The sequence below is a fragment of the Chenopodium quinoa genome, unplaced genomic scaffold (assembly GCF_001683475.1).
Source record: "Chenopodium quinoa cultivar QQ74 unplaced genomic scaffold, ASM168347v1, whole genome shotgun sequence".
Taxonomy (NCBI): Eukaryota; Viridiplantae; Streptophyta; class Magnoliopsida; order Caryophyllales; family Amaranthaceae; genus Chenopodium; species Chenopodium quinoa.
The window spans coordinates 504141-576229 of record NW_018745014.1 but is presented as its reverse complement, the minus strand read 5'-3'; the positions used below and the strand labels follow the sequence as shown (position 1 = coordinate 576229).

At 38.4% G+C, this 72089-nt stretch overlaps 2 protein-coding genes across 2 annotated transcripts; one reads left to right on the top strand and one right to left on the bottom strand.

The window, feature by feature from the left end:
* Nucleotides 1-49383: 49383 nt before the first annotated feature.
* LOC110708209 lies at nt 49384-53041 on the bottom strand. The gene is made up of 4 exons (XM_021886294.1): nt 52827-53041; nt 52422-52689; nt 49594-49668; nt 49384-49500 (listed from the first exon to the last, which is right to left on the bottom strand). Exons 1-4 carry the CDS (start codon nt 53039-53041, stop codon nt 49384-49386), a joined length of 675 nt encoding a protein of 224 aa, XP_021741986.1.
* Nucleotides 53042-55452: 2411 nt separating this feature from the next.
* LOC110708211 (MFP1 attachment factor 1-like) lies at nt 55453-56512 on the top strand. The gene has a single exon (XM_021886296.1). It carries the CDS (start codon nt 55617-55619, stop codon nt 56136-56138), a length of 522 nt encoding a protein of 173 aa, XP_021741988.1. The 5' UTR covers nt 55453-55616; the 3' UTR covers nt 56139-56512.
* The last annotated feature ends 15577 nt before the right edge of the window (nt 56513-72089 follow it).

Genomic DNA, 72089 nt, shown 5'->3' with positions numbered 1-72089 from the left:
TTTGTTTGAATGTGTTTGACTTTCATTTGATTTAATAAGCATTGTTGAATGCATTTGACTTTCATTTGATTCAAAAAGCTTTGTTTGAATGTGTTTGACTTTCATTTGATTCAATTAGCTTTGTCGAATGCATTTCACTTTCATTTGGTTTTTATTTTTGGTAAGTAAATTTTATTAACACAAAGAGGGAAAGCCCTCAAAAAAAAAAAAAACCGGACTACAACAACCCAAGAAGGGCCAAACAGACCACCAACAACAATAAAGGACAACAAGCACACAGCCTAGACAACAACCTAGATAAAAAAAACAGGAAACAAACACAAACTCTAGCAACTAGGAATGTTAGCCTTCATATTATCAAGCCATTTACATTGCAACCTACTCCAAGAATGATTAATCAACTGTTGGCATCTAATTACAACCTCATTACAAACAACTTTACGTAATTTTCTACGGAGGATAATAGCCTTCTGCCAAAACTTCCTCTGAACAGTGCCACTGAAACCCTGTTTCCACTGTCTCCACGCTGAAGTAATATTATAGTTTGTTGCTTCAATGCCAATCTAGGGACAGATGATCTTGAGGCATTCTCTACTGTAATTATAGTAAAAAAATAAGTGATCATGAGATTCAATGTTAGCATCACAGAGTAAGCATATGTCATCATCACAGCCTTCAAACTTCATCAATTTATTCCTGGTTTTTAATCTACCATGAACAGCAAGCCAGGCAATAAAAGAATGCCTAGGAATGTTAAAACTATTCCAAATCCAAGGTGTCCAATTCACCCTAGGATTTAAACCTTGCAGCCAATTATAACCATCTGAGATAGTGTAATCTGTGCCCACCCAATTGCAGTCAGCAAACCCATCCTTCATTTCATCCCTGACTCTGCAGATTCTCTTCCATGCCCAGCCAGAACCTTTGCTTGGTTTATACTGCCACCAATCCCTATTCTTAATGTATACAATATGAACCCATTTAACCCATAATGAGTCTTCCTTGGTAGCAATTTTCCAGACATATCTTCCTAGAGCAGCTTTGTTCCATAAATCATAATTCTTAATACCCAAACCTCCAACATTCTTTGGTTTAGCAACCCAGTCCCAAGCAATAGGAGGTGACTTAGAGAGTACAACATTTCCATCCCATAAGAAAGCTCGACATAGTTGGTTTATTTTATCAATCACACCCTTAGGAAGAAGGATGCATTGAGCCCAAAAAGTATGGAAACTCATGAGTACCGCATTAATAAGGGTAGCTCTGGCAGTATATGATAGATTTCTACTAGCCCAGCAGTTAATTCTAACTAACATTTTATCAATCAGAGTGTCAAAATCAGAAAGCTTGAGATATTTGGCATTTAAGGGAATACCTAAATATCTGAAGGGGAGGCTGCCCTCACTAAACCCAGTCATGCTCAAGATCTGTTGTTTCACAGTATCACTAACACTACCAAAGTAAATGGAGGTTTTATCTATATTAGCATGAAGACCAGAGACTTTGGAGAACATCAGCATAGCCTTGGATAAGAGAGTAACAGAAACCTTGTCCCCATGAGAGAACAACATTAGATCATCCGCAAAAATTAGATGATTAAGTTTCATAGTTCTACATCTTTGGTGAAACTTGAAACCCCTCTTCTGTCCTACTTTCTTCATTAACCTGCTCAAATATTCCATACACATAACAGAAATGAGGGGAGACATGGGGTCTCCCTGTCTTATCCCTTTAGCCCCTTTAAAAAAAACCAGCTAAACCACCATTCAGCATAATAGAGTAGGTTGGAGAAGTAATACACTCCATTAACCAGGAGATAAACTGGTTAGGAAAACCAAGACCACTCAGCATGCCTCTAATGAACTGCTAATGAATAGAGTCATAGGCTTTCCTAAGATCAACTTTAACAATACATCTTGGGGCTTTCCTGACTTTATTGTAATCTTTCAACATGTCCTGGCATAATAAGATATTATCCTAGATAGATCTCCCAGCAATGAAAGCACTCTGATTCACACTTACAATGCCAGGAAAAACTTCTTTTAATCTAGCAGAGAGCAACTTAGAAATGAGCTTATAGAGAATGTTACAGCATGCAATGGGTCTAAATTGAGTAACCAGGGAAGCATTAGTCACCTTAGGGACTAGAGTCAAAGTAGTAGCATTTACCTGTTTTAACAGTCTACCATGCTCAAAGAAGCCAAACACAACAGTACATATATCATCCTTTACAATGTTCCAGGCAGCCTTGTAAAATTTACTTGAGAAACCATCAGGCCTAGGAGCCTTTTCATCATCTATACTCCATAGAGCAGCTTTAACATCCATGGCAGTGAAAGGCCTACACACAAACTCTCTGTAGTCATCAATTAACACTGGTCCAGCAGCAATCACCTCAGGATGTACAGGTTTACAGCTTTCCCCAGAAGTTCCAAGCAGCCCTTTATAGTAATTCACAAATTCCTCACTTATCTTTTCTAGATCAGAGATTATGTCCCCACTCACAGTCTGGATACTGCAAACACTATAATGAATCCTTCTCTGCCTGATACAATCATAGAAATAAGAGGAATTCACATCACCCTCTTTAAGCTAGTGAGCCTTAGCTTTCTGTTTTCAGAAGTTAAACCTTATGGCATGAACAGTATCATACTCCTCCCTTGCTTTATGCTCAAGATCAATCAGTATCATATTTTTTGGATCCTTGTCAAGCTTCTCCTGCAAATCATTGAGCTTCTGTTCTGCCTTAACATCAGCCTTATCAATATCTGAAAAATATCTAGTATTTAGGGCTCTCATTCTCTTCTTGAGTTCTTTAAGTTTCTGGACAACCCTAAACATATCAGTTCCTTATACTAGAGTCCCCCAAGCTTCTTGAACAGAACTTCTAAAATCAGGAGCCTCAGTCCAAATATTAAAAAACCTAAAAGGCTTTCGAACATTCCCACTTACAGTCTTCATTTGAATGCAACAGGAAGAATTATCCATCAAGCCCTCAGGGAGAAACAAAGCAGAAACATCCTAAAAACATACTGACCAGGTCTTATTAACAATCACTCTATCAATCTTAGTACAGACCCTATTACTTCCATATTGCTTATTATTCCAAGTGAAAAACATACCACTAGTCTTAAAATCAAAAAGCTCATTCATCCACAGGCATTGTTTGAACTGCTCAACCTCTTTTAGAGTACATGCAGACCCAATTCTATCCTCCAGGTTAAGGATATTATTGAAATCACCACACAAGACCCAGGGACCAGAAACAGTAGAGGCAATCTTAGTAATTTGTTTCCACAATAGTTCCCTACTAGTAGCCTCATTTAAACCATATACCATGGTGCACCAAAATGAGCAACCTGAAGCTTTGTGGGTAATAAAAACATGAATTAATTGCACCTCAGTTCTAAAGACAGACACATCAAACACACCAGGAAAATCCAAACAATCCAGATCTTACCAGCTCTATGTTTAGCATAGTTTGCAACCACTGCCCAATCCTGACCAAAGTTAGTGAAGGCTTTCCCAAAATTCTTAGCCCTCAATTTTGTCTCTAAGAGGCCAAACAGGCTTAATTTATGATTCCTAATAAACCATAGGACATCACAAATCTTGCTTGGTTTTTTTAGCCCCCTTACATTCCAAAAACCCTCACTATCCATGGAGAGTGTAGGAACACTCCCCCTCCTTAAGCCCTCCAAACAACACTTTTCCTTCCCTAACCATTTTCTGACACCCAGACTCCATAAGCAACCCATTCTGATTTTGATTATCTATTGCATTCATCTCATCACACATTAAACTACTAAACATGTTCATTACAGGCACCTGTGCATCAACCTTAGAACCAGCTTCTCCCTGAGCCTTCTGAACAGGCTGGTGAGTAGGCTTCCACTTTGGCTGGTCTTTTTTACCCACAAGTGGTGCCTTCTGAGCATGCATTCTAGCCTTAACCTTATGGTTAGGGCATTGAGAACCTGAGTGTCCCATCCCCTTGCAAACTGGGCACACAATGGGCCTCCATTCATACTCCACTGCTTGAGTTACTACCTCACCCATTTCATCATAAAATTCAATTTCTTCTTTCAACTCCTCTTTCAGCCTAATCATAACCAGAATTCTAGCATATCCCACACGATCTTTGGAAGCTATAGCTCTATCCGTTTTCACAGGCTTCCTCAAAACACTAGCTATCTTCATCAGGGCTGACTTCCCCCAGAATTTCAGGTTCAGATTATGAAGTTTGATCCAAACCGGGACCTCGTAAACTTCAGCTGCTTTAAGATCCAAACCTGGCTCCCATCTCCTCATTATCACTAGTTTCCTGTCAAAGAAAATAGCCCCTGCCTGCATCGCTTTCTCTCTGCCTTTAATGCTTCTGAATCTAAATAGGAAAACTACATTTTCCATGGAAGAGACCTTATCCACCCCAAATTTACCCCACATTCTTCTAGTAAAACTATTCATGACATTGTGAAGGATTGTAGTGCTTAACACATAACAAACAATCGCAGAATTCCAAAAATTAATTTTTGATTGAACATCATCCATAGTAATTTGCACTCTATTACCATTACAATTTCCATCCTCTCTCCACTGTTTACCACCAATCCCATCTCCAACCAAGTTCAGACCATCATCAACATTACAATTAAACATGTCACTCCATTTTTTTCCACCATTAGAGCATGCATTATCGATAACAGGGGAAGCAAAATTTGGGGATACATTTGTAGAATTAAGTACACCATTAAAGCTCATATTCCCATTAAAACTGGAAAAATGGCAAGAATTCACATCTTTGATCATCAGATGAGGGGTTGGATTCACTAACCTGGAAGAATCAAATGAAGAGTTTATGACCCCTGCACCGAGTCGATCAGGAATTAATGGGGAACCACCCAAAATTACATTTAGCCATTGATTCAATTGCACCTTCTGAGTTTCATTGACTTCCAGACTCCCTTGATCAGTAGTATTCTCATTAATGCCCTTAACATCCAACCAACTATGAACAGAAATTGATTCCGCCATTAATTCTTGATTCTTGATTTCCGTACACCCACGAGTTTTGGGGCCTAATTTCCTCTTCTTTTTCGATTTCGAGTTACTAGATTTCTTCCCTTTCCCTTTTTTACCCTTTGCCATAGCCAAGAATCGCAAAACAAAGAAGGGAAAATGGCGGAAAAGGGAATTCTCTCTCTACTTTGATGACTTTCATTAACTTTCATTTGTTTTTAATAGCTTTGTTTGAATGTGTTCGCCTTCATTTTATTCAATTAGCTTTGTAAATTGCATTTAACTTTCATTTGATTTTAATAGCTTTGTTTGAATGCATTTGCCTTTCATTTGAATCAAAAGCTTTATTTGAATATGTTTGACTTTCATTTGATTCAATTATCTTTGTAGAATGCATTTCACTTTCATTTGATTCGAATAGCTTTGTTTTAATGTGTTTGACTTTTACTTAATTCAAAAAGCTTTGTTTGAATGTATTTGACTTTCATTTGATTCAATTAGCTTTGTAGAATGCATTTCACTTTCATTTGATTTAAATAGCTTTGGTTGAATGTGTTTGACTTTCATTTGATTCAAAAAGATTTGTTAGAATGTGTTTGACTTTCATTCGATTTAATAAGCTTTGTTAAATGCATTTGACTTTCAATTGATTCAAAAGCTTTATTTGAATGTGTTTAACTTTCATTTGTTTCAATTAGCTTTGAAAAATGCATTTGACTTTCACTTGATTAAAAAAGCTCTGTTTGAATATGTTTGGCTTTCATTTGATTCAATTAGCTATGAAGAATGCATTTGACTTTCATTTGATTCAAATAGCTTTTTTTTGAATGTGTTTAACTTTCATTTGATTCAAAAATCTTTGTTTGAATATGTTTGACTTTCATTTGATTTAATTAGCTTTAAAGAATTCATTTGACTTTTATTTGATTCAAAAGCTTTATTTGAATGTGTTTGACTTTCATTTGATTGAATTAGCTTTGAAAAATGCATTTGAATTTAATTTGATTCAATAAACATTATTTAATGCTTTGACTTTCATTTAATCTAAATAGCTTTGTTTGAATGTGTTTTACTTGCATTTGATTCAATAGGTTCTGACAATAGTGTTGCTGATCATTTGAGCAGGTTAGTTATTGAAGCTGATGAAGATAAAGCCCCAATCAATGAAGAGTTCCCCGATGAGTAACTTCATGCCTTGAGCTCAAGTACTTCTTGGTATGCTAATTTGGTAAATTTTTTAGTATTTGGGAAGTTTCCAGCAAACTACACAAAGGAACAAAAGGATCGGATGCGGAGCATAGTGAAGTATTATATATGGGATGACCCGTATCTCTGGAAATACTATGCTGATCAACTGATCAGAAGGTGCGTACCTGATTCTGAATTTCTTTCTATACTAACCTTCTGTCATTCTTATGCTTGTGGAGGACATTTTGGACTGAAGGGAACCGCACGCAAGGTTTTAGAGAGCGGATTCTACTGGCCCACTATATTCAAAGATGCATATGATATATGTAGACCTGTGATAAATGTCAAAGGACAGGTACATTAGGTCCTAGGAATGAAATTTGCCCCAAACTCCTATTTTATTTTTTGTGAAATTTTCGACGTTTGGGGTATTGATTTCATGGGACCCTTCCCCTCTTCTTTCGATTTTCAATATATTTTGCTTGCTATCGATCATGTCTCGAAATGGGTGGAAGTTGTAGCCACCCGTACTGATGATTCAAAAGTTGTTGCAGAATTTTTGAAATCAAATATTTTTGCTAGATACGGATTCCCAAGAGCCATCATCAATGACAAAGGGACACACTTTTGCAATAAGACAATAGGAGCTCTCTTGAAGAATTATAATATCTTTCATCGAGTGTCCACTGCGTATCACCCACAAACAAATGGACAGGCAGAAGTTTCCAATCGAGAAATCAAGTCCATTCTAGAGAAGACTGTGAATCCAAACAGATTAGATTGGAGTCTTCGCCTCAACGATGCTTTGTGGGCGTACAGAACAGCGTATAAAACACTGATTGGGATGTCTCCTTACAGGCTAGTGTTTGGCAACCTTGTCACCTTCTATTAGAATTGGAACACAAAGCCTTTTGGGCCGTGAAGCAATGCAATATGGAGATGGATGCAGCAGGTGAGCAAAGGAAACTTCAGTTACAAGAGCTTGAGGAAATCCAAAATGATGCTTTTGAGAATGCGACAAGTTACAAGGAGAAGACTAAGGCATTCCATGATGAGCGCATAACACGAAAGACATTTACGGTGGGGCAGAAAGTTCTCTTGTACCATTCTCGGCTTAAACTTTTTCCCGGTAAACTCTGTTCTCGATAGGTGGGGCCCTTTATTATTACCAAGGTGTATGACCATGGTGCGGTTGAGATTCGTAGTGAGGAGACGAGGAAGGAATTCAAGGTGAACGGTCATCGACTAAAGCCTTACTATGAGGGTTATCAGGTCTAGAACATTGAAATGATGGAGCTAGAGGCTCCAAATTATGAAGACTAGTATGTTGAAAAGACGTCGAGCTAACGACGATAAATGAAGCACTTTTGGGAGGCAGCCCAAGTTTAGTATTATAATATGATTTTTTTCTCATTTTAATCATTTTATTTTAATTGTTATGTAGTGTGTAAAAAAAGAAAAAAAAAGTGAGAGCTTCCAGATTTCTGATATGCTTATTTTCAAATCCTTCATAGTCCTCTAGGAACAGACACATTTAAATTGCTTGCTTAAATTTGGTATTGTTTGTTACAGGCCATGCTTAATAGCACCTAAGCATTTTCCAGCAGATTCAAAGCCGTGAAACAATCCTCTGGAAACATATGACATCGATGTGAATATATGTTTCAGCACCTTGGGAACATGCAACAAGAATATGGAGGCTGGAATTCGAACGCTTTGCTTTTGTTTTCTGGTCTGGCAAAGTTGAAGCATCGAAACAGCAATGAGAAAGCAAAGAGCAGCGAGCAGCATCATAACAGAAGTAGTGAGGCAGGAGATCTGAAGCTAAGCAGTGGAAGTAGCGGCAGAGGCGAATCAACGACATGGTGTGGCTGCTGGGATCATATATTGATCATATATAGACAGGCTTCTAGCTGAAGAATATATACATGTAGCTGATCATTTTGCTGCCTGCACACATGCTATAGTGTGAGCATACAATGAAAATATGAAGACTATACATAAGGCAGACCTTGCAAAGAAAATTTACACTTGCATAACATGCAGAACCAGAACTACTGGCCACCTAAAATAAAGCAAGATTTATCAAGGGAACATGATTGAAGAGAACATTTTTTGCCAGTAGATTGATCACATTTGCTAAGGTTTAAGCTTGGGGGGAAGAGTTGGCAGACTAGCTACACAATAAGCAATATACAACTTCATCCGGTGAGCTCGATTCCTTGTCACTTTCTATTTTTTTCCCCTTCATCCTTCTGTTACTGTTTTTTTTTCTTCTCTTTGAGTAGCACATTGAGGGCAATGTTTGAATTAAGCTTGGGAGGAAATGCATTCTATTATGTCTGTGGGTATGGTATGGTATTGAGTCTGACAATGAAGTTTGGACAGCGCTTTGCAATGAACAGTACTTTCACTCTACAATGCTTAACTTTGGCTGATAGACTTGTATATATGCAAAAAAAAAAAAAAAAAATAAAAAAAATAAAAAAAATCCGTAAACAATAGCTAGCCTGGTGGAAGTCAGTTTGTGGTGGGGTGAAAAGAAAGAAATGAGTTAGGCATCAAAGTTTTACACCATATAAGCCAAAAAGCTTACCCATGACATGATTCACTGTTAAACCCAATTTGAGCTTTATAGACGTACTTTTCTTGCGAAATGTCTGAAACATGAAATACTTACCTATAAGATTAGTAGAGCATATCGAAGGGTAAATTGGATTATGGTTGTGGTAATGATGTAAGGTGGTGAAGTTTATATTTTTAAAAGTATCATATTAAAGGCTCTACGTACCAATGTATGGGTTAAAAAGGAAAAAATAAAAAAATAATAAAATAAAGAACAGAACCCATATAAGTACGTGTGATGTTTTATGTATCGTGATTGAGTAACTCGAGTTAGTAAATCCGTAGGGGTATCTTAAAGCCTAGTGCCTTGGGCCAACTGAACCGGGAGTCACTGTTTGAAAGCTCGCTACATGGGTTACTTGACTTGTACTTGATTTTAAGAGTCATGAAACACCTTTAAAAAAAAAAACAAAAACAACAAAAAAAAAAAAAATCATGAAGTCAAGGACTATGAGATGAACTATTATGTTGTGTTGATTTGCTCTGCTAATCTTAATCTTTATTACCACACTCCAAAACACTCTCTAAACCTCGCTGTACCTTGACACCACTGCATCCTTTTTCAAGTCCTAAGGATCTTTGAGTTACTCCACTACATTGTTGACGGAAGGTAGGCTGTAATTGTTTTAAGAGTTGGTAATTGATTTTGTAATCATAAAAATGATTTTCCTCCTGCATATATACTTGACTTGACGCTGTTATTGAGCAAAGTGGAGTGATTATTAAAGAATGCTTAGCTGTTTTTTATGTGTCAATATACTTGGCTTGAAGTTGTAATTGAGCAAGGAAGTAATTGTAACATGTCAGGTTGTATATTGTTATATCAAGAGTCTAACTCTTCTGTAATTTCATGTCTTTGCTTGAGGACAAGCAAAATTATAAGCTTTGGGGAGTTTGATAGAGTCATAAAATATAATATTTATATCTATTAAACTCTTGATTTTATATTGATATTTAATGGTTTAATGATATATTAAGTAATTTTCTTCCCGAGACACTTACTACTACTATTTTATTTATTTGTGTGTAGGAAAGAAAGTATTGGTACAAATTGCATTTTACGACACTTTTGGTTAAGAGAAGCAAATTGCAAGTGGTTGACTCTCAAGTATTTCAAGCCCAAAATTATTTTACTGGGTAAACATTTATAGTTGGGCTTAAAATATAACAATATGTCACAGAGCTCAAAACTCTTCTTTGCTCTCACCGTTATTGCCTTGAACACACAAAACAAACCACCTTGAGCGAAATTTCTGGGATTGAAATGTCAAGCAAGAGATAAAGATAAAATTGGATAATAATTGGAGCGAGAAACTCGGATTAGCTGGAGATCAGCTACACTAAAACAGAAGAGAGGCTGTATTTCAGCAGAAAACGAAGGGGGTTTTGAGGGGACCGAATGATAGAGGAAGGAAGTTGAATTGCATGCGAGAAGAGGTGACATTCTGGGCAGCAAAATTTAGCAACACAACCAGAACGAACTCAGAGCAACAGTGCAGCGGCGGTGAAGCGAAGCAGCTGGAGTCGAGGTGACTTAGCTGTGTTCTGTAATTTTTCATTTGCTACGGGAATTGCTGGGCAGCGAAATTCAGAACAGATTCAGAAGAAAAGCTGCAGCGTTTTTGATCTCCAATCCTATGAAATCAGCAAATTTGGTGGGATTGAAAACAGTACTTTGGAGCGACATTTTCGAGGATAGCTGGGTGGTGTTCTGGCAGCAGCAACGAAACTTGGTTGTGAGTACCGTTCATGGTTCTTTCATCCATCAATTTGGTACTCTTAGTTTAATTGACTGTTTATAAATTTTACATCAAGAATTTCAATTCATGGATAATTGTTAAGTTATTTTTGTCTTTAATATTTCAATCAGTTATTAGATTTTATCAAATAATTTACAGTTTATCCCATTATAGTTATTTATCTTCTACTTCAGAAATATAATTTATATAAGTGTCATTGTTAGTATTTCAATTTTGAATATGTTAGGCTAGATTTAATACGGGACAGAGATATAGTATACATTGGATTATTGTGTTGTGAGAATAAGAATGTTATGATTTGAGCTTATTATGTTTATATCTTGATTGGAGTGGTAATCTGTTTTATTGGTATGAATTGGTTGAATTATATTTTAGACCGGCCATCTTGAGTATAGTTTGCTAGTTTAATTGCTAGAATATTGATTTGTGATACGTAATTGTCCGGATTAATATTCCTTAGTAGCACTTAGGTGTTTGATGGGTAACTGATGCTTGTCCGATGCCTATGATTATCAACCCTTTAAGTTGCATGAATCCGAGCTTGTGAGATTTGTGGCTTAAGTTAGCTACTTCCTAATTATTAATGCTGCTAATTAACCGAGTCTAGAGAACTTGTTCTAGATTTTTAGTTAGTTAGACAATATTCCAAGAGCTTGTTTGGTTTATTTGCAATTAAGGGAAGTTTTGGATACTAGTTGGTGTTCATTAGTTAACATCAAGATATATGCATGATTTATGTAATTCGGTGAACAATAGGTATTCCAATGCTATAATATATCTCCCGATCTCTATTTTGTGATTCTTGATTTTTAATATTTATTATTACTTTTAGTTTTATATCTCCGTACTTAGCTCATTTTCAAGTCTGTAGTTTTAGATTGGAATAGTCATTCTTCAAATCAGGGGATTTTAACATACGCAAGTAATAATTTGATAATCTAATTCTATGTGGGATCGACCCTAACTTACCCACATTTCAGGAGGTTCTAGTTAGGTTTATTTTTGGTAGACACGCGACAGTCGTACCAGCACCTGTGACAGGTGTCATGCTCTGAGAAGGTGACATTTCGTCTCCTTCTCTCTCTCCTTTTTTTTTTTAATTCAAATTGGGAAGGTGACGGTTCGCCTTCTGGGGTTATCTATAAGTAGAGACCCCCCTCCTCTCATTTTCACACTTTGCAAATTTTTGTTGAGAGAATTTTCTGAGAAAGAGAGCTTTGATACTGGCTGCTAGTTCTTGCGCAACTGTCTTCCTTTTCCTCACTCAATCGGTCACCGTTTGAGTGCTCATCACCTAAAACTCATTAAAACGACCTGAGGGTCCTTTGATTGATTCCAATTGCTTTTAATACACCCACAACTGGTTAACCGTTTGGGGTATCTTCAACTAAAGTTTTTGAGGAACGGCTGAGTTGTTAAACAATCATCAATTGCTCTTCAAGAGGGTACATCCGGACAACCGTCTGGGTTTCTTCTCCAATTTTCAGTTGTGCTTCAAGAGGATACATTCGGGCTACCGTTTGGGTATCTAGCAAGCAACAAAAAGATTTCCAACTGCTGATCCGGATAGCCTACTTGCCCCTCACTAAAAGCATCTTCAAGGTACCGTCTCTACCCCTTGCAACTTTTTTGTGTTTTTCCGGTTATATAGCTTGTAACGAATAATGGACTCACCCAACACACACACAGCATGGTCTAGGACAGTTGTCAACCGGTCACCGGATACGGCTGAGTCTAGGACTTGGGATGTCGTCTAGGGGTGTTTGGACCACCCTTACTCTTCTGCGAATCCGGCCGTCTATGTCCATGTGCAGGACAAAATGGAACGAACGAGACGGACGGCTGTAGACCCCGAATACTAGCCAGATGGCTCAGCCGAAGCTCCGGTAGACATTGTACATTATGACCATCCGGGTGTACCTAGCACGCCCGGAGATGATATCTTGGACGATTCCGAGGATACAGACGATGAAGAGACCGTCCAGCAATCAGACTCTTTAGAGTCTACTATGGAACCAGATGCCCCCCAACAGGATGAGGAGGCGTATAAATGGCCCTCCATCAATAATCCAACAGAGGCCCACATGACCGCCAGGGATGTAGTCACCCTAAATGCCATCTTACCCGGATTTTTACATAAGCGCCCGGTTGGGGTAGGATGGGAGATTGTGGTGCTGCATGTAGAGGCAACCTTCGTCTGGAATGACAACCTTGATCATGCCGACGACTATTTTGGCTGTTATAAGGCGGCATTTTAAGCCGGCCTCCAGTTCCCCCTCTATGATACAATAAAAGCCATACTAAGAGGCTACGACCTTGGCGTTTGGTAGTTAACACCCAATTCTTGGGTGAATATATTAGGATACATTGCCGCCTACGAGATGCAGAACATAACGCCTAGCTGGGAGGCATTTGCACATATGCACTACCTCAACCGTGCCCTAGGCGGCTGGACTGCGTGGTATACATTGACCACGCATCCGGAATACATGATGACGCTTGACAAGCCGTTAAAATGGAGTAACTGGAAGAGCAAGTTTTACTTGGTTTCTTCCCTATCGTTGCGCCTAAACAATCGGCTGCGCCACTACAATAAGCACCCAGTTCTCCTCGGAAAGAAATACGCCCTTCCTAGAGTACTGGAAGAGGCTTGGATGCAAATAATGGAGACGGGGCTCTTCAAGAAGACCTCCTTGCCTTTGGATGATGGGACTGAAGTCATTGTCCCCAAGAACTGGGTCCCTCATCCGGAGTTCCTTTCCGCCTGTGGCCTTAGCACAAGCAGACGACATTGACTAATAACTGGCACTTTTTGCGGCCTGTATCATTCTTGAATGACATTTGACTTTTTGATTTTCTTCTTTGTAGAGAAAGGATTAGAGATGGTGCCTCCAGAGAATACACCCGCTAAATCGGCTGCTCAGATCCGGAAGGATTAGTTAGAAAAGAAAAGGGCCCAGCTGGCGGCCAAGGATGATGGGGTAAGTGCCGGCTGAGCTCTTTTATCGTTTGTATCGTTTGATGTCAACTCTCTTATTAATCGGCTGTTTTGTTTTCTTTTGCAGACAGGGAGCAAGAATGTTCCTCGCTCTCTAACAAAAATGTTAAAGAGACCGGGCGAGGAGCCCTCCCAGCCTGCTTCCAAATCCAGAAGGGTACCGGCTGCCCCTGCCTTTTCAAGAAGGCCGCCTGTGCCCGAGAGGCCCACCTCAGCATGCAAGAGCCTGAAAGACCTTGTCCTAAGCACAGGGCCAGCTGAGGTTGAAACAAGGGAGCCTGAAATTCCCTCAAGCCGGCTGCTTGCTGTAGCGTCGGTTTCAATGAGGCTGGGGGTGGGATGACCCCTTAGCCTGAAAATGAAGGTATAACTCTCACCTTTGATCCCCCATGGCCGCTTGGGCCTATGCGAATCAAGTCCCAAGCTACCGAATCAGGGGAGTCTTCAGGCAACCGGCAAAATGTAGGTGTCGCATATGCTCTATACTTAACAAATAAATCTGTTGATGCAGATGCCTCTTCTCGTTGGCCTAACCTCCAACAGTACGCCAAGAGGATGCTGAGGACCCTCACCCGGTTCGAAAAGGAGGCGGTGCCGGGTGTACACCAGGTCAATGTAGGGTTTCGTAGAGACCCACTCTACGCGGAAAGAAACCCACCAAGACCCGCCCCGATAACTAAAGTAATTAAAGCATGCAAAACATAATTAATACATAATTATGAGAAAGAGGGATAAAGAATTATACCCCAGACGCGTGCTTCGCTCGCTAAAAGAGCTCTTACTTGAACCCCGCAAACGCAAGGTCTCCGACGACTCGTACCCTCGAACCCAACCCGATCGACCCAATCCCCAAAGGTTAGTCGGGGCTCGACCTAAAAAGATTGGAGTTTTACGAACTTTAGGTATTCTCAACAATGGAGATGGCTATATAGTTCCACTCAAGTGTGTTTTCTCAAAATCCCAACCAAGTGGGTATATGTAGAGAATGGGGACTTGAATCCCATTTCATGATCAATGTGGGATCATGTGCAATTGCACTAATTTATTTAATTCCAAAATAAATTATAAAGCAAATGCAATCACAAGGCAACAAGTGGAAAAAGGAGAGAATGGGTTAGGTGAAGACTATGACCATGGGGGGGACCATTGCCTTGCTCCCCAAGGCATGGCTCTAAGCCTTGGTCCCCACTCTCCTCAAACTGGCTTCAAGCAAGGAGTGAGCTGGCAGCCCACCTTGCTGCCCAGCTAGCAGTGCCAGCTTGTGCACAACCAGCATGGTCAGCACGCACCACCCAGCATAGCTAGCACATGCGTGCTGCTAGCGAGCCACGCATGTTGCTGGCTACATGGCGCTGGGCGATGTCTAGCATGGTGCTGCAGTGCGAGGCTGCTAGCATGCTACTCGCTGCTCGCTGCTTGGTGCTGCCATGCGAAGGCATGCACGCAAGCAAGCAAGCATAGCGCGCTGCTGCTACGATGGCCTACACGCACACGCACATGCCTAGCCATGCGATAGTGTTGTGCTATGTGTAGGCTGTGCGAGGGCTTGCGATAGCACCTAGGCACGCAAGCACGCATGCTGCGGTGGTGCTGTGCCATGCGAAGGCACGCACACACGCAAGCACGTTGCTGCGATGGTGCTGCCGTGCGAGGCACGCACACACGCATGCACCTAGTGCTAGCGATGGTGCTGCCTTGTGTGCCTGGCACGCATGGTGCGCCTAATACACGCATTGTGCATTCTAGCTCGAGCTAGTCTAGCGTCCAAATGGTTAGGCCATAGTGATGCTACGGCTACGCTTGAACTTGTTGCTTGTGATTTTGTGACGCTCGGTTTCGACGCCCTAGGCTCGATATCCGACGTCTGTGTTCGTAAAACACCGAAGACTCATCGAATCCTTCGGATTGATTCGTCGTCTCGAATCGGTTGTTCGATTGGGATCGACCCGAAGGGTTCAGTTAAGATTAAGCTGTAATATTAATTATATCTTAATATTACTGATCGGAAGCGGCCTCCACCTAGGCATTCCGATCACTTGACCTTACTGAAGAATTAGCTCTGTAATAATTTTGAACCCTCTATCAGAATAATACACTTGTTGGAAGGACACCATTCCTTTAAATCTCCCACTTGTCCTTCCGGACAAGTGTGCATACAGTGTATAGCCCATTTCCTATGTCGCTTAATGTCTCTTCGTGAACTATAAGGTAAGATTCATCGTCATCCTTATTACGTTCAGAAGTGTTTCTCAATCTTCGAGTTCGATTGTCAATAAGCAGATGATTTCTAAAATCCATCTGAGCACGGCCATGCATTTTCGCAGTCTTGCTCTTCGAGCGGCCTTGTGAACAACAAAGACATGTTCCCTATTGTTAATAGGGGGACATTCCCAGTCTTGTACTGTAAGTTTCTCTTACGAAGAGGACCTAATCTCCCGAGTGTTCCCGTTATGATCCCCAATTACGGCAGACGTTAGGCAACATCAAAGAAACTAGTACTCAAACAAGAAAACTTCACAATACTCATGGTTGAGGAAACAGGTTCCAATAACTATAATGAGAAATGTAATTATGACAATTTTGAATCTCTTAAACCACTCTCATAGGTCTATCTAGTGCAGTTCTAAACTAGCACCTGTGCAAATGATTTGTGACCATTACGTCCTTGCAGCACAAGAAACGGTGTTGTAAATCATACTACACACTAATCTCTGGTGGTCATCAATCGTTCATCAGTTATATGACCTCGATTAGGGATAATTTTTTGTTTTTAAATATTCAATGTTCACTTAACGGGTGTTTCTTTATCCAAGACATGGTCTTGATACCCTGTTTTGAACAAATGGACTCATTATTTAATTCTAAACCACAATAAAATAGCAATGGAGTGAATATAAAATATAAAATCCATTACTCCATAAATAAATGGTTTTAACACCGTGTCTTACATTAAAACGTCTAGTTTAATTAAAACACATGTATAGGGAATTTCAAAGCCAATCTCCAACGTGTTTGATTCCCATTACCTCAATGTGCTTGTTGTGCTTCACTTGAGGCAGAGGTTTAGTCAAAGGATCGGCCACATTATCATCCGTTCCGATCTTGTAACTTCTTATTTCACCTTCGGATTTCCATTCCCTTATCATGTGAAATCGCCTCTGGACATGTTTGACCTTCTGGTACTCTCTTGGCTCTCTAGCCTGAGCGATAGCTCCATTGTTGTGATAGTAGAGATCTATCGGACCCTTAATGGAGGGTATAACACCAAGTTCACTGACGAACTTGCGAATCCAAACAGCCTCCTTAGCGGCTTCTGAAGCTGCCACGTATTCGGCTTCAGTTGTAGAAAATCTGCAGTGGTGCTTTGCTTGGCACTATTCCAGCTAAACGCTCCTCCAATTAGGCAAAATATGTACCCTGACTGTGACTTGAAGTCGTCTCTGTCAGTCTGGAAGCTAGCGTCGGTGTAACCTTCAACAACCAAATCTTTTTGGCCACCATAGACCAGGAATTTATCCTTGTTCCTTTTCAGGTACTTTAGGATATTCTTGGCCGCAGTCCAATGCGGCTCTCCTGGGTTTGATTGGTATCGGCTCGTAGCTCTTAAAGCATACGATACATTTGGCCTGGTACATATCATGGCAAACATGATCGACCCAATTAGCGAAGCATATGGAATCTGATCCATACTCTCTCGCTCAACAGGTGTCTGTGGACACTGTTTCTTGCTGAGAGTTATGCCATGGGACATGGCTAGGTGCCCTCTTTCAGCATTCTCCATGTTGAATCGTGCTAGTAATTTATCAATGTAGGTACTCTGGCTCAATCCAATCATCCTCTTAGATCTATCCCTATAGATCTTGATACCTGATGTGTACTGTGCCTCTCCTAAGTCCTTCATTGAAAAGCACTTTCCTAACCAGCACTTTACGGACACTAGTACTTTTGTGTTGTTTTCAATAAGCAGTATGTCATCGACATATAGGACTAGGAATGCGATGTCACTACCACTGACCTTCTTGTAGACACAAGATTCATCTGGATTCTTGATAAAACCAAACTTGCTGATGGCTTCTTCAAATCGCAGATTCCAACTTCTGCTTGCCTGCTTCAGTCCATAAATGGACTTCTTAAGCTTGCATACCTTTCCAATGATGCTTAGATCAACAAAACCTTCTGCCTGTGTCATATACATAGTTTCTTCCAAAATCCCATTTAGGAAGGCGGTTTTGACATTCATCTGCCATATTTCATAATTGTAATATGTAGCAATCGCTAGGATAATCCGGACAGACTTTAGCATTGCAACCGGTGAAAAAGTTTCATCATAGTCAATCCCGTGGATTTGTCTATAAACTTTTGCCACCAGTCTAGTTTTGTATATTAATACATTTCCATCTTTGTCTGTCTTCAGTTTGAAGATCCATTTGCAACCGATGGGTGTGTAACCCTCGGGCAAATTCACCAAATCCCAGACTTGATTTTCAGACATGGAGTCCATCTCGTATTTCATGGCCTCTTACCATTTAGCAGAGTCGGGGCTCGTCATAGCTTGTTTGTATGTTGCTGGCTCATCACCATCCACAACTAGGATGTCCTGATCATCGGTTAAGACAATACCAAGTTATCTGTCTGGGTGAGATCTTGGCCGTTGCGACCTACGAAGGGTAATGGGTTGAGCATTTACATTGTCTGTTTGATTCTGACCAATCTTCTTAGCTGCTTCCAAAGCACTTAAATTGTTAGTTTTATCAGGTTAACATTGTTGCTCGTCCTCTCGAACTTTGTCGAGTTCAATTTTCCTCCCACTTGTCATTTTGGAAAGGTGTTCCTTCTCCAAAAAGACACCATCACGAGCAACAAAAAATTTGTTCTCTGATTTATTGTAGAAGTAATACCCTTTGGTTTCTTTTGGGTATCCCACAAAGAAACACTTGTCAGATTTGGGGTGAAGTTTATCCGAAATTAATCGTTTGACATATGCTTCGCATCCCCAAATCTTGAGAAAAGATAACCTAGGAGGTTTCTTAGTCCATAATTCATATGGAGTCTTTTTAACAGATTTTGACGGAGCTCGGTTCAGTGTTAGTGTCGCGGTTTGTAGCGCATGTCCCCAGAAAGAGATAGGAAGTTCACTAAGACCAATCATTGATCGAACCATGTCTAACATGGTTCGATTCCTCCATTCGGATACTCAGTTCCATTGAGGAGTTCTAGGAGGAGTCGGCTCTGAAAGAATACCATTTTCTTTCAAGTGATCTTCGAATTCATGGCTCAAATATTCGCCAGCTCGATCCGATCGAAGTGCTTTAATTTTCTTGCCAAGTTGATTCTCAACTTCTTTCTGAAATTCTTTGAATTTCTCAAAAGATTCAGATTTATTCGACATTAGGTAGACATTGCCATATCTACTAATATTTTTTAACGAATGTGAATCCTTAGGGGTCTTAGTTTAAGTAGTGGTATCAACTTTTGTCTAATCATATGTCAAAATCATGCAATTTTCATTAAACATATATTTGCAAGACAATTTCGAAACAACCATTGTCAAAGTCTTACATTCAAAATAACTAGGTGTCCAACACCATAGATCATAGTATGTTTAAAAGCATGATGAAACTAAGATTAGTTTAATTACATTTCATAGACAAAATAGTGCATGCAAGCACGACCTAAAAACCATCTTCGTCGTCTACTTGTCCTTGCGCGTACACTTGATAAGCTTCTCACTTGGTCCCTGAAAAGGCAACATAAAGTGAGTCATACTTGGTATCTAATACCTATGATAAGCTTAATTCACAAGTGTTTAAGGAAGATATCTGAGGCAGATGCTCCATTTCTCTCCTCCTCTTCCCGGAAGAGCTTGCATTCTCTCTTGTAGTGGCCTTGCCCACCACAATAGAAGCAACGCATCTTTGCCTTAACCTTCTTGAACTCTCTTCTCCTTGCTCTTAAGGGCCTCTCGGTCACCCCATGGGCGGTGGCTCGGCTAAGTAGTTGCACCACCTCCATTAAAGAGCGTGTCTCCTTTCCCGCAGTTATATGCACTCTAAGTGCATCATAGCCCAAGTGGTGCGAAGTAAGCAAGATATGCCTCGCCATCTCATCCTCCAATGAGATTCCGAGAAGCTGCATGTGTTTGAAGAGCCTAGTCATTCCAAGCACATGAGGTCGAAGGGGCATGCTGGGTCTCAATTTGGCATTGTAGACCTTTGTCCAAAGCTGAAGCCTTTCCTTAGCAAGACAACCCATATTCGGCGGCTTTATCTTCATGTTTGAGAGTGACTTAGTCAAATCAAACACGAGTCCATCATAGTTGCCATTGTCACTCTTGGTGACTCTTACATTGACAACGTCCTTAAGTGCTTTGAGGAACATGTCCGGAAGGTAGGAGGAAAGGCTTTCCTTCCAATCTTCCGGGATGGAATTAGCCATAAGTCATGAGACTTTCTTGCAATCGGAAGACCATTATTCATGAGCCTCATCGGTCATGATACCCTTAGAGAAGAAGCTTGGAATGGGAGTGTCAAGAGTGTACTCCAAGGAACAATTCCGAAGAGTTTTCCTGAGTTCCTCCTCCCACTCCTTGAAGTTGACCAAGTTGAGGCAAAATGCCAACTTGTTAGGGAGTTTCGAGCACATAGAATTGTTGTTTGAGTGACCTGCAGACATTGTTCTACAATTGAAAGAATTTGAAATGAAAAACCATTCATATAATCAATAAGTTTGCAAATTAAAAAGCGTTCATGCAAATTTTCAATATTATTGAGCATTTTATCCACACATTAATAATTTTGTCCTTTTAAGCGAGAATAAAATGATTCCGAGATCCTAAAGATCAAGAAATGGTTAAGCATGCTTTGGCTTGTCTTAACATTAAATATCTTAAGGTAAGCAATCCAATTGCTAATAGCTCTAAGCTACTCTCGGTTTGATAAAACGTCGCATCTAATGCGTTCTTGACATTTTATCTCTTTTTGCCACGACATCTAAGGACTCCTTACTGATATCGTTGAGCTTAACCAAGATCAACTCGTATACCTAGTATACCTTACGTTCCTAGGGAAGTTTTGATGCCTCGCTTTGGCGTAGCCCATCACATACGCGCATTAGTTCGGTAAGTGTTGTTTTTAGAACGGCAAATTTTAACTCAATATTTTAAGGGACCTAGGGTTTCTATGTTTGTTGATTCAAGTGAACTTAACTGATCATCACAACATATCGAAATCCTAAACATGAATCTATCATTCAATATATATATATGAACATAAAAACAATATATATATATAAGGCATAAAATTGATGCATTTGGCAACTAGCATGACCCCTTGAAATCTTCAAATCTTCAAGGGTTTTCATCTTGGCTCATCTTCATCGAAACGCGATCTTGAGACATCTTTGCAAAAATAAAATTACTAGCTACTACGACTAAGATTAATCTAAAGTACAAAAATACTTAACGGTACGCAGACCGTATTTAGATTTACAAAAATACGTAACGGAACGCAGTCCGTATTTTCTATCCTAGTCGGGTCCCACTAGTTGCCATTTTTCTCTAAACCTATTTTGAAACAATCTTTCATTCACCCATTCGCTATTTGTGAATGGCCCATGCATTTTACGAGATAATACAAGTAAACACGCAAAACTAGTAACTAACTTAGGTGGTTAATCTGATTAACGCGCCTAATTAGAACTAGTCAAAGTTGTTTAATAAATTATGTATTACTAAGGTGCAATTTGTTCACGTAATTAGCTAAGCTCCCACTAAATTCCGCATCCAACTTAATCAATCCAATTAATTAAGCCGGTTAACCCAAATTTGTCAAAATCAAAAATTTTGCAAGAGTCGGAAAAATCGAGGTCCAACCTCGTTAAAATAATTACATAAAAATTTTACAACGGTAAAATTTTTGCAAAACACATAGCCCAAACTTAAGCCAAAAACACACCCACTCCTATCCTCATGGGTTGCGCACCATGGCTGGCAAGAAGCCCATGAGGTGTGCTTGGTGCGTGGTGCTAGCATGCAGCGCCTAGCGTAGCATGCCACGCTGCTAGCACCAGCAACCTGCCTTGCATGCTGCGCATGCTGGCGCCTGCCAGCAAGTGGCAGGATGGCTGGGGCTTGCGCGCTGCCATGCTGCCCAGCAGTGTGCCCAAGCACTCTAGCAGCCTAGGCCACTGCCCACGCATCAACCCCCTTGAATCCCTCGCCACACAGCATCGCATGCTCGATGCTCAGCCCCTGTGCGCATCATAGGCAGCCACATGCGGGCTGCTGGGCAGCCCGGCTAGCCTTGGTGACGCTTGGGGGTTTTGCCTCGATTTACGTGCATTTTTCTCGGGATTTTAATCCCGATTTACGTGCGATGTAAAATTAATCTAAATTTATTTTTAGAATTAATTAAGGCAAAATGAAAATAAAATAAGTCCAACTTAATTAAATTCAATTTTAATGGTGCACAAGCCTAAATTTCCAAAATCACCTTGGAATATTTTAGGTCTTTCTTGATGCTTAAAATTAAAAAAGCTATGTCCATAATTAATTAAGCCAATATGTAAATTAATAATGGATTTTGACAAATTGGGAGTTGGAAAAATAAACTAATCATCCAATGATAAGATTTTCCAACTTTTATACTTGCGTAAAATAACAAGATTACATATTCCAATATGAAGATTTATCAACATTTACTCACAAGCATTTGAATTTCAAGGATTTTAATCAACCAAATATGAAAAATCCAAAATTAGTTCAACATGGAATTTAGGGTTAAAGTTCCAATCATTTAACCATTTAAAGATTCACACATTAATGCAATTTATTTGCATAATTGTGAAAAACAAGTTTATGTGAAAAAGAACATATCAACTTAAGCACATATTACAACTCCATAATCATGCTTAAAAGATATTTAAATTGCAGTAGATTAGGGATGCAATAATGCATTTAATCTACCCTTGACATGCTTGCATTAATCAAGGCATAAAAGATTTAAAATTTTCGTTAAAAACGAAAAACCCCTCAAAAAATGGGTTTCTGGTCCGAAAAATACGAGATTAAACTATTTAAAAACGTACTTCTAATCTAATTAGAAAAGTAAAAACCAGAAATTAAATCTTCTTTAAAACACCTTAATTAATAAATAATTGCACTCTACGAAACCCCTCCTATTTATTAATTAAGGTGTTTTAAAGTGCATTTAAATTCTGGTTTTTGCCTTTCGAATTAGATTAGAAGTACATTTTTAAAATAGTTTTAATCTCGTATTTTTCGGTTTTTGGTCTGGGAACTTGGATTTTGGCTCAAAAATAGTGTTTTTTGGGTGGAATTGACGTTCTAAATCAGTTTCACCCCTCTTTGAGTGTTGTCCAGAAGCCAAATTCGAACCAGAAATCTAATTTTTGAGGAATTCTTTGTTTTCAACGAAAATTTTAAATCTTTTATGCGTTGATTAATGCAAGCATGTCCAGGGTAGATTAAATGCATTATTACACCCCTAATCTACTGCAATTTAAATATCTTTTAAGCATGATTCTGGAGTTATAATGTGTGCTTAAGTTGATATGTTCTTTTTCACATAAACTTGTTTTTCACAATTATGCAAATAAATTGCATTAATGAGTGAATGTTTATTGTGAATGTGTAATGTTAAAGTTCTTAGCATGTCAAAGATCCAATCTTTAAATGTTTAAGGTTGGAATCTTGACTCTAAATTCCATGTTGAACTAATTTTGGATTTTTTTATATTTGGTTGATTAAAATCCTTAAAGTTCAAATGCTTGTGATTATTTTGATTAATCTTCATATTGGAAGATGTAATCTTGTTATTTTACACAAGTATAAAAGTTGGAAAAAAAATTTCATTAGATGATTAGTTTATTTTTCCAACTCCCTATTTGTCAAAATCCATTATTAATTTACATATTGGTTAAATTAATTATGGACATAGCTCTTTCAATTTTAAGCATCAAGAAAGACCTAAAACGTTCCAAGATAATTTTGGAAATTTAGGCTTGTGCACCATTAAAATTAAATTTAATTAAGTGGGACTTATTTTATTTTCATCTTGCCCTAAATTAATACTAAAATAAATTTAGATTAATTTTACGTCACAAGTATATCGGGATTAAAATCCCGAGTAAAATGCACGCAAATCGAGGCAAAAACCCCATCACCACCCAGGCTAGCCAAGCAGCCCACACAGCCCGCATGTGGCTGCCTGTGGTGCGCACAGGGCTATGCCTTGATGTTGCGCTGTTGTGTGGCAAGGGACGCAAGGGGGCTGATGCGTGGGTAGTAAGCCAAAGTTGCTGGAGCGCTTGGGCACACTGCTGGGCAGCATGGCAGCAAGCCCCAGCCAAGCCGCCACTTGCTGGCAGGCGCCAGCATGCAAGGCAGGCTGCTGGTGCTAGCAGCATAGCATGCTACGCTAGACGCTGCATGCTAGCACCACGCACCAAGCACACCCCATGGGCTGCCTAGCAGCCATGGTGCGCAACCCACAAGGATACGAGTGGGCTGTTTTTGCGTAATTTCGGGCTATGTGTTTTGCGAAAATTTTGTCGTTTTAAAATATTTATGTAATTATTTTAACGAGGTTGGACCTCAATTTTTCCAGCTCTTGCAAAATTTTTGATTTTGACGAATTTGGGTTAACCGGCTTAATTAATTGGATTGATTAAGTTGGATGCGGAATTTAGTGGGAGCTTAGCTAATTTCGTGAACAAATTGCACCTTAGTAATACATAATTTATTAAACAACTTTGACTAGATTTAATTAGGCGCGTTAATAGGATTAACAACCTAAGTTAGTTACTAGTTTTGCGTGTTTACTTGTTTTATCTCGTAAAATGCATGGGCCATTCACAAATAGTGAATGGGTTAATGAAAGATTGTTTCAAAACAGGTTTTGAGAAAATGGCAACTAGTGGGACCCGACTAGGATAGAAAATACGAACTGTGTTCCGTTACGTATTTTTGTAAATCTAAATACGGTCTGCGTACCGTTAAATATTTTTGTACTTTAGATTAATCTTAGTCGTAGTAGCTAGTAATTTTATTTTGGCAAAGATGTCTCAAGATGGCATTTCGATAAAGACGAGCCAAGATGAAGACCCTTAAAGATTTGAAGATTTCAAGGGGTCATGCTAGTTGCCAAATGCATCAAATTTATGCCTTATATATATTGTTATCATGTTCACTTATATATATTTGAATGTTAGATGCATGTCTAGGATTTCAAATGTTGCGATGATTAGTTAAGTTCACTTAAATCAACCAACATCGAAACCCTAGGTCCCTTAAAATATTGAGCTAAAATTTTCCGTTCCAAGAACAACACTTACCGAACTAATGCGCGTACGTGATGGGCTACGCCAAAGCGAGGCATCACTACTTCCCTAGGAACGTAAGGTATACTAGGTATACGAGTTGATCTTGGTTAAGCTTAATGATATCAGTAAGGAGTCCTTAAATGTCGTGGCAAAAGAGATAAAATGTCAAGAATGCATTAGATGCGACGTTTTATCAAACCGAGAGTAGCTTAGAGCTATTAGCAATTGGATTTCTTACCTTAAGATATTTAATGTTAAGACAAGCCAAAGAATGCTTAACCATTTCTTGATCTTTGGGATCTCGGAATCATTTTATTCTCGCTTAAAAGGGACAAATTATTAATGCGTGGATAAAATGCTCAATAAGATTGAAAATTTGCATAAACGCCTTTAAATTTCAAACTAATTGATTATATGAATGGTTTTTCATTTAAAATTCTTTCAATTGTAGAATAATGTCTGCAAGTAACTCAAACAATAACCAATTCTCTTTACGCTCAATTCTCGACAAGAAGAAGTTGAGCGGGCCAAATTTTCTTGATTGGCAAAGAAATTTGCGTATTGTTCTCATGCAAGAACAAAAGGAATACGTCCTTGATGAGGAAATGCCCAACGCTCCCAATGAGGAGGTCACTCAGGCTGCCCTTAACCGATGGCAAAGTGCCAATCGGGATGTCAAATGTATCATGTTGGCCACTATGTCTCCAAACCTTCAAAAGACTTTCTTTGAAAAGGAGACGGCTTTTGAGATTGTTTCTGAGCTTCAGAATATGTTTCAAGAGCATGCCTGAACTGAAAGGTTCGAAACCCACAGGCAAATCCTTGAGAGCAAGCTCAAGAAAGGAGAGTCGGTAAGCCCACATGTTCTTAAAATGATTGGATTATTTGAGAACATGGAAAGGCTAAATGCTGGGTATTCAACCGAGATGGCAATTGACATCATTCTCCACTCACTGCATAAAGGCTATGATCAGTTCAAAATGAACTATAATATGCACAGCATGTAGAAAACTCTCACCGAGCTTCATGGTATGTTGAAGCAAGCCGAGCAAACCCTCAAGGATGAGGGAAAGCATGATATGCTCATGGTGAGAAAGGTCATGCTATTTAAGCGCTCGGGCAAGAAGAAGAGCTTTAAAGCAAAAAAGAAGAATTTTTTGCCTAAGTCAAACACTCCCAAGGGCAGCAAGGACAAAAAGGTAGCCTCTTCCAAATCTGACTCCGAATGTTTCTACTGCAAGAAAAAGGGACATTGGAAACGGGACTACCTCAAATTCAAGGAAGATAAGAAGAACGGGACCGTTGCTTCTTCATCAGGGACTAAGGATAAATAGGAGGCTAGAGAAGGGAGAGGTCAAGCTTCGGGTCGGCAATGGAGCAAGGATGTCTGCCGTCTCCGTTGAAACTCTCAGTCTGTCTTTGCCCTCTGGGCTTATTTTAGAACTTGACAATTGCTATCATGTTCCTAGAGTTACCAAAAACATTATTTCAATTTCGGCGTTGGACGCCAAGGGTTTTGAATTTCGAATTAAGAACAATAGTTGTTCATTTTATTTTGATAATGTTTTATATGGTAAGGCATATTCAGAAAATGGTCTTTATGTGCTTTCTCTTGACAAACAAGTTTATAACATTGATGATACCGCCAAAAGGGCTAAGACCATCGAGTCGAATCAAACCTACTTGTGGCACTGTCGTCTAAGCCATATTAACGTCAAACGCATCAAGAAACTTCTACAAGAAGGTGTTCTTGACTTATTCGACTTGGAGTCATTTGAAAATTGCGAAGGATGTCTATTAGGGAAGATGATAAAACAGTCGTTCTCCAAGTTGGGAGAAGGGCTAGTGACTTATTAGGTCTAATACACACGGGTGTATGTTAACCAATGAGTACACCTGCAAGACAAGGTTACCGATATTTCATCACTTTCACCGACGACTTTAGTAGATATGGCTATGTCTACCTAATGTAGAATTTGAAAACCAACTTGGCAAGAAGATAAAAGCACTTCGATCTGATCGAGGTGGCGAATATTTGAGCCATGAATTCGACGATTACTTGAAAGAAAATGGTATTCTTTCAGAGCTGACACCTCCCGGAACTCCTCAATGGAACGGAGTGTCCGAAAGAAGGAATCGAACCTTGTTCGACATGGTTCGATCAATGATGGGTCTTAGTGAACTTCCTACCTCTTTCTAGGGACAAGCTCTACAAACCGCGACACTAACACTGAACCGAGCTCCGTCAAAAGTTGTTGAAAAGACTTCATATGAATTATGGACTAAGAAACCTCCTAGGTTGTCTTTTCTCAAGATTTGGGGATGCGAAGCATATGTCAAACGATTAATTTTGGATAAACTTCACCCCAAATCAGACAAGTGTTTCCTTATGGTACAATAAATCTGAGAACAAAGTGTTTGTTGCTCGTGATGGTGTCTTTTTAGAGAAGGAACGCCTTTCAAAAATTACAAGTGGGAGGAAAATCAAACTCGACGAAGTTCGAGAGGACGAGCAACAATGTCTACCTGATAAAACTAACAATCTAAGTGCTTTGGAAGCAGCTGAGAAGATTGGTCAGAATCAAACAAACATGTAAATTCTCAACCCATTACCCTTCGTAGGTCGCACCAGCCAAGATCTCAACCAGACAGATACCTTGGTATTGTCTTAACCGATGATTAGGACATCCTAGTTATGGATGGTGATGAGCCAGTGACATACAAACAAGCTATGACGAGCCCCGACTCTGCTAAATGGCAAGAGGCCATGAAATCTGAGATGGACTCCATGTCTGAAAATCAAGTCTGGGACTTGGTGAATTTGTCCGAGGGTTACACACCCATTGGTTGCAAATGGATCTTCAAACTAAAGAAAGACAAAGATGGAAATGTATCAATATACAAAGCTAGACTGGTGGCAATAGGTTATAGAAAAATCCACAGGATTGACTATGATAAAACTTTTTCACCAGTTGCAATGCTAAAGTCTGTCCGGATTATCCTAGCGATTGCTGCATATTACGATTATGAAATATGGCAGATAGATGTCAAAATCGCCTTCCTGAATGGGATTTTGGAAGACACTGTGTATATGACAGATCCAGAAGGTTTTGTTCATCCAAGTAACGCTGGAAAGGTATGCAAGCTTAAGAAGTCCATTTATGGACTTAAGCAAGCAAGAAGAAGTTGGAATCTACGATTTGATGAAGCCATCAGCAAGTTTGGTTTTATCAAGAATCCAGATGAGTCTTATGTCTACAAGAAGGTCAGTGGGAGTGACATCGCAATTCTAGTCCTATATGTCAATGACATACTACTCATTGGAAACAACACAAAATTACTAGAGTCCGTAAAGGGCTGGTTGGGAGAGTAGGCATCCGGCAACATCCATCCGGGTGGATTCGTCGCAGAAAGCATCTCCCATTTGGGTGGCACATTGCTCTATAAACCTAAAACAAACGGCCCTACCAAGTGTCTCTAAAGACAACCTCGCAGTCGTTTGACATGAGACGAAGATAAACGTACCGTTTCCACAAACAAGTGGTAGACAGTTAAAATCTAAGTCAGAAACCGCCTGTTATTACTTGGGATAAATGACAGTCAGCACAATTTGAGTAAATAGCTAAGCAAAACTTGGCGAATAAAGGAGTGTCATGCGGCTAAAGCTGCCTGGCTCTTCTACTACTCAAACCAAAATGACGGAGACTAATTAACCCCAAAGGTTAACTCATAGTCACTCAACTAACCTAGTACAAAACCCAACAGTGCGAGCAAGACTGCCTGTTTTTTGGCAGGCGGCCAAATGCTTAGCAATCATTATTATGATTTTGATATTGTAAATAAAAAAAAATAAGAAAAGAAATAAGAAAAGAAAAAGAAAATTATTGCAAGTGGAGTACATAAGTTAGCTGGCCAAATTCGCCACTTACTGCAATTATCTATTAATGTATATACAATAATATATACACAAAGGAGCAAAAAGCTAAGGCATAAATGGACTACTTTTCATGAAGCTGCTTTATTTTACAAAGCACTATCTACATTCATGAAAAGGTAATTTGTATTATCTTTAGCTACCTTCCGCATTAGACATACTAATAATGTATTTAGCTACCTAGCTATGCTAGTTCTACCTTACATAAGTGCAAGCTTCAACTCCATATATGCAAGCGAAAATTATGTGTCGAGGTCGATATAAAGAGTTGAATCCCTCCATGGCAGAATATACACTCAAACAACCATAGGAGTCGAAATGTTGATAAGCATCCGGCCATGTTGTTTACTGTCATGCCGAAAGCTTGCTTGCGCCCTCATGAGGCGGTCTTCAAATAGAGGCCAGGCTATTGTTATCAATGGGGGCAGCAAGTAGGGGGTAAGCGCTCAATATAATCCGTCCATTGGCCTATTTTAGGTTTGTTCTAATATGAACCGCAACATACTAAGGTTGTACTTAGTTTGGATGATGGCTGGTCGTCTGCTATGGTGGCTGCATAAAAGCAGGCGTCAAACGGGATGTCCAACCGAAGTAGCTATGCCTGTTGGCCAATCTAGTAAGAATAGTGGTCGAGTACCTCTATTAGAGCATGACATGTGTCATTCAAAGGGGAAAAACGGGCTTCAAGCCCATAACCCTAGAAACCGTAAAACGGGGGGAAACCTATCAACTTAGGTTAAATAACCTAAGAGGCACCTGTCCCAAGACTCTATAAATACTAATCATTTACATCAGTTAAAGGGGATTCACATTGAATACACATTCAATCCACACAAATCAGAGAGTAAAACACTCAAATATCGAGGCAGTCTTAGACAGCAGGAAGATCACTCCTCTCCTAAGAGGAGCCTGATCACATTTACATTCTGCACTTTACTCCTCATACACGTTCTAACTTAATCGTCGAAGGCGGAACTCCCACCCCTGGGAGTCTCCACTATTTTGCAGGTACAGGCAGCCGGAGGTCAGTCTTGGTGTTGTAACTCTCCTGAGGGACTCAAAAAACCCCGAAACACTTGGCATAGACAATTGACTCCAAAAGCTAAAGAGGATTCCATTACTTCAACGTCTCATAAGAATTTGAAAGAATGTGGCTACATTCATCAAATGTGAACAAACTGGACCATGAGTAGCTCAAATGTTCAGTGAAGTATAGAATCGACTTGGCAAGATATCAAAATGTCTAGATCGAGCGATGTTTGCTTGAGCCAAGAGTGATCATATCTAACTTATGAAATTGAAATTTCATAATGAGCTCCACAAAGATTATAGTATGTCTTGACGGAGACCTCGATGCCATTTGGAAATGACTCGAATGATGATGCAACACATCCCTTCCTATAAAGTTTTTAAAGATTTTCACAAATGACTAGTGTTACACTAAACTGAAAAATTGTTGAAGCTATGAAAGGACACCATATTTAATTATGGATAGAAATAGTTTCTAGCGTCTTTTCAAGTATATGTCTAGGGATCTTAGCTCAGTGGGAGTTCATTGGCTCAGTGGGAGTTCTTTGGCTCAGTGGGAGCTAAGTGGCTCAATAAAGGCTAAGGTATCTTAAGAAGGAGCTAACTGTTTGTTTCATAACGAACTTTTACCCAAAAGAAAATATACGTCTCTTTGTAAGTATTCAAGTGAGACTACAGGCATTACTTCCACAACCTAATTGAGAAAATAGTATTTGTTGCTCTAAGTGGTGTCTTTCTGGAAAGTAACACATTTCCAAAATGACAATTGGGAGGAAAATGAACTCGATGACCATCGAGATTAGCAACAAACTAGAACTGAGAATCTCCGAAGACTTTAGAAGGGCTTCATGAGAATGATTGATTAAGAATACTCAAATGACTTTACAAGTGCCTTAAATGAGAATACAATACTCACAAAACTTTAGAAGTGGTGTAGTAAGATCAATATAATCAAAGGGCTTTAAAAGCACCTTGAAACTCAGTGTTTGATGCAATTACCCCATATAGGTATAAAATTCATTAAAGGCTTGAACTGAATCCTATAAATTTCTATTAAGTTAGAAATAAACCTAAAACAAGCATATTATTTACCATTGGATGGTGAAGGAATAGTGTCTAGTAAATTAGCTACGACAAATCCAAATTCCGAATAATGGTTAGAGGCCATAAAATCCGAAATAGACTCCATGTTTGTAAATAATGTTTGGAACTTGATTCATTTGCATGAAGGGTGAAAGACCCATCAATCGCAAATAAGTTTTCAAGGAGAAAATTGACAAATGTGAAATGCATAATGCATACATAGTTAAATTGGTTGAAGAGGATACAATTAATTCACGGCGTTGATTTTAATAAAAAACTATTCACCAATCGAAACGCTTAAGTCTTTTCGTGATTGTTCTAGCAAAATTGCGCATATAAAATATGGAAAAATTGATAACAAAACCGCCTTCCTAAAATTGGATTTTAGAAGAGACTATGGAAATAGTCTAAGGGTTTTGTAATTCTAAATAATGCTAGATTTGAAAGCAAGCTCAAGAGATCCATTGTGGGATTAAGTGAAGCATTGCATGTAGGAATTGGAACATGTATTCTCATAAAGTTAATAAAAGGTTTGACTTATGGAGAATCATAGATATTCTTATGAACAAGAAGTTTAGGGGGAGCAAGAGTCAATCTTGTATGGTCTAACAAGAAGTTTATGAACTCTATTGTGAAATGACTGTCAAATCCTAAATGCTTAGATTTGAAAGGATTTTCTACAATGGACCAAGCAAAAGGCGATACTTAGTACATAGTGGGAATTAAGATCTATTGGATAGACTTAATGAAATGTTTAAACGAGTAGAGGAATTTACCGTGTTAAACATGAAGGACTTTGAAAGTCTATCAACCCATATGGATAAAACTAAGTAGATGTTTGAACTAAGTATAAGCTAGGCTAATACTAAATCAAACAAGAAAGACTCTAGGAGATACTTTCAACCGTATCATATAGCAAATAGTTTAGCAAGACTCGGTGAAACTAGATGAGCTAAAAGGTCACATGAATGGAATAAATTGGGAATAATTCTACAATTGAAACCATCATGTATGCTATGATATGGAGTCATCACTCAACTTACATTCTTAGAGCACGAGAAGCATAAAATACCAATCAATTATAATCTAAGTGATGAATCGTTAGATTATGATCAAGAAAAATCCAAAGCACTTGGATAAGTAGAAGGGATGAGTTCTTGACGTATGGAAACAAATGTAATTTGAAAATTGATGTTGCAAGCACATCCTTGGCAAGGATTAGATCCTTAATAAGGAAGCCATTTATAAGCACGAGCTAGAATGTGTCGTGGCTTGAGAATGGTAACATGGACGTGCATCCATGTATAATATGCGAAAATTTAAGGTAAATTTCCATAATACAAGTGATTAGGGTCTCCCAAATAATTGTGAGCCATTTGGAATGAAATCCGAGCAAAGCACCATCAGAATGTCTACTGAAATATATGTTGAGAATATTTTTGCCTGGAAGGCAATAATAAAAAAGTGTTCAATGGAAAGTTCGTTGTCGAATGTTGATTGTAGGTTGTCAAGTTGAAAGATCTCAAGTCATGAAAATGAGTGGGAGCCATCACTTGGACAATAAATCCTAAATCACATATGATCCATAACACTCTCAAAATTTTATCATCTTATTATGAAATTGTTCGGTAATGAAGATGCTAAGATTTGCAAAGTAATAATAGCTAAACCCATGCAATAAGTGAACAACAACATTCACCGGAATTGCATGAAAGAAATCAAGAATATTAAATATGGGTGTGATTTCTATAAATGTTTTGTGAAGAGTGTTACTCTTAAAATATTTGGGGAAAACCATTTATCATAAGATGAAACGTTTGGAAGTTTCATAGTGGAATAAAATTTTACTAATAAAAATTCCACAAACTATTTAATTGTGGTTTATAATTAAATAATGAGTCCATTCAATTTCTGAGAATATTTAAAACAGGGTATCAAGACCATGTCTTGGATAAACAAACACTTGTTAAGTGAACATTGAATAATACAATCGAAAATTATCCCTAATCAAGATCATTTAAATGATGGATGATTAATGACCACTTGAGATTAGTGTATAGTATGATTTATAGCACCGTTTCTTGTGCTACGAGGACATGATTGTCATAAATCATTTACATAGGTATTGGTTTAGAACTATACCGGATCGACCTATGAGAATACTTTAAGAGATTTCAAATCATCATAAGTACATTTCTCATTATAGCTATCGGAACCTTTTTCCTCGATGATGAGTATTGTAAGTTCTCTTATTTGAGTACTTGTCCGTTTTGATGTTGTCAAACGTCTGCCATAAATGGAGATTATAAAGATAACACTCGGGCGTCTAGGTTCTCTTAGTAAGGGAAGCTAACAATGCAAGACTGGGAATGTCCCCCTATTAACAATAGGGAATATGTCTTTGTTGTTTACAAGGCCTCTCAAAGAGCGAGACTGTGAAAATGCATGGCCGTGCTCAGATGGATTATAGAAATCATATGCTAATTGATAGTCAAACTTAAGAATTGAGAAACACTTCTGGAATTAATAAGGATGACGAGGAATCTTACCTTATAGTTCATGAAGAGACATTAAGAGACATAGGAAAAGGGCTATACACTAATTGCACACTTGTCCGGAAGGACAAGTGGGAGATTGAAAGGAATGGTGTCCTTCGAACAAGTGTATTATTCCGTTAGAGGGTATAGAATTCTTAGAAAGCTAATTCTTTAGTAAGGTCAAGAGATTGGAATGCCTAGGTGGAGGCTGCTTCCGATCAAATATTAATATGTAATTAATATTACAGCTTATACTTGACTGAACCCTTCGGGTCACGCCCAATCAAGTAACCAATCCAAGACGAAGAATTAATCTGAAGGATTAAATAATTCGTTAGAGTATTACAAACAAAGACGTCGGATATCAAGCTTAAAGCGTCGAGACCGAGCGTCGTAAGTCGAGTCGAATTTAGAATTCGACGAGACGAGAAATAAAGCAAGCGACAAGTTCGAGCTAAGTCGTAGCCTCACATTTGCCTAGCAATGCGAGTTCTAGGCTAGCTTAAGATGCCATGCGCTTCACTAGGCATACCGCAAGCATGCAAGCAAGGCTGGTGCACAAGGTCGCAAGCATGTTAGCAGCTAGCGCATGCTAGCGTGCTAGTGTGCTAAGCCATGCACCCAGCCGCATCATCGCTAGCTCAAGCATAGCAGCAGCGCGCTATGTGTGCTGTGCTATGGCGATGTATGCTAGCATACCAGCCTCACGCATCGCAGCCTCTCGCACACAGCCACACATCGCAGCGTGCTATGTGTTGTGGTTGTGCATGCTTACGTGCTAGGCATCGCAACATGCTATGTGCTGAGGCTAAGAGTGCTTGTGTGCTGGGCAGCGCCTAGCACAAGCAGCAGCTGTCAGGTAGCGCCTAGCATACGCTACGCAGCAATAACAGCCCACATTGCATGTGTGGATTGCTGGCTGCGTGCATGCGTATGCGGGTAGGCTACCCAGCCTAGCCAAGATGCCAGGCGCCAGCTAGGCAGCCTTGGCAGCCAAGGCAGGCTAGCTGCCAGCTATGCGTGGGCTGCTCTTGAGTTTTGGTGGGGACCGATGTTTCGGAAGCAAGGGGATTTTTGGTCCCCCCTCATCCCCTTTTGATGATCCTTTCCTACTCTCTCCCTCCATGTGCCACTTGGAGCTTGTTGATTGCCTAGCATTTTATTTTGTTTTTTATTAAAATAAAATAGAGGAAAATGCAAATCTCCCACATTGATGGGAGAAGGGAGATCAAGTCTCCTTTCCCTATAAATACCCAAGTTTTGGGTTTAGGAAAGATCACTTGAGTTGAACTCAATAAGGCATCTCCCTATAGGTGAGAAAACCTTTAAGATCATAATACTCTAGTCTTTTCTTAGTCTAGTCCCAACTAACCTTCAGGGTAGAGGCCGTTCGGGTCGGGTCTCTAGGGTGGACTCCGTTGGAGGCTCTCACGCTTGTGGAGCTAAGGCTTTGAAGTCCGAGCTCTATAGAGCGAAGCACGCATCGAGGGTAAGAATGTCATTTCCCTTTCTCTTTCTTTTTTTGTTTAATTATGTGATAATATGCTTAGTTACTTTAATTAATGAGCGCGTCTTGGGCTGGTTTCTCTTTCGCGTAGCATTGGACGCTACGAAACCAAACACCAAGTGAGAGGGCTTCACAAGTGGATGTGCAACTACGAGCGAACAATGAAGATGGTCTTTTCGTCATGTTTGTAGGCACATTATTTGTCTTTGGCTTGTAACGAACTATTTCTTGCTGATCATACTTTTGAACATATTTTGATCTATGGTGTTGTACACAGTTTATTTGATCACAAGACTATAACAATGGTTGTTTTTGAATGTCTTGCTTATATGTTCTATGAGATTACACACTTTATATGTGATTAGACAAATGTTAATGATACCGTCAAAAGAGCTAAGACCATTGAGTCGAATCAAACCTACTTGTGGCATTGTCGTCTTGGCCATAGTAACATCAAACGCATCAAGAAACTTCTTCATGAAGGTATTCTTAACTCATTCGACTTGGAGGCAAGATGATAAAGCAACCATTCTCCAAGTTTAGGAGAAAGTGACTTATTAGGCCTTATACATACGGATGTATAGGGACCAATGAGTACACCCGCAAGGCATGGTTATCGGTATTTCATCACCTTCACACACGACTATAGTAGATATGCATATGTCTACCTTATGTCGCACAAATCTGAATCTTTTGAGAAATTCAAAGAGTTTCAGAGTGAAGTGGCAAAATCAGCTAGGCAAGAAAATCAAAGCGCTTCAATCGGATCAAGGTGGCGAGTATTTGAGCCACGAATTCGACGATCATCTGAAAGAAAATGGTATTCTCTCATAATTGACACCTCCCGAAACACCACAATGGAACGGAGTGTCCGAGAGAAGGAATCAAACCTTGTTAGACATGGTTCGATCAATGATGGGTCTTAGTGATCTTCCTATCTCTTTCTGGGGACACGCACTTCTAACCGCGGCACTAACACTGAAGCGAGCTCTGTCAAAAGCTGTTGAAAAGACTCCATATGAATTATGGACGAAGAAACCTCCACGGTTATCTTTTCTTAAGATTTGGGGTTGCGAAGCATATGTCAAGAGATTAATTTCTGACAAACTTCACCCAAAATTAGACAAATGTCTTTGTGGGATACCCAAAAGAAGCTAAGGGGTATTACTTCTACAACAAATCCGAGAACAAAGTGTTTATTGCTCGTGATGGTGTCTTTTTGGAGAAAGAACACCTTTCCAAAATGACAAGTGGGAGGAAAATCAAACTCGATGAAGTTCGAGAGGACGAGCAACAAAGTCAACCTGACAAAACTGACAATCAAAGTGCTTTAGAAGCATCTGTTGACATTGGTCAGAGTCAAACCGACAATGCAAATGCTCAACCTATTACCCTACGTAGGTCGCAACGGCTAAGATCTCAACCAGACAAATACCTCGGTATTATGAATGGAGATGAGCCAGCGACGTAGAAACAAGCTATGACGAGCTCCGACTCTGCAAAATGGCAAGAGGCCTTGAAATCCGAGATGGACTCCATGTTTGAAAATCAAGTTTGGGACTTGGTTTATTTGCCTGAAGGTTACACACCTATTAGTTACAAGTGGATTTTCAAGTTAAAAACCGACAAAGATGGAAATGTATCTGTGTACAAAGCTAGATTGGTGGCAAAAGGTTACAGGCAAATTCACGGCGTTGATTATGATGAAACCTTTTCGCCAATCGCCATGCTTAAGTCCGTTCGGATTATTCAAGCAATTGTCGTATATTATGATTATGAAATATGGCAAATGGATGTCAAAACCGCCTTCCTTAATGGGATTTTGGAAGAAACTGTGTACATGACACAGCCGGAAGGTTTTGTTGAACCAAGCAATGCTGGGAAGGTATGCAAGCTTAAGAAGTCCATTTATGGATTAAAGTAGGCAAGCAGAAGTTGGTATCTGCGATTCGATGAAGCCATTAGTAAGTTTGGTTTTATCAAGAATCCAGATGAGTCTTGTGTATACAAGAAGGTCAGTGGGAGTGACATCGCATTCCTCGTCTCATATGTCGATGACATATTGCTCATTGGAAGCAGCATTCTAATGTTAGAGTCCGTAAAGGCCTGGCTTGGAAAGTGTTTTCAATGAAGGACTTGGGAGAGGCACAGTACATGTTGGGCATCAAGATCTATCGAGATATATCTAAAAGGATGATTAGATTGAGCCAAAGTACTTATATTGATAAGGTACTGGCACGATTCAACATGGAAAGGGCCAAGAGAGGGCACCTACCCATGTCACATGGTATAACTCTCAGCAAGAAGCAGTGTCCATAGACACTTGATAAGCGAGAAAGGATGAATTAGATCCCATATGCTTTTCTTATTGGATCGATCATGTATGCCATGATATGTACTAGGCCGGATGTATCGTATGCCTTGAGCGCTACGAGCCGATACCAATCAAACCCAGGAGAGGCGCATTGGACTGCGACCAAAAATATCCTAAAGTACCTGAAAAGGAACAAGGATAAATGTAGGAGCGTTATGGTGGAAGTAATGATTTGGTTGTTGAAGGTTATACCGACGCAAGCTTCCAGACTGACAGAGATGACTCCAAGTCGCAGTCAGGGTACATATTATGTGTAAATGGAGGAGAGTTTAGTTGGAAGAGTGCTAAGCAAAGCACTACTGCAGATTCTACAACTGAAGCCGAATATTTGGCAGCTTGAGAAGCAGCTAAGGAGGCAGTTTGGATTCGTAAGTTCATTAGTGAACTTGAAGTTGTACCCTCCATCAAGGGTCCGATAGACCTCTATTATGCCAGGGAGCCAAGGGAACATCAGAAGGTCAAACATGTCAAGAGGCGATTTCACATGATAAGGGAATGGAAGTCCGATGGTGAAATCAGAATTTGTAAGATTGGAACGGACGACAATGTAGCCAATCCACTCACTAAACCTTTGCCTCAAGTGAAGCACAACAAGCACATTGAGGTAATGGGAATCAGGCACGTTGGTGATTGGCTTTGATTTCCCTGTTCATGTGTTTTAATTAAATTTGAGGTTTTTAATGTAAAACACTATGTTGAACCATTCGTTTTTTTGAGTAATTAATTTTTCTGCTAAATTATTATCACTCCATTTCTATTTAATTGCGGTTTAGAATTGAATAATGAGTCTATTCGATCTCTGAGAATATTCAAAACAAGGTATCAACACCATGTCTTGGATAAAGAAACACCTGTTAAGTGAACATTGAATATTTCAATCGAAAATTATCCCTAATCAAGGTCATTTAAATGATGGACGATTAATGACCACGTGAGATTAGTGTGTAGTATGATTTATAGCACTGTTTCTTATGCTACAAGGACATGATTGTCATAAATCATTTGTACGGGTATTGGTTTGGAACTATACGGGATCGACCTATGAGAATACTTTAAGAGATTTAAAATCGTCATAAGTATATTTCTCATTATAGCTATCAGAACCTTTTTCCTCGACCATGAGTATTGTAAGTTCTCTTGTTTCAGTACTAGTCTGTTTTGATGTTGTCAAACGTCTGTCGTAAATGGGGATTAGAATGGCAACACTCTGGCGGCTAGGTCCTCTAAGTAAGGGAAACTAACAATACAAGACTGGGAATATCCCTCTATTAATAATAGGGAACATGTCTTCGTTGTTTACAAGGCCTCTCAAAGAGCGAGACTGTGAAAATGCATGGGCCGTGCTCAGATGGATTTTAGAAATTTTTTGCTTATTGACAGTCAAACTTGGAAATCGAGAAACACTTCTTGACGTAATAAGGATGACGAAGAATCTTACCTTTCATGAAGAGACATTAAGTGACATAGGAAATGGGCTAGACACGTGTCTGGAAGGACAAGTGGGAGATTGAAAGAAATGGTGTCCTTCTAACAAGTGTATTATTCTGATAGAGGGTTCGGAATTATTAGAAAGCTAATTATTCAGTGAGGTTAAGTGATCGGAATGCCTAGCTTGAGGCCGCTTTCGATCAGTAATATTAATGTATAATTAATATTACAACTTAATCTTGACTAAACCCTTCGGGTCACACCCAATTGAGTAATCGAACCGAAACGACGAATTAACCCGAAGGATTAGATGCGTCATTAAAGTATTACAAACAAAGACGTCGAATATCGAGCTTAGAGCGTCGAAAACGAGCGTCGTAAGTCGAGTCGTATTTAGAATTCTACAAGACAAGAAATCAAGCAAACGACAAGTTCAAGCTAAGTCGTAGCTTCGCATTGGCCTGTCCATGCGAAGGCTAAACTAGCATAGGGCACCAACCGCATCGCATGGCTATGCCGCAAGCCAAGTATGCATGTGCGTGCTAGGCTTGCTGGTCGAGCATGCTTACGAGGTTGGTGCGCCTAGTAGCACGCACGCTAGCACCAGCACGCATGGCTGGGCTAGCCAAGGCCTTGGCGAAGGCATCAAGCAGCTGGCGCGCAAGGGCGAGCATCACCCCTCGCAAGCATCGCACCGGGTGCTAGTGTAGCACGCTGAGCATCACTAGCGAGGGATGCACCCAACAACAGCCCGCTAGCAAGCGCGACATGCATGTTGGTCTGCTCGCACTCGCTGTCGAGCTAACAGCGCCCAGCATAAGCAACGCAGCAGCAGCAGCAGCAGTAGCCCGCATGGCATGTGTGGCCTGTTTGCTGTGCGTATGCATATGCGGACTGGCTGGCAAGCCCAGCCATGGTGCTAAGCCCTAGCGAGGCAGCCTTGGCAGCCATGGCAGGCTGCCAGTCAGTTCATGCGTGTGCCAGCACATGCTCAAGAGGGGACCGATTTTGGTGGGTTGCTTGGGGAGCAAGGGGAGTTTGGTCCCCCCTTGTGGTCCTCACCTAACCCCCTTTCTCACCTCTTGACACTTAGCGTTTGTTGATTCACTTGCATTTCAATTTGCTTTTTGAATTAAAATAAATTGAATAAAGTGCATTTTACCAACTCTCCTACATTGATGGGAGATTGGAATTCAAGAGCTCCCTTCCCTATAAATACCAATCATTTGGGATTGGGAAGGGACATTTAAGTTGTGAATTTTAAGGGATCTCCAAGAAGAGAATACCTTAATTCTAATACTCTAAGTTTTCTTCCTCTAACCCCGACTAAGCTTCAGGGTAGGGACCGTTCGAGTCGGGTCTCGAGGGTGAGAGCCGTTGGAGGCTTGCGCATTTGCAGATCTAAGGCTTTCAAGTACGAGCTCTTAGAAAGAGCAAAGCACGCGTCAAGGGTAAGATCGTATTTTCTTCTTTCTCTCTCCTTGTTAATTAATTATGTGATTGTTAATTAATTAATATGCATGTTTAGTTACATTAATTTTTTGTGCGGATTTTGGGAGGGTTTCATTCCGCGTAGTGTCGGACACTACGAAACCCAACACGAGTTAGGTAAAGAGTTGAAAAGTCTCATGATGTTTCCTTAAGCCCCGACTATTTCTAACCTTTCTTATAATATTTTGAGTTAAAATCATTCATTTCGTGTCCTTAAAATCATTCATTTCATGTCCAAATTATAAAAATGTCCAAACCAGTTTATTTTGGTCCATAATCCTGGTCTAATTACTGTTTGGTTGGATGGGGATTGAAAAGAGCTTTCCAATGATATATTATAATTCCAAATTTAACTTGAAACGAATAAGTTATGGCTAAAATAATAAACCAAACCCAAACCGGACCTAGGTCCACCTTACCTACAACTCAATGATCATGTGAGGGTCCAAATACCTTAATCCCAATCCTAAACCAATTAGGATTCCTTATGAACTTCTATAAGTCTCTACAAGATTCTAATCTATCCTTTCCGAAAGATAAAGATCAAAGAGCTTGAAATTGAATAAAACTCCTCTTTTTGAAAGTCCTTGTTCTATTCAAATTCAAAGACGTTTGGATATGATTTTTTTGCCTCATAATTTATATCTAAATCTTAAATGGTTGGATATCCCTTGAAATTATCTTTCCAATGATATAACATAATCCCAATTTCGATTAGAATTGGAAAAGATATGATTAAAATACAAAACTCTATCCAAAAGTGACACTGTTTCACTATTTCGGCCATATCTTTTATTCTATATAATATATCAATCTAATTCTAATTGGGTTAGAAAGTAGACTTCAAGAATTTTCCAACGATATATTATTGTTCTTATTCCAATTTCTGTATCAAAAGTTATGATAAAAACAAAACCGCAAAAACTTCATTCTATCACGCCGCGACAAAGATGTCACGCTGCGATGGAACCTGTTTTATCCAGACTCGAATTCTGACTCTTTTCTGATCTTTGGACCCTCTTTTTTCTTATAAATAGAGGTCGTTTCACCTCGTTTTCAATCATCAGCAAGCTTGATCACCAACAATCATCATCTCATACCCTCTCTAATACTTTCTCTCTCTCTTGATTCTTTTCTAGCCTAGCCTAATACATCCTTGATACTTTTCTCCAAGCAAACACCATACCTCCTTCACGAGCTTTGAATACTCCAAGCCAAGCTCGAAGTTGCCTTTGACCTCGACGTGAAAGCTTGATAGTTCTGAGAGTTTGGTCCCAAATCTATATTACAATTCTTATTTGATTTATTTAATTTATTTATTTGATTTAATGTTTCTTTAAGTTTACTAATGTGTGTATTGTTTTGATCGAAAGAGATACGAGGCATCAAAGGAAGTAATTCAATTCGATTAATTAGTTATTTTTTTGATATATAAATCATGCTTAGAATATTATTTTAATTCCTAGTATCATGTTAGGATGTTTTTATGATTTCTAGTATCATGTTAGGGTGCTTTTTTAATTCCTAGTATCATGTTAGGATGTTTTTATGATTTCTAGTATCATGTTTAGGATAAAGATTTGATCTTTCTTTATTAGTAACGTGCTAGGATTTGTTATTAATCCGTTTAGTATCATGCCTAGGATCTTACTAATAATGTTTTTATGGTATTATTATGATGATGATTGTTGTGTCAATGATACATTGCTTGATTATTCATGATTTATTGTTATTACTTGATCACGCCTCTTTCTGCAGGATTTAAGGGAATTTGTGCTTGAAATCACGCCTAATAAGATAATTAATAATTTGATTTAAGCTTAATATGATTTTAATTCAATTGATCGCCAATAATAGATTTATTTATGCATTAATAATCAATCAATGTAGATTAAATATGCTTAGGATTAATTTAATATATGTATGTTGATCAGAAAGTGCACATGAATATCATAAGAATTAAGTAGAGGCTGATTTAGGGAGAGTTTAATCTCTTTTAGGTTGTATTCTTATCATCATCCCCGAATATTCAGTGATGGTTCCGGACCACTATGGAGTTAGCGATCTCCGTGATGGTGAATGGGGTGTAACCTTCACACCCGTGAACGATTTACAAGTTCCTAAAACTTGTTGGCGACTCTTTTATCTCTAGCTTCTTTCCCTTTGGACGCCACCATGCCTAAAAGCATGATCACAATGGGGCTCAAAGTTGAGTTTGAGAAATTTCCTATAGAAATGTATTGGATTGAATATGGATTTAAGAACTCCAAAGATTAAATACTCAACCCGACCAATAAAGACAGTGAAAAGTTGTTCATCATCGGGTTTGGTTTTGGGGAGACATTTTTAGGTATTTATAGAAGCCCCTACTTTGACTAAGTTTGTAGAAACGTAAGTTTCGAAAATGATAGTCAAAGTAGTCGATAGGGAGGGAGAACGATTTAAGATGTTCTGTGATCCTAAATCACTTTGTGTATACCAAAACCTGCAGGAAAGCGTTAGTTCCACAGATAAAAGAGTTAAGGGATAGAATGCATATCTAACACCAATGCGTCGGCACCAAATACGTTTGGTAGCTTTCTACACCTCGAGAAATCTACTGGATGATAGTCTTCCGCGCCTTGGGAATCCTATCGTGAATTACTGCGCCTCGAGCGATCCACAAGATGAAAGGTAACAAGTTTCCGCGCCACGAGAAATGTGTCGTAGACTCTTGTGCCTAGAGCAATCTACTGAATGATGATCTTCCACGCCTTAGGAAGATTGATGTGAGATAGTATCCGCACCTCGGGGATCGTGAGCTCCTACGCCTCGAGTAGCTCACAAGTGAAATTCCATACTTTGGGAATTACACTAAGTTTTTGTGCCTCGAGACACAATTGTAGACCTCTTCGCCTCAAGAAGTATGCAACAACTGACCATTTTCCGCGCCTCAAGGAAACTTGTCTGATGATGAAAAAATTACAAGTCTCTAGGGCTTGAGAAACTTGTAACGGGAATCGTCCACACCTCGAGATGATCACTTAGTATTTGATAAATGTGCCTTCGATTGCCTCCGAAGAGAAGAGATGTTCGATTGCCTCCAAACAGAAGCTTTAGATGATGATAATAGCGCCTTCAAGTCATGTGCATCTTACTGTATAGGCGTTGGTAATGATGATGAAATGTTGATGGGGGGCACCCTTAAGTTATGTGTATCTGACTCTATAGTGATGCTCGATACCTTTAAACCATGTGCATCTGACTGTAGAAGAGGGTACGACATTGTTCTATTGTCCCCGATAGAGGTTGTTTGCTCAATTGTCCCTAAACAAAGGCTGTAGATATGTTTGTTCGATTCTCCTCGAACATAGGCTATAGATATGTTTGTTCAATTGTCCCCGAATAGAGGCTAAGCATAATTTGCAACAAATGTATGAGAATACGAATCTTTATGAGTGTTGCTTAGGTCAGGAAGCTAAGCAAGTGTACAATGATGCTTTTGAACACTGATGATGTTCGCTGAATGTTAAGATGATGAAGCATGTGCGGTATGGAAACAAGATTTCATGACAAAGGGTTCCTAAAGGAAGGGTGATATGGCAATGTATGTGTGAATGATGTGTGTGAAAGTGATACTACGGTTTGGCTGCAAAGGCTGTGGCTATGGAAAATCGATATGAGAAGAGTCGAGATGATGACTCTTTAGGCTAGGTAGGCTAATGATGTGGGTTCAAGCCCCCAAGTCTAGCTCTAGATGGATAGGGATGAGCATTGAAAATTCATTGACTCGATCATGCATGGATATGAATATGAATCTAGCCGCACCTCGTGGAGGTTGCCTACGTATCCGTTAGGAATCAGGCCAAACGTAGCTCTAGCCGAACTTTGCACAAGTGTATATACACCTCAAATAGGTCTTTTGAGGGTTGTAACATGGTTAAGATGGTGGTTAAAGAAAGAAGGGTAAAAGGCTCAAGACTCGAGAGAAGCTCCCCAAGATGTGTATTTGCAATTTGAACTTTGCAAGTTTTATTTTTTCACATTTTTTTGGCTTTTTATTAGCTTTATTTTTTCTCTTGTAGTCTTTTATTAATCAATGTGGGCAATCCCGGATTATGTGGTCCATTACTCACTTAGCATTCATGTTTCTCACGCACGGTATCAAACACTCGATGAGATATGCAATTCGAGACGTGTTCATATCAAAGACATTAGAACACTTGCCCTTAAACATCGTTTTATTTTTATTTTTCTTTTTTTTCCTTCTCTTTTGAAATTGCTTTTGAAAATTACACAAATCACACATCTCCCTTATCCCAAGGTTAGGTGAATGTGGGTTAAATAAATGAAAGTCGATCGTTAGACGAGGCTCAAAATGGTTAATGAATGAAAGGACTATGTGTTTGAATGGTTTCCTGGGAGATAAAGGGTTGCAAAGGGTGCCTCGAATCATTGGCATACCTTATGTTTGATTCGGTTTTTTTTTTTAATGAAGAGTAGCATGATCGAGATGTAAAAGGAAAAAATGCTCATTTTATTGACAAAAAAGATGGATAAAACATATATAAATTCGAAATGGAAAACCTGTGCTTGACATAATGGGAAATGGAAATGAATAAAAAGAAAGAAATCATGAAATCTTGCACGAAGGACTGTCGTGCGCCTTGTCTTCATTACTTATTGCCGCCTGGAGGGACAAGAAGTTTGTTGGCATCAACTAGATCTTGGATAGCATCCTTCAAATTCCAGCATTGTTCATTAGTGTGGCCTCTTCCTTGATGAAACTTGCAGTAAGCATTGGGATTCCACTTGGCACTCCTTTCTTCAAATTTCAGCTCTAGAAATGGTCCAATAGGTGTAATCAAGCCTTGACCATAGAGGCGATCAAAGGCAATGTCATACGTCATTCCCAAAGGAGTTGTTAAATAAAATTCAATTTTTTAAAAAAAACGGGGAAAATCAAATAAATTCCCACAAAATTAAGCAATCAACAAACAATCAAATTACATAAAAACAATTTTCTAAAAAAAATTCATAAAAACACTTTTTTAAAAAATTTCATAAAAACACAATCAAATTACCATACCATACTCGATCAACGATTGTATACTGAAATAAAAAAAGTTGTATAACATTTTTCAAATAGTATAAGAAGAAAAAAAAAGATCTAGAAGAAGAAGAAACCATCTTTAAAAATAAATAAAAATAAAATAAAAAAATAAAAAAAACAGAAACCAATAAAAATGATGAAAAAAAAGGAGAAATAAAATCAAATCAAATTTTAACACACACTTAAAGGGAAAAAACCAACAAATTTCACACATAAAACAAATAATCTAAAATCATTGTTACATTTTGTATTCTAAAATTAAAGCACAATAAACAATCTAAGAATAATTATAAAGAAGATAAAGAAAGAAAAAAAAAAGATATACCAGCGCAAGAGAAATATTAAACAATTTAAAACTTAAATATGTAAGGGAAAATGAAGAAACAAAATTATGGCTAAGAATTGAGTGAATAGAGTTGATTTGAAATACAAAGTAAAATTAAGAAGATGAGAGAATAGAAATCTTTGTTGTCCATGGGAAGATGAAATAACAGTGGAAAAGATAGGAGTAGGAGCTAATTTATTATTGTGACAGTCAAAATTTGATTAATTTCTTAGGATAAGATGATAAGTTGTATTCGTACTATATAAGCTTGAAATATAATTTTCAAAGCAATGTTAAATAGGGTAACTTAAAAAAAGAAAAAAAATTACGTTATCCTTGCATTTAGGCGGGAAAAAATTTAATAAAAAAGTGACACATAAACCGTGATGACATCAACGGGTGTTACTTTAGTATTATTTATTTATGGATTTATAGATATACTCCCTCCATCTCATTATTACGTGTCTATTTCTAAGTTTTCACGGTTATTAAGGAAAATAGGAGATTCCTTAAACTCAATCATTGGAAGTACATCAAAGCATGTGGGCTGTCATTTAATGCTTTAATTAAAAAAAAAAACCACATAATGGAATGTACAGTTGGCGTTGGGCAATTGCAGCCCTTTATATTCTTACATCATCAATCCAAACCAACTTTTCTCCACTTATCAGAATTAAGAAGATTAAAAATGGGGACCAATGCATGGTTAGGTGAACATTTCACCCCAAAATTTTCTGAATTGCATTTTGGCGCTACTTTTTCACCAAAATTAATGGCGCCCATTTTTCACTTAATGGGACATTTGCAATTCCACTACATATAAATACTCACATTCTTACATCCATAAAATTCAAACATCCTTACTTAGAGTGACATTAAAATTTCAAACATTCTTACAGGAAATTTTTAAATTTTACAAAAAAAAAAAAAAAAAAAAAAAATCGCATCATTGCCTACTGGTTGTTGATGGCCTTAGAATTTGATATCAACGAATGCTGGTTGCCAAGTGATGATGAAATTGGTGGAGAAATTAGCAATAGGGGACTTTGATTTCGTTTTGAATATGATACCAACAGAAGATTTAAGGACAAATCTTCATGGAAGTCTTGAAACAAATAATGGCAGCCACACATATAATGCATCATCATTTGATTAGGGGACAAATACAACAGGTTAGGGAACACAAGAGCATAATCAACAACATGAGGGTCCAGTTCATCACAAGCAGAAGCAGCGTAGGCTCAACATTGAGGATAAGTATAACATCCTCATATTCCTCATTAAAAATCAGGAAACTGATGATATTAAAAGGGGAACAATTAAAAAGGCTAAGCACCATTTTAATCTCTTAAGGAAATGTGTGAGCAAGATATGGAACTCGGCCAAAAAACAAAAAGAAGAGTTAGGAAAATATAATCCATGCACTAATTACCATTTAGCAGGAATGAAAAGAATTACAGCACCATAAGAGGACATTGAAAAGCTTGGCATGGGGGAAAGATCTTGCATAAGGTATGTTGCAAGTATGTTGAATATTTCAAAATCAACAGTTGGAAGAATGATCAAAAGGGGTGAGTTCAAGGTTCACACAAATGCAATTAAGCCCCCTATGACAAGAGCAAATAAATTGGCAAGATTAGAATGGATTCTTGGTCTAATCATGGGGTCATCACCTTTGTCAAAGAATAGGTATTTTCCCATGTATGACTTTGTTCATATTGATGAGAAATGGTTCAAATTTTCTAAGAAAAGCCACAGACACTACTTAGGCAAAAATGAAAAGGGAGTGCACAGAACAGGGTTAGCAAGCACACATGGTCCAAAGGTCATGTTCTCAACAGCATGTGCAAAGCCTAGGTACAACAGCCAAGGTGAGTGCTATTTTGATGGAAGACTAGGCATATTTCCATATATACACACAGAACCAACAAAGAGGAAGTAAAAAAATAGAGACAAGGGGACACCAATCACTAAATTTATTGACAGAGTAACTAAATAAGTATACAGAAGAATGCTTATAGAAAAACTTATTCCAACAATTAAGGCAAAATGGCCAAATGATGGCACATCAAGAACCATTTACATACAACAAGATAATGCAAGACCTCATATTCTTCAAAATGATCTAGAGTGTCAGCAAGTTCATGAACCAGATGGTTTCACTTTTATATTGGTACAACAACCACCAAATAATCCTGATCACAACATACTTGATTTAGGTTTTTTTGCAAGTATTCAATCTCTTCGACATAAAAAAAATGGCAAAATATGTTGATGATTTACTGTGTTAATGAGGCATTTAATGAGTTAGATTCACAAACACTCACATTTGTTTAGGTCACATTACAGGAAGAAATGAATAAAATTCTCAAAGCAGGTGACTCAAATCAATATGATAACCCACATATGAACAAAAAAAAACTACTCAGAAAGGGTACACTTTCTGAAATGCTAAAGTGTCCAAAATGGGCAGTTTTAAAGGCATGGGAAGCTGTTTATGGCGAGTTACCACCAATAGAACTGGGTACAATAGAGGGGATAGGGGAATATGTCAATGAATTTACACAGATGTACAGCCATGCAAGATAAGTGTAAAGGAACTTAAATGAAGCATTAGGATCACAATTCAGTCAAGATATAGAAGGAGGTGCAAATTTTACACAACATGAGGATACATGGGAATCATAACATGAGCCTAAAGGGACTACAAATTGGGGAACATAGTTCACTGAAGAAATAGAAAGAGATGCAAATTTTTGGGATGAAATAATTCAAGAATCAAGGGCTGCTTATTATAAAGACACACAACTATCCAAATATGGGACTAAGGTACCTGCAAATGATTTTGAGGCATCAACCTCCAAATCACCTTTTTTTTTGGTAAATAGAAAATTTCATTACCAAAAGGAGCTGCAAAGCAGCAAAACAGGAATACAAATAGCCCGAAGGCCAAAACTCCAATACACCGAAAACCCTTAAAGACACACACCCACCAGCCAAGGACCAAGGTTCAAAGGCCACCTTCTAGGAAGGCTTCCAAAGAACCTAGGACCAAACACGGCTCTTCTGAACTCAATGGAAAAGAGCTACCCTCTAGGAGGATTACCCAAAACCAAAGGAACAAGACAAAATAACAAGCCCAAAAGTAAACAAGGGATGGCTTACAAAATAGAATAGGAATGGAAAACAAAAGCCCAATGCTTCAACATCAAGGATCTGCCAACCAAAATCAACAAAGCAAACAAGCAGCAGCAAAGCAACAGGAACACCAACTTGAAGATTACACCTCTAGACAACTCAGCAGCAAGCTTGCAACACCAAAAGAAAAAAAAAACACCAAAGTGACCTTTGAGAAACTAGGACAGCAAGCAGACATCAACAACACTTCTAGCAGAACAGCAACAACACAAACAGAACCAGCAACAACAAACCCAGCACAGCATCAGCAGCAAAAACCAGCAGTAGCACATCACAAGACTATGACAGCGCCAACAATCAACTTGCAACAGAAAGGGAACAACAACTGGAACACACAGATAACTAGCAGGCAGCAACTATTACAGAAACAGCAGAACAATTGAGAACCAGGTAACGACAACCAACAAAGCAGCAACAGACAACAAAGTAACAACAGCCCAGCATCCAACAGAGCATCATCTTTTAGAGTAAACAACAGAACAACAGAAGCTGGCAGGCAGCAGAGCAACAGACAACAGATAGCAGAGTAGCAACAAGCCAGTAACCCACCAAGTGTCAGCAATTGTCAGAAACTATCAGTAAACAGAACCAGCCATCAGCAGACTAGTAATAAATCAGCAGTAGCACCAGCTAACAACAACTTCCAATAGCAACAAACTCCATACATCAAGACTACACCCAAACAGTAAGCAGAACAGAAACCTGCCAGCAACTACAGAAACAGCAAAAGCAGCCAACCACTAGGAAAAACCAGATTAGCAGCAAGAAAGGAAAGAACACAATCAAATCAAAAGATATTTCCTTGCATCATCTAAGCATCTATAAGCAACTCTAAAAACGATATTCCGAAACACAGAATTAGAATCACTACAAAAACCATTAAACATGGTTGAGTTCCGTTGAGTCCAAATGCTATAGACCGTTTCAGCAAAGAACATTAAGAATAAGTTCTTCCTCTCACCCGCTTTCCTACAATACCTCAAAGCCCAATCAACCTCCAACTGAAACCTTTGGATAGGTTTACTAATATGAAATAAATCAAGCACCTTCTGCTAGATGTTACTAGAATAAGAACATCCAAAGAAGAGATGTTGAACATTCTCAGGCTCACGCAAGCAAAGCAAACAAATAGGGTCACAATTAATATTCCATGAAACCAACCTATCCTTAGTCAGAAGCCTATTTAAGATAGCCAACCACAAGATGAAAACACTTTTAGGGGAAGCTTTATTATTGCACACAAGTCTCTTCCAACTCACTTTGGGACTTTGTTGTCTAATAGAGCTATAGATCTTCTTGATTTAAACTTTGACATTTTGCTTCACAACATCCCATCCACCACAATTCTGAATAACCTCTCTACACTTGAGAATCTTCTTTAATACCCATGAGCATTTTGAGGAAGAGAAGTAGTCCAAATATCTTTACTCCTGAAATAATAGATATGAACCCATCTCACCCAAAGATTATCAGCCTTATTACAAATGTCCCACAGATTCTTACAAACCGCGGCAATGTTCTAATCCTCTAATGCAAGGATATTCCACTACTAGAAAACACTTGATTAACGACGGAAAAATTCCGTCTGTACACCTTGTAAATCCGTCAGAAATGGCTATTTCCGACGGAATTCCGTTGGAACACGTTGTCGGAGATCACTTTGTCGGAAAAACGGCCATTTTCGTCGGAAATTCTGTTGGAAAACACTATTCCGACAGAATCCCGACGAATTTTTTCGTCGGAAGAGGTTTTTCCGGTACCGGAAAGTCCGTCGGAGATTTCCGACGGAATTTAAATCCGCTAGAAAATTCCGACGAACTTTCCGTCGGAAAATTAAATAGAAAAAAATAAAAATAATAAAAAGCCCCACCCACCTCCCCCACCACCAGCCCACCCCCTGCCCCCACCACCAGCCCACCTATGCCCCTACAACCCAGATCCCCACCCACCAGCCCACCCCCACGCCCCACAACCTAGATCCCCACCCACCAGCCCGCCCACATCCCCACCCACAAAACCCCCACAACCCAGATCCCCACCCACGAAACCCCCCTAACCCACAACCACCCACCACCGAATACCCACACCAGCCCACCCACCTCAACCACATTCCAATAAAAAAACAAATTCAAAATTTCAAAATAAAAAAAAAACAAAAAATAGAAAATTCAGAGAAAAAAAAAACGAATTAAACCGAAAAATAAATCAAGAAAACGAAAAATAAGAAGAAAAAAAACGAAAAATGGCGAAAAAAAAACACACAAAAATAAAGAAAAATCACAAGAAAAAAACGGGAAAAGGCGGAAAAAAACTAAATCACGAAAATAATGAAAAATCCGGAGAAAAAAAAAAACGAAAAAAACAGAAAAATCAAAACTAAAACACGAAAAATCAGAAAAAGCAGAAGAAAATAAAGGTAAAAATGCCGAAAAAAGCAAAAGAGAGTAAGAGAACTTACCTTGAATTCCATCAAAACCCCTAAATTGGCTTGAATTTAGGTTTTAATGGTCAAATTCGACCATGAAAACTTTAGATCTAGGGTTTTCATGGTCGAATTAAACATGAAAAACCTTAGAATCGGTGGTGGAGGCTTTGTTGAGAAGCGGCGGCAGCGGCGGTTTTGTTGAGCAACGGCGGTGATGGTGGTTTTGTTGAGCAACGACGGTGATGGTGGTCTTGTTGAGCAACGACGGTGGTGGTGGTTTTGTTGAGCAACGGAAGGAGACGGAGGAGAGAGACGATGGGAAGGAGGGAGGAGGAGAAAGAAATGAAGGGGAAGGAGAAGGAGGAGAGAGAAACAAGGGGAAGGAGAAGGAGGAAAGAGGGACGCAATGAGAAGGAGGAGAGAGAAACGAGAGGAAGGAAAAGGAGGAAAAAGGAAAGAAAGGAGAAGGAGGAGAGGAGAAAGAGAACAAAGAAAAATCCGGGGTTTTTTTTATATATTAGGACGTTCCGACATATTTTTCCGTCGGATAAAAAATCCGCCGGAATAATTGAGTTTTCCGAGGGATTATTCCGTAGGAAAATTCCGAAGGATTTAAATTCCATAGGTAAATCAACGTTCCGACGGAATATTCCGTCGGAAGCCTTTTATTCCAAGGGAATTAATTTTCGTCGCAAAAATTCCGACGGAGTTTCCGTCGTAAGGAACCTTTTCCAATGGAAAGTTCCGACAGACCTTAATTCCGTCGGAAAATTAGGATTTTCCGACGAAATTTAGGTCCGTCGGAACAAATCCCTCGGAAAACAGCCTATTTCTTGTAGTTTTCTAACCTCCACTTGCCTTTGCCTTAGGAAGACACAATTGTTTCCAAGACACAAGAGCTTTTTTTGTAGGATTAGAATTCCCGGATCACAAAAAGGACTGAAACCTAGCTTCAATCTCTTTTATGATTTTCTTAGGAAGAATAAAGATTTGAAACCAGTAGGTTTCCATACCAAACAAGACACTCCAAATAAGTTGAAGCCTCCCAGCATAAGACAAAAACCTCACCGCCCAACTATCAACCCTTGAAGTTATTTTGGCAACCAAGGGCTTACATTGAAGAACAGAGAGCTTTTTTGAAGATAAAGGCACACCTAAATACCGGAAAGGAATACAACCAGCACTCATACCAAGGACTTGGAGAAACAGAGCATTTTCATCATCAGAAACTCCACCAAAAAAAGTCTCACTTTTATCCAAATTAGCAGAAAGACCAGAGGCATGGGAGAATTTCATAAAGGCTTGCATTAAAAGCTTCAGAGAAGTCAAGTCACCTCTAGCAAATAGTAAGAGGTCATCAGCAAACATAAGGTGCGTCAGCTTTAATTTTTCACATCTTGGATGGAAATTGAAATTAGGATTAGAGCTCAAATTGTGAAGGCACCTAGACAAATACTGATGCTAATAGCAAACAAAAAGGGAGACAGAGGATCCCCTTGCCTCAAGCCCTTCTTTGCTTTAAAAGGCTTCGAAGGAGCACCATTAATAAGGATAGAAAATGAAACAGAAGTGATGCATCCAAGAATCCACTTTATGAACAAGCTAGGAAAACCAAGTTCCGAGAGCACAGACTCAAGAAATCCCCACTCCACAGAATCATATGCCTTTTTAAGATCCACCTTAATCATGCACCAGGGAGAAATGAACTTATGAGTATAACCTTTTATTAACTTAGTAGCCAAAAGGATATTATCTCCAATAATCTCCAAATCACCTTAACATTACTTCAGAGTAAACATAGTAGCACAACAATTATTTGTAGGCATTTGGCATTTTGTTTTTGTGTGTTTGAAAGTGCAAAGGGACAAAACACGATATATTTGTAACAAATATTGATGAATCTTAATGAAATATCTTATGTTTTCGTTGCAAATGCTTTTTTTTTATTTATTTTTTTTATTTGTAATAAAATGGCCTCAGATGTCCCCATCAATCACTGAATTCAGACAATAAGATGAACAACATCTACCTAAATGTCTCAACAACCAAAGTCATAATGATATTGGTTGAATCAAATGACAAACTTCTGTTATCCTACATGGCCTGATATTCTCATTTAGTAGACTTTCATCATAGGCAAAAAAACAAAAGGGGCAGGGAACAAGGGGAACAGTAAGTCATGCACCTCATTAGTTGAGGAACATAGTTACAACATCAAAAATCACATTATTTTCTCAATCAATTTTAAATTAGTGTCAGTGTTCCCCAAATATCATTGAACACATTCCCAATAAGTAACCAACATTTCTGCCTAAAGAGTCAATACTTAGACCAAACACACATGAGTTTCAGTGGACAGTAACAATGGAAAACAACATTAGTCACACAAAGGACAATGTGATCTCACAAAATAGGGTTTTCATCATCCACTACTTCCACACTTGAGAGAAGGTGAAAAAGAGAGCATTTATAACCCACATAATTACTCATTAGATTCATATTCATGCCATTACTCATTATACTTACACCCATTACCAAATTATTCATTATCTTATTGATATTAAAAGTGTTAGTCATATTAAAGCTCAAATTTAAAGTCATACATTCATTACAATTAAGAATAAACATAATCATCAATTCACAAACATGCCATATATGAAGATCACAAACATGCATAATCATAATCAATAATCAATTCATAAATATAATCATAATCATTAATCTATTCACAAAAATAATCAAAATCAATAATCAACTCAAAATCATAATCAAAATCAATAATCAACTCACAAACATAATCAAAATCAATAATCAACTCATAAACATAATCAGAGTCATATTCATTAATCATCAATCAATTCACAAAAATAATCATATTACATAATCATCGATCAAATTTCAATCATCAATGAACAATGATCATAATTATAATCTGTATTCAATTCACCAAAATAATCATAATTCATGCCATAATCATTGTTTATAATCAATAATCATAATTCACTTTCCAAACATGCCAAATCACAAATATCATCATCAATAATCATAATCAATCATCATGCCATAATCAATAATCAATTCACAAACATAATCATTAATTCATCAAACCTAATCATCAATTCAATTTATGCAAGCACATTAAACCTAATTCCCCACTAATCATTAATTCAATCAAAACACATAATTCTCCTGGCCAACAACATATCACAGTTGACATTCACTTCATAATCCAACTAGCCTAAAAACATGCATCATAATTTTTTTATTTTTTTTAAAAAAGGCCAAATATTTAGGGTTTTACCAAAGAGCAAATACGTTTTGTTATGTAATTCACAAGAATAACTAGCATATCCTTCAAGGGGAACATAGTCACACGAGTCAGTGGCATAGCCATCAACGGAATCTGCTCCATTCCCACCACCAACATCACCTTCACTTTGTTCAGGAACAGGGGACAAATCTCAATCGATTTGGGGTTTATTTTTGCTCAATAACAGAGAAAATCAACAAATCAAGTTGCAAAAATCCCAGATCTAGAAATTTGAGATAAGAGAGAAAATGAACAGTGAACAAAGTGTTGCAGTCTTCCCTCAAAAACTCAAGGAAACTCGAAATGAATAGGGGGCTTTTGTAGAGGGGACAATTACGAGCACAATGAGCTCAATTTTAAGCAAAAAAAAACGAAATGAAATCACAAAATACGAAGAGAGGGAATGAGGCAGCTCAAGGTTGAAGATGAAGACTCGAGAGGATTTTAGAGAGAGAGAGAGAGAGGAAATATGGCCGTTGAGAGAGTAATAATGGTCAAAAAGTTGGCTTTAAAATTTAAAGGAAGGCACATGGTCCCATATATCTGTCCCCACTTTATAAAACCAACTCAGCTAAAATTAGGATATATGGGTCATTTAAATTGGGGGATGAGCATATTCTTGTCTAAAAATATATTCTAAATTTGAAAAGATTCTATAGTAGATATAACATTTTGGAACACCCAAAATGAAATACAGGCACGTAATAATGAGACGGATGAATTAGATCGATTGTTTTTGTATAGTTGTATTATAAAATGTCATCCGTCCAAAACGATTATAAAAGGGCCACAATGTTACAGCGTCATTGTTATCAACAACCACCAACAAACTCAAAATTTGAAATTCAAACACATTAAAAACCCAAACAATAAACAAACCATTTTATACTCTGCAATCTTTCATCTGCAAAGTAAGAGATCAACCTCGTCTCCTTCCTCAACACGCCGCAGCTATGTCCGATACCGCAGCAGACGAAACTCCAGTCGCCGGAGAAATGCTTAACACCGCCGACACTGAACAACACCCACCACATTCATCGGACAATCTTTCTGAAAAGATGGAGAAGATGAACATCTCTGGTTCATCCTTCAGCATTTGGCCCCCAACTCAGCGAACCAGAGACGCTGTAATCAACCGTCTCATCGAGACGCTTTCTACCCCTTCCGTCCTCTCCAAGCGCTACGGATCTTTGCTGCCCGACGAAGCTTCTTCCACCGCTATATCCATCGAAGAGGAGGCTTACAACGCCGCCGCCGCTTCCTCCGCTCCTGCTTCTTCTGCTACCGCTTCCTCCATTGATGAAGGCATCGAGATCCTTCAGGTTTACTCTAAAGAGATCAGCAAACGGATGCTTGACGCCGTCAAATCTAGGGCGGCTCCTCCTTCTGATGTGTCCACTGCACCTGAATCCGATCGTGCGACTGTTGCAAGTGAGGAAGTTTCTTCTTTCGTTGATAATGAATCTTCGTCTTAAGGTTTTAAATTCTAATTATCTGTTAAACTCCAGATCTGTTGCTCTTATGGCTTTTTACTGTCTACATTTTATATGCTAGGATATATTCTAGATCTTCTATGTTCTTATGACTGCTATATGATGCAAATTATATAAATTGAGAATGTTCCTCATTTTCTGGAATTTCGGGGGTACTTGGTGATGGTAATTGTGTATCTTTCATTTTCTAATATTGGTAAAATCTAGCTATGCTCAACCTATGTTGAATGTGGTAGGTGGAATGTCTTTAATGCCGTATCGATAAGCGTAATTAGGATTTATAACCAGATTTAGTGTCATGTATTGGATTTTCTTGATTTCGTTGGTTAATGCTTTTATTGAGCGTATTAATTTGATATGTAGCATATCCTTGCCTGTATGGAAGTCTTACATTTGTAAGAATTGTTTTCTACACCATGAAATTTTCGTTGCTTAGCTACCTGTTTTATGATTAAATGCTTGCTAAAAGACTTGAAGTAGGCTGATGATATGTTCTCAGTTTTTTCGATGATATTGTACATTTGTTTGTTCAACGCAGTTAGGAACTGCCATCTTGCATATATTATTGGGATTGAGCTAATACCATTCTACTTACAGAGTTACGGCCTTATGAAATATGTTCCAGTATGACCATTCATTAAATTTTCCTTGGAGAAATTTGTGCTTTGTTTATCCCGTTTCTTGAAGCTTCATTATATTTTAAATACTGCTTTTCCCTTAAAATAAAGTTTATGTTTCTGGAATAAGTTTGATATATCACCCTTGGTCAATAACTGTATTTCAAAATGATGTTTAGTGTATTTTCCTATATTATTAAACTTAATTCCTTGCCGATTATTGGTGTCTTTCTGTTATGTCTTCTTGAAGGTTCATTGGCCTTTTCAAGTAGTAGTTTTCTATTAATAGTGGTGTTAATTATGTAAGAAAGAATTCTTAATGTTCTGATGCTTGAAACTCCAATCACAATACATTGATATTAGAAAAAGGGAATGAATATCCTTGTGACATTGTGATTCTAGTTGTCCTGGTGTAATTATGGTGAAAACTCTTAATAAGAATCCTAATGCTTCTTTTGATGAAGATTCATATTCATGAGAGTACGGAGAATATGTTAATGTGATGATTAGTAAGACTAGTAAATGGGTCGTTCTAGACTTCTTAAAATTGACTTATACCAAATTAATTAACATAGAACCCAATTGTACCCAGAATTAGATAACCCAAGTTTCACATAAGCTGGAATTACTTGACTCAAAGATTAAAGGCATTTGCGATTATGGTAATGATCATTAATCCACTTTTGCAGTACATCAGTGTGATTTTTTATTTTTATTTATGGAAGCATTAATCTATCCTGTTAGCTAACCCCGTACGGGATTGTGCCGACACCGTTAGGATTTGTCCACTAAAGTACGTTACGCTGTTAGTTATCCATTATTACGCATATCGGCTTACTCTCCATAACGGCCTTCATCACGGCCACGTGAAGAGTTGCTTTCGACCACGTAGGCAGCTGTTGCCTACGAAGTCAACTTGCCACCTATGTCGATAGGCGGCACCAGCTTGGTTGTTTTCCTATAAATACCTAAGCACAATTCATTATTGAGGTACGATTTTTATCTCTCTTACTCTCTCTATCTCTCTTAAACACTTTCTTATCTCTTTTCTCATTCTTCTCATCAAATTGCTGACTTTAGCATCGGACTGGTTATCTGCGAATAATCCCTCGGGTTAGCTAATTTGCGTTGACTATGCAGGTACTTAATTGGTCAACAAACCTTTACGGATCCTAAGACTCAAGTTACCGGAGCACACTCGGAATAATTGGCGCTAGAAGGAGGGGGCAGTAATAACTTCTATCGTCCATAGAACCTCAGGCAGTTATGGAGGGTAACAATGAAACCATAGTACCAATTCCATAAATTGATAATTGCAATTATGACACTAGTATTCTCAATGCCGGTACTAGTAAAACTGTTTACAACGCACTCGAAATCATGGTGGAAGATGAAACCCACCTCATTCGAAATGACCCGGCAAATATGCCGATAACACCAGAACGGCCTCGTGCCATCACCGCGGATCTTATGGATGAGTTCACTCCTGGGGAGTTGGAACTGACAGCAAGGGTGATGCGTGCTTTGTCCAATCGATGAAGTAGCTGATGGCAGTGGTAGGAGGAAACAGGCACAGTCCGTGCCCGTGTTCGTTAATTTGGAGAGTGAATTTAACCTCGGCGACCGCCGCGAGAAGGGTCACCCCCCGTTAAGGCTTGGACCGTTAGAAAGGGAGCGTCAAGCTCCTCCCAGTACGCGGATTGAAGACTTAGGATCCCACATGCAAGAAGCTAGCAGTGGGCCTACTAGGCGCGTGACATCTCTACTAGAGTTACAAATCAATCGCTGTAAACTCCCCTGTTGTTCCATGTTCCACAGATGCATTGAGGATTGCCTTCAGCTAAAGAAGAAAATTAAGGATCTAGTTCACAAAGGGCACCTCTCACAATACCAAGCTCAGCAGGATACTAGTCGGCAACAACTTCCTCCAACCAGATAGATTGAATATCAGCAGTCGGATCGGATCACAGACGTGCACATGAGGCAAGTCGGCAGAATGACATGTTGAGGCAAGGACAAGTGCTGTCAGGGCGTAATATAGTGGTGGATGTCAAAACCGGTGGGCTGGTGAACGGGGGATCCATAGCGGAGCTAAGAAAAGCTTATCGGAGCTCAGGCACGCGGTGAATGCTTTTGGAGTAAAAGACCGTCCTCGGCCCTCCAGCATTCCCTCAGTATCCTTCCTTCTCAAAGGCTGATATCAAGGGCATCGTTTTTCCTTATGATGACCCGTTAGTACTCATACTGGCTTTAAATGGTAGTCTGATAAAGCGAGTCTTGGTTGACGGAGGAAGCTCTGCAAATATATTGTTCACAAAGGCTTTTGACGCCATGATGATTGGAAGGCAGTACTTAACGCAAGTGTCGTACCCAATCATCGATTTCAATGGGTCTTCCGTGGGGGCAACATTGTGCTGCAGGTTTGTATTGGCGAAGGAGTTATCGCGAGAGATGTGATGACAAAATTTCTGGTGGTGGATGTGTCGTTAGTGTACAACGCCATCGTCGGTAGACCGATGATACACGACGTACAGGCTGTCGTATCAACATACCACATGCCGATGATATACGTATCTAATAACGGTTTCCTCGAGCGTGTTAGGGGAAGCCGGACAATGGCTAGAGAATGTTATGTGACGGCGCTGAAACAGCCATGTCAACAGCCACCAATAGATGGTGTAGGTTAGAAAAGGGAAAGAACCCCATCCGCACATGACGCGTCTATGGAGAATTTTGATACGCGGTCTTGATCCCCTTGTCGAAGTTGAGTTACAGCTGGAGTCCCAGGCCGAGTTGTAAGAGTTGGATCTGACATGGATGTTGATTTGCGATGTCATTTAGTTAATCTCCTGCGGGAGAATGTAGATGTAATTGCCTTCTCGCCAGATGAGATGCCAGGGATACATCCCGACGTTATGGTAGACAACCTGAATGTAGATAGAAAAGCACGACTGGTTAGATAGAAGAAAAAGAACTTCTCGACTAAGAAAATTGAAGCTATAAAAGCTGAGGTGAATAAATTGCTAGCGGTAGGATTTATAGAACCTTGTACTTACCCTGATTGGTTAGCTAATGTGGTGATAGTGAAGAAACCGTTCGGAAAGTGGAGAATGTGTGTCGATTTTACTGATCTAAACAAGGCTTCTCCAAAGGATTGTTTTCCCTTGCCTAGGATAGACAGACCGGTAAACTCAACCACAGGCCATGCTTTGTTGAGTTTTATGGATGCCTTCTCAGGATATCACCAAGTCAGTTTATACGAGCCCGACAGGACCAAGACCGTGTTCATTACAGACGCCGGAGTTTATTGTTATAGAGCAATGCTGTTTGGGCTGCGAAATGCAGGTGCGACTCATAAGAAATTGGTTGACAAGGTGTTTGTAAATCAGAAGCGTAGAAATGTAGAAGTGTATGTGGATGATTCCATTGTGAAGAGTCGGTTAGCTACATATCACATTGCCGACTTGCGAGAAACGTTTGATACTCTTAGACAATACAGAATGAAGTTGATTTCGGAGAAATGTGTTTTTGGTGTTAAATCGAGGAAATTTATGGGTTTTATGGTTAGTGAAAGAGGAATTGATGCAAACCCTGATAAGATTGATGCTATTCTCAGTTTGCCACAGCCGAAATCGATAAAAGACATAAGCAAATCGGCTGACAAGGCACTCCCATTCTTCGTCGTACGGGATAGTGCCGACACCGTTAGGATTTGTCCACTAAAGTACGTTACGCTGTTAGTTATCCGTTATTACGCATATCGGCTTACTCTCCATAACGGCCTTCATTACGGCTCTCCATAACGGTCTTCATCACGGCCACGTGGAGAGTTGCTTTCGACCACGTAGGCACCTTTTGCCTACGAAGTCAACTTGCTACCTATATCGATAGGTGGCACCAGTTTGGTTGTTTTCCTATAAATACCTAAGCACAATTCATTATTGAGGTACGATTTTTATCTCTCTAACACACTCTCTCTCTCTCTCTTAAGCACTTTCTTATCTCTTCTCTTATTCTGCTAATCAAATTGCTGACTTTAGCATCGGAGTGGTTATCCCCAGACAATCCCTCGGGTTAGCTAATTTGCGTTGACTATACAGGTACTTAATTGGCCGATAAACCTTTATGGATCCTAAGACTCAAGTTACCGGAGCACACCCGGAACAAACCCCAAATTATTTTGGAACAAAGGCTTTATTGTTGTTGTTGTAAGTGCTTAAATTTATCATAATTTGCTAGCTACTTGTTTCTAGAGCTGAATATGATATAATCAAAGACTAACCAAATGACACTTCACCTAAATATGACCAGCCCCATTTGAAGATCCTTGTTTGCCACAAACTTTAGTTGTTGGCACTGTTGATGCCTTCTTTAAAATGTGGATCAGGATGATTTGGAGACATTTTGATGATTTGATGTGGTTTTATGATTTGGATCTCTAGTAATGATGTGTTTTGAGATTTAGAATCCCATTTCATGGTTTTGGGAAAGAAATTAGAGATGATTACAAGAGCTTAATACACGAAAGTATGGATGCTTAATACATTTAGATGCTGACCCCCTCTTTTAACCTGGACCGATGAAAAAGTGGATGTTTTTATTGATGTGGCTTAAAAAGGTCAACCAGTGACAATTCTATTATTCATGTTAGCTTAGAATCTAAGATTGGTGCTATCGAAGGGATGAAATCATTGTGTGTATCACTAGAGTCACAACGTGTGCCGAAGCATGTGCGACTATTTCTGAAAAGTTCAGTTTGAGTATCTTATTTTAATCGTATATGCAAATGCAAAGAGATATTGTTGGGGGATTCAATGTGCGATACTCTTTTCGTCTTAAAGAATAGGAACTAAGGAGAAGAATCATGCCTATGCTTTTGATGCCGTGAAATTTCTTGTCAGCATGATACTGAATGGTAGATAGATCATTGATCTACTTCTACCACCATTTTGTTAACTAATTAATTTATGACTCTGATACTAGTAAGCAGGGAAAAAAGAACTATTTGTAAATTATTTCCATTCGTTTTTTATCCTTAAACTTTCACTGTTTTTTTGTTCCTTACACTTCTATTTTATTCCATTCTCGCCAATTGACTTTCACTTTTACTCCCCTTACCCTTCACCAAAAGGACCTTCCTTTTTTTATTTTTTTTGTTTTTCCCCTCAAATGCTGATGGTCTGTAACCCCACTTTTTTCAATCTGTTTTTAGTTTTCTTAATTCTTGTGCAACTAGTTACTGTTAATGTCACTAAGGGATGGCAGTAGTAAATGTTTTTGGGTAGTTAAGAAATTAAAAAACTATTTTCTATAATTTACTGTTTAGGTCAACAATGCATTTGTAATTGCTCATAAGAAAGCAAAAAAAAAAAAAAAAGATAACCAAGCTTTGATGTGTTACTCTCTTGCTCATTGTTGAGCTTGTAATTAAATGTGTCTACATATATAATCTTTTTTGACAGAAACATACTCTTTATGGTTCAATAATCACCTCAAAAAAAATAATGTTGGGTGATGCCAGTAATCTAGTTGGAACTACAGAATATTCTCACCATTAGTCATTTCCCCCTCTTTTCTCTAGGAACTTAGATTTTTTTTATTTAATTTATTGATTTTGGGTAGGTAGTGAGTGTTTACTTTGGTTAGTTCTTAGGTTTATAGGTGTGGACATGAAGAATGCTTAAGATAAAAGAATGCTTAAGTTAGGCCTATGGATTTTGTGAGTTAACGGTACAATTAAATTTTTTGCTACATAAAATACTTGCATTCATATTTGATTAATGCTGGATCGGTGGCTTCGTTTTGATCAGCAGAGGTTGCATGGCAAGATCATCCATGTGATCTACTTAATTCTGATCATAGAATCCCAAGTATTGATGCTGATAGTTATTATGGTATAACTTTTGTGATAAATGGTTTACGAAACTGGACAACGACACCCAATTTCCTATCCATTGACTCATTCTGTCTAGAACATTATGCTGTCATTGTTTACCTTAAGTTGGTAAGATGATTGCTTTCTTACTGGATGGGGCCTATCCCAGTTAATTTGGGGTGGAGATGGGGAACCCATTTCCTGTTATTTTTAAATCTCGATGGTTTGGAAATATATCCATTTTTTTGTAGCCGACCCCACTTAAGGGATTAAGTCTTTGATTGATTGATTTGTTTATCTTTACTGGCACATTTTAATTGAAAGATAGTGTTGATTTGATCAGTTTCTGGAGAATCTGAAGGAGACAAGGTTGTGAAGTTTGAGCCTATTTTCCTTAGATATTGTTCTTTCAGAATTTTTGAATACAGATGTTTATTTTGAACTCTATTTCTTTGGTAGGGGTATTTGATGGATGCATAAGTTATGGTAGTGGTGATTTGTAGACTTTGGTACATGGATGTACGAATGTGTCATGCCATACCACTTGTTTAGGAGGAGGTTTTTTTTTTTTTTTTTTTTTTTTTTTTTTTTTTTTTTTTTTCCTCTTTTGCAAAGCTTTCTTCTGCAAGAGATTAATGTGGGAAATCTTGTATATAAATTTGTGAGGTTAAAAGAGAATTGACTAAGCAGAGAAGTTTATGCTTTATAACTGTGTATAACAGCAGTAAGAAAAGTAATTGAGCAGTTTTTTCCATGAGGTTTATAGTAAAAGTGAAAGGCTTTGGATTGGGTTTTTATTTTTATTTTTTATTTTTGGTGGGAATTGTGTGAATGCCTTGATGCATATTGTAGCAAATTACCATCAAGTTTGTTTCATTTTGAACTGCGGAAAGTGGAGCTTAATATTCTAGCATATAATTTAGGACTCAGTGCTTGCATGTTAAAACTGGTCACTTTTAAAGTATTTCATTCTGTAAATCAGCTATAACAACCTTAACATTCAATCAACAATACATCACATTCTACTCTGCTCTTGCCTCTTGTTTCTAGCTCTCTTTGTGGGTGAAACCTTTTTGCAAAGAAAATAGCACGATTGTTATGCTTTGGGGATGTTTGCAAAGCAAATAGCATGATTGTTATGCATTTGCTGCATTACTACTGTTATTTGTGGGTTTAGAACTTAGAAGAGTCGCATTCTGGTCAGTTTATACATATATAATAATCAAGGTGCTTGAGGGCTGACATTTATGTTTATTTAGATGCTTGTAATAGCTCCAAATCAATCATATATGTGCATTGTTGTGTGTGCAAATATACATGGCTCTGTTTGGAACTCAGGATTCAGAATTATCTGCTGGACTTGTCTGCTTAAAACCTTTTTTGTTCTATTCTGCATTGTGTACTCTGAAATGCAGTGTATGCTTTTTCTAAGTGTTTATTTTTGGCTTAGAATTTAACTTGGCTCTTGGAGGGATCTACCATCTACGCAATAGCAGGAGTTAGTTGAGTCCTTGTTGCATGTTTCTGAGTCAGTGATTTGATGTAATAAGGTGCACTCCTGGATAATTTTTTTTTTATTTTATTTTTTCATGTGGTAAAATTTTTTGAATGTTGTTCACATGTGATTTCTGCTGTGCATTTGAGTAATTCTTGCAATTTTACATATGGAAATTGCATTAAATTCAATATGCATTCATTGTGCATTCGTTGATCATGAATTATGTAGTACTTTTATAATTGTTGGAAGTTATCCTGCAGTCGTTGTGTCTGCAGTAAGTTTTACAAATATTTGCAAATTTTCTCTTCTTTTTAAAATTCCATTTCACATTCGCCATCATGATTATTACAATATTATCAATTCATTTTCTTTTCGATCTGTTTAGAGCTGCCTTCTCTGTGCTTTGTAACCTTTTCAGATGTATGTTTTTTTTATAGCAGAGTAACTGTAAACATGGGAAGGATCATAATATTGAAAGAATGGTGTGACATGTTTCTAGGTGTTGTTGTATGGTTAGTAGTAGTGCTTGGGAAGTTTTCGTTGTAAGGTTTATTTCCTAGGAGATTCAAAAGTTGTTTGGTCAATGTCGATCATAGAAATAAAAATCCTACAGGAAGTTACACTTGCTACCTAGGGACCAAAGTCACCAAACAACTCCATTGTTTACTATTTCTTCTTAATTCCCATTTCACTGGATTTTTATGTCAAAAAAAAAAAAAAAAACAAAAACTAGCACCAGCAAATGAAGGTCTGTCTTACTGTAATTTGTTCCTGGTGATTGTTAATGTATGTGAAGCTGTTTCTCTAGCAGTCTTAGCTGCATTGTTTGGTATTTACTTGTATGTCTTTGCACAGCTTTAGCCAGTATCATTTTTTATGAAATGTGTTTTTTTTTTTTTAATCAGTAGGTCCCATAATATGAGTTTTAGTAGATTGGTAAAATGATTATTATGTTAATTGAAAAATGTTTAGTTCAGCCAATATGCTTGCGCAATGAATCTTCTTTTGATTTAGTTTACTTTTTGCAGTCTCATCCAATGATGATGCTATCGCATTTTTTCAAATTTCACTTTGGATATCATTTATTTTGATGAAAAACATTTTACATGGTTCGTAAATGTTGGATTACGATTTTCACAGAGTTGATACCTGATTCTTTCTAAACGGAAGGAATATTGCATTTTGCTCTTTTCTCTTAACACCAAATCTATATAATCTCTTTTAAGAAAACAAATAATCAGAAAATTACTTTACAATTATGAAATTTGTTTTCAATTTAAGATCATTTTTTTGGAAATGTGTAAAATAGAAACGAAATTTTAGGTTTTAGCCATTTTCTTGAGTGACTCTATACCCTCATATAGTATGTTGCCAAGAACAAAATAAGAACCGCAAGTGCAATCCTTCTATTGAAAGTTCACCCGCACAATCAAACTAGCCTTGAGTGTATTAGTTTAGAATACTAGACAAGATCCCTCAAGGTTATGTGCTTAGATTTAGTTTTTGACTTTAAGTAGGCAACAATAATTATGCAATTAATAAAGTTATTTAGGAAATAACTTGTCAACCAAGATTAGCGCATGGCCGGCTAACTCACGTGCCCATGCTATGGGCTGTGATGTTGTCCAGCTCTTGGACACATCGTAGGTTGCAAGGCCCATGTGTAGCCAACTAACAAGGCCTAGCTTCACCAACTACCGCACATAAGCACCTATGGTCAGCAATGCAACTGGGCCTACGTGCGTGATGTGCGTGCTGCTACTATTGTGCCGCATGCTGCTGGGCCTTGGTTTAGCACCAAGGCTCGGCTGGGCCAACAGCCTTGGCGCGTTAGGCCTAGTTAGAGGTGATCAATGGGTGGGTTGGGCCGGGCCAAGTTAAAAAAAAAGTGCCCATTAAGCAGGCCGAGTTAGGCCAAACTTCAAGCTAGAAAAGTGGGTGTCGTAACAAGGCGGGCCATGCGGGCTTTTTGGGTCAATTTCGGGCCGGGTAAAAAAAAGCCACTAAAATTGCATAAAATTGATTTCCCAAGCTCGCCCAAACTTTTTTGAAAATCGGGTTGGCCTGACCCGATTTCGGGCCAAAAAAAACTGCCCAAAGCTCGCCCATATCGGGTCGGGTCGGGCTCAACTTGATCAGGTTTAGGCCTAGTGCCTTGCCAATGCCCTAACAGCTCACGAGCATGGTGCTTGGCCCATTACTCGTTTTAGCTTGTACTGTCTTGGTTCGACGCTTGTAATTGTTCAATCCAATTGACGATTTGTGCCCTGACTTGGCGCATCTAAGCCTAATGTCCATCACATTGAACCGATTCCTTAGTGTAATGATCCATTGGATCCATTTGTTGATATACACTTGGATTTGATGCTTCTAAGCCCAAATACCAATGTATTGATCTAAATTATATTTATAGACGAATTTTCGGCCTATTCTGTCTTATGGTTTGATTTTGTGCTTTGAGTGTGACCTAATATGTTTAGTTAAGAGCAAGCTATGAATTATATAATTCTTATTGATCGAAGGTGGTCTTTACTTAGACATTTCGATCACGTGACTTCACTTAATACTTAACTTTGTAATTAATTGAACCATCAATTGGAATAATACACGTGTTCAAAAGACACTACTTCAATCTCCCACTTGTCCTTCCGGATAAGTGTGTGTTTTGTGTATTGCCCTTTCCTATGTCACTTAATGACTCTTCTTGAATTATAAGGTATGATTCATCGTCGTCTTTATTATGTTAAAAAGTGTTTATCGAATTCCTGAGTTCGTCTATTGTGTATAGATAATTATGCCATAATCCATCTGAGCTCGGCCATGCAATTTCACAGTCTTTGCTCTTTAAGAGGTCTTGTTAACAAAAAAGACATTTTAAATTTCTTAAAGTATTCTCATAGGTCAAACTAGTATTGTTCTAAACATATGCTCGTGCAAATGATTTATGACATACATGTCCTTCTATCCCAAGAAACAAATCTTACTATACAGTAATCTTCTTTGGAAATTATTCGTCCATCCTTTAAATGGCCTAGATTCGGGATATATTTTCCATTTAACATTCAATGTTCACTTAATAGTTTTTTTCTTTATCCAAGACATTGTGTTGATACCCTATTTTGTATATCGTCAAACCAAATGAACTTATCATTTAATTCTAAACCACTTTAAAAAAAATTATACAGAACAATAAGTAAAATTAACTTTGTTATGAAACTTTTCAATGTTTCACATTATGATCAATGATTTTCCCAAAAATATAAGAGTATAACTCATAACAAAACATTTATAGAAATCACTTGTTGCAAAGGTTTAATTACCATTTCCTTGCAAATTTTAACATCTTTATTATCGAACACATTTCATAATAAGATGATAAAATTTTGGGTATGTTTGGATTACATGTGATCTAGGTTTTATTGCTTAAAGCGATGGCTCCCACTTATCTTTCACGATTTGGGATCGTCTACTTAGAAACCTACGATCATTAAATTTCAACAACGAACCATCCAACAAACAATTTCTCTTTTAATGTTTCTTAGGCAATAATGCACTCAACTTCCATATTTGTAGATTTTTCTAAGATCATCTCTAATTGTGAGACTCAACTTTAAGTATTGAAGTACAAAATGAGTTGTTTTTCATACCCAATGGTGATACTCAACCAACTTCTCAATTTAGCAACTCATTTAATACATAATTTTTCAATGGTGAGACTCTCTTAAATATACTAATTTCATTTTTCAATATGGTCCACTATATCCAATTAAATAAACAATTTTAAGTTTTTGCAAAAATATAAAAAGTTAAATAAATAAATAAACCAATATAAAATTGATAAGGGTCCACTTTTTTTGTCAATTGAGACTCAAAGCTGGAGTATCTAAACTTAGCAATTTTCATTTTGAGTATCTAAGACCAGTTTATTGGTATCTTTTACAAAAAATACTCTTTCTCTCCTAAAACAACTCCAATGAGTCTCACCATTGGAGATGCTCTAATGATGCTATGCTTGGATATTACTCTAACAAATTCACAACGATTAGGGAACCGCCTTATCATTTGTGAACATGGAAATTAACCATAATTTTTCGCACATTACACATGGATACAAGTCCATGGTACCATTCTCAAGCCACGACACATCTAAGCTCGTGCTTACATATATCTTCCTTACTAAGGATCTAATCCTTGCTTAGACACCTTAAACCATTAAATAACCCTCCCACTAAATCCCATATCCATAATGATGAAATAGATCTAATTATATTTAATTAAATAAAATTAGTCTAATTTTGTTAAAATTAAAACAAAGCAATTTTTGTTAGGCCTTCCCTTGCTCACAACTAACCGCAAGCAACAAGCACACATGAGCCTTGCTCGCTGTGCTCGCTGCTGTCGAAAGGCCTTCGAGCAAGTACGTACTCGGGCTTCTGCGCTAAGCAATCCCTTGATCGTTGTGTTGTTGTGCTGACCTGTTGCTCGCACACACATCTCCCATGCACACACTCGCACACAACATCTCGTCATTAAGGCAGGCTGCGTGAGTAGCCCTTGATATGTGTGTACTTAGCTTGGCTCTGAGCCATGCCTTGTGCACGTGCTTCGGGCTTTTAATCCTAGTTTTTTAATTTTTTTTTATTTTTTGTGTTTTAAATTCTAATATTTAATTAAAGAATTTAATTTCGAGCAATCTTGAATTAATTAAAGTCCAACATATAATTTATTCAACTTAGGTGAAACATGAAACTAATTACAAGATTTTATCCTTAAATACTTTTAGGGGTATTTTAATTTATGATTATACTTGTTCATAAATTAATTGAAAAAATAGGGTAAGTATCATAATTAAATCGAATTCATAGAATGATTAATTTTATTACGAATCTTTAAAGGACTCCTTACTGATATCGTTTAGCTTAACCAAGACAATTTGTATACCTAGTATACCTTACGTTCCTAGGGAAGTAGTGATGCCTCGCTTTGGCGTCGCCCATCACATACGCGCATTAGTTCGGTAAGTGTTGTTCTTGGAACGACAAATTTTAGCTCAATATTTTAAGGGACCTAGGGTTTCTATGTTGGTTGATTTAAGTGAACTTAACTAATTGTTGCAACATAAGAAATCCTAGACATGCATCTAACATTCATATACATATATAACAATAATATATAAGGCATAAATTTGATGCATTTGGCAACTAGCATGACCACTTGAAATCTTCAAATCTTCAAGGGCCTTCATCTTGGCTCGTCTTCATCGAAACGCCATCTTGAGACATCTTTGCCAAAATAAAATAACTAGCTACTACGACTAAGAATAATCTAAAGTACAAAAATACTTAACGGTTCGCAGACCGTATTTAGATTTTACAAAAATACATAACGGAACGCAGTCCGTATTTTCTATCCTAGTTGCCATTTTCTCAAAACCTGTTTTGAAAACAATCTTTCATTCACCCATTCACTATTTGTGAATGGCCCATGCATTTTACGAGATAAAACAAGTAAACGCGCAAAACTAGTAACTAACTTAGGTGGTTAATCCAATTAACGCGCCTAATTAAAAATAGTCAAAGTTGTTTAATACATTATGTATTACTAAGGTGTAATTTGTTCACGTAATTAGCCAAGCTTTCACTAAATTCCGCATCCAACTTAATTAATCCAATTAATTAAGCTGGTTAACCCAAGTTTGTCAAAATCAAATTTTTTTGCAAAAGCCGGAAAAATCGAGGTCTATCCTCGTTAAAATAATTACATAAATAATTTTAAACGACAAAAATTTCGCAAAACACATAGCTCGAATTTAAGCAAAAACACCCCACACAATTCCTAGTGGGTTGCGCACCATGGTTGACAAGCTGCCCATGGGGTGGCTTGGTGCGTGGTGCTAGCATGCAGCGCCTAGCGTAGCATGCCACGTTGCTAGCACCAGCTGCTTGCCTTGCATGCTGCGCATGCTGGCTAGCATGCTGGCGCTTGCCAGCAAGTGGCGGGCTGGGCTGGCGCTTGTTGCCATGCTGCCCAGCAGCTTCCCCAAGCAAGCCAGCTGGCCAGCCACTGCCCCACGCACATCAGCCCCTAGTATCCCTCGCCACACAGCAACGCAGTATCATGGCATGGCCCTTGTGCGCACCCTAGGCAGCCTACATGCGGGCTGCTGGGCAGCCCGACTAGCCTTGGTGACGCTTGGGGTTTTGCCTCGATTTTCATGCATATTTCTCGGGATTTGAATCCTGATTTACGTGCGACGTAAAATTAATTTAAATTTATTTTAGAATTAATTTAGGGCAAAAATGAAATAAAATAAGTCCAACTAAATTAAATTCAATTTTAATGGTGCACAAGCCTAAATCATCCAAAATTTTCTTTTGAAATAATTTAGGTCTTACTTTATGCTTAAAATTGAAAAGAGCTATGTCCATAATTAATTTAACCAATATGCAAATTAATAATGGATTTGACAAATGGGAGTTGGAAAAATAAATTAATCATCTAATGATAAAATTTTCCAACTTTCATATTTGTGAAAAATAACAAGATTACATCTTCCAATATGAAGATTAATCAAAATTTACTCACAAGCATTTGAACTTCAAGGATTTTAATCAACCAAAAAATGAAAAAATCCAAACTTAGTTCAATCATGGAATTTAGGGTTAAAGTTTCAATCATTTAAACATTTAAAGATTAGATCTTTAACATACTTAGGAACTTAAAATTACACATTCACATCAAACATTCACACATTAATGCAATATATTTGCATAATTGTGAAAAACAAATTTATGTGAAAAAGAACATATCAACTTAAACACATATTATAACTCCATAATCATGCTTAAAAGATATTTAAATTGCATTAGATTAGGGATGCAATAATGTATTTAATCTACCCTTGACATGCTTGCATTAATCAAGGCATAAAAGATTTAAAATTTTCGTTGAAAACGAAAAAACCCTCAAAAAACTGGATTTCTGGTTCGAATTTGGCTGTTGGACAGCTCTCGTAGAAGGTTAAAACTGATTCATAATGTCGATTCCACCCAAAAAACACTATTTTTGAGCCAAAATTAGGGTTCGACAGCCAAAACGATAAAAAATACGAGTTTTAAAATTAATTAAAACGAGCTTCTAATCCAATTAGAAAAGCAAAACCAGAATTTAAATCCACTTTAAAACACCTTAATTAATAAATAATTGCAATAATTAAAAGGAGTGCGGCTCCGATACCAATGTAGGGTTTCGTAGTGACCCTCACTGCGCGGAAAGAAACCCCCCAAGACCTGCCCCGATAACTAAAGCAATTAAAGCATGCAAAACATAATTAATACATAATTAGAAGAATAAGGGATAAAAAATTATGTCCTAGATGCGTGCTTCGCTCGCTAATAGAGCTCTTACTTCAACCTCGCAAATGCAAGGCCTCCGACGGTTCGTACCCTCAACCTAACCCGATCGTCCTAAGCCCCGAAGGTTAGTCGGGACCCGGAAAAAATATAAACTTTGGAGTTTTACGAACTTAAGGTATCCTCAACAACGGAGATGCCTATTTAGTTCCACTCAAGTGTGTTCTTTCCCAAATACCCAAGCCTTAGTATTTATAGGGAAATGAACCCTTGATTTCCAATCTCCCACCAATGTGGGAGACTTGGTAAATATGACAATTTATTTAATTCTAAATTAAATAAATAATCAACTCAATCACAATGCAACAAGTGTCAAGAGGAGAGAGAGAGTTAGGTGAGGACCAAGAGTAAGGGGGGGACCATTGCCTTGCTCCCCAAGGCTTTGCCCAAGGGTTGGTCCCCACCCCTCATAAAATAGGCCTCATGTGGGCTGCTGGGCTGGCAGCCACCTAGCACTGCTAGCATGCCCAGCCAGCTAGCACCACCCCAGCCATCTTGAGCTTGATGCATGTGGCTGTGCTGGGCAGTGCC

What these genes read in the sequence shown, in the direction of transcription:
- LOC110708211 (XM_021886296.1), top strand. Translation starts at nt 55,617, where the DNA reads ATGTCCGATACCGCAGCAGACGAAACTCCAGTCGCCGGAGAAATGCTT.
- LOC110708209 (XM_021886294.1), bottom strand. Translation starts at nt 53,041, where the DNA reads ATGATTAAGGTGGATCTTAAAAAGGCATATGATTCTGTGGAGTGGGGA. An exon ending in GATCCTCTGTCTCCCTTTTT is followed by an intron (nt 52,690 to 52,826) that starts GTTTGCTATTAG and finishes ACTATTTGCTAG; the next exon opens with AGGTGACTTGACTTCTCTGA. An exon ending in CAAGGGTTGATAGTTGGGCG is followed by an intron (nt 49,669 to 52,421) that starts GTGAGGTTTTTG and finishes GGTTTTTCCTAG; the next exon opens with TGGTTGGCTGCTTTTGCTGT.